Below are 71896 nucleotides of genomic sequence, written 5' to 3'. Positions count from 1 at the left end.
CACCGTTTCGGCACCAAGATCCTTATTGAAATCGTCAACACTGTCGATCTCTGATCTCTCCATAAAGGAAGAGGGGAGAAAAAAAAAAGGGAGAAGAGCTGAAGAGGAAAAATGAATGAAATCTGTTCGGGCTACAGTGCTACAGAGGAAGAAGATGAGAGTAAATATTATTTAATTGAAAAGATAAATAAAATATTAATATTTTGGTATAGCTTTGAGTTATGGCTATGCACTATAGCTCAAAAGCTAAAAATTTTAGATATGCCTCCACTACTACTAAGGTGCTAAAAATAACAATTTAGCATTTTAGTACCACTACTACTAATGCTCTAAGCACTCTTCAAGATGTTCTATAAAAATTTGAGCAGAAGGAGAGATTGTTGTGAGATATCTTGAATGTTTGTCCTCTCAAAGGACTAATGGGCCTAAGTTATATGCTTGGAGGAGGTTTGTTGGGCCTATATAGGCTTGGGAGTGATTATTTATTTCAAAGCATCTCCAACAGGTTAAGAAATAAATGGCAGGGATAATAATAATAATAATAATAATAATTTTAATCTATTAATGGTTAATGATAAATTAATAAAAATAATAATCAAAATTCATTAAAATGAATACTAATAATATTATTAATAATCCACAAAAGGTAAAATTTACAATTTTTTTAGGGAAAAATTAATCAATAAATTCATTCCAAATTACATAGATTTTGATAAATTTTAGCAAAGATTTAATAAATTTCAAATTATATAGGTTGAAAATATAGTTATTGTGAATGAATAAAAAATATTAAAGAAATGATGAAGAAATAATATTTAAATGATATAGAGAAATGATAGAGAAATATTCTCTAAAAATAAAGTTCTAGTTTTAAATGAGATATCGATGTATTTGTCTTGTGCAAAATCCTAAAAAAAATTTCCTTAAAAAATAAATCTTAAAAAATGTGGATTTGAAAATAATGAGTTCTTTATAATAAGCTAAGTTGAGAGGTTGAGTTTTGTACTCCATATAAAATATATTGGATTTTATCTACTTCTCTTTTATGGATACCTCATTATCAAACCATCAAAATTCTTATATATTCCTAGGTGTACTTGTATAAGTTGTATCATTTGTCTTTATTGGCTTTCTGATTCAAATCAATGAGAGATTGCATTATAGTTGAAGAAAAGAACTTGAAGGCGAACCTCATTGCACTTGGCTTTTAATGATACTGAATCATGAAGGCACAGCATTTTAAAACATACTTGGGGGGAAGGGGGGGGGGGATAATTTGCATCATGTAATATTATTTGATGCAAAAGATTTTGCATGAGGATCTTTTTCTGTTGGATTTCGAAGTTAATAGTGACAAATTTCCTCAGCACAAATCAAATGGAGATTGTTTGTAATTACACCACAGGCACTATCATTTTATTAATTAACATGGGTCCAAGATAAGCCATCTCTTTGTAATAATTATAATGTACTAACCAGGATCCAATTTTTGAATCAATCAAACAAATGAACAGTATTATGTCTTTGTTTTTGTTCATGGAAACAATTGGCGGTTGGGAATTGCCAAAAACTTTCAAAAACAACCGCAATATTGTTTGAAATGTAGTATAATTGCGAAAAATCAATAACTGTCGCAGTGTAATGAATGCAAAAGATTGGGTGGGGGATGCATATTGATATTGCCTTCCGAATTTGGGGCGTGTCGGCCATACGTGAAGTGCAACCTAATTCCGAACAAATAAAATAAAAAATTGCTTCTAAAGTTCTACTACTTAATTGAAGGAGGAAGAAAGGGGTGAGAAATTGAGAGGTTAACGGCAATAAAGTTGTTCAATAGCGAATTGGGTATTGACATTTGGTAAACTGACAACCAAGTGGGCGAGACGGTATTTAGGGTGCGTTTGGCAATGGCTTAAAAAGTCAGTTTTTTTTTTTAATTACTATATAGCTTATTTTTGCTACTATTCATAAATCTCATTGTACTTTTTAATACTATTCATAGATCTCACATTACTATTTCAACTATTTTTTAGTTTTATCTAAAGTATTTTCAGCAAATAATTTTCAATTTCAACTAAATAAGTTGTTTTCAAATGGACTCATAATATTTACACATAGTATTATACTCGTAATGTGTGAATCCCATTGAAGGATGGGAACTATGGGTCCGTTTGGATAGAACTTATTGCTGAAAACTGAAAACACTGTAGCAAAATAATTTTTAAATGTGTGAATAGTACCGTAGGACCCATTTTTAATGAAAAAGTTGCTGAAAAGTGAAATTTGTGGGTCCATGAACAGTGCACGGATGCACTATTCATGGGGAATTGGTCAACAACTGCGGCTGGAAAAAAAAAAAAAGTTGAAAACGCCCAAACGCAAAACGCAGCCAAGATAAGTTGGATCCAAACAGTCACTATATGTTATAAGTGTGATGTTGCTTACATTTGAAACATTAGATATTCTTTCCTCCGCATACGAGATTATAGGTTTAAACTCTATAGGTAAAATTACATCTAATTTGTATTTTATACTTAACATAGGGTTTTAAGTTTGAAATTGAAATCATGCTTAAAATGTAATTTACTCTAAAAATTTTATTGGAGTAATATTTTTAAGGCCAAAATATATTGTTGGTCCTTAAACTTTAACCTATGAGCGATTTTAATCCCTAGCGTTTAAAGTGATCGTGGGAGTTCAAGTAATAGCCTAGTTTTAATAACATCTTTTGTGGTGCTCCATATCTAGGGTTCAAACCCCACCTCTCCCTCCCCCTCCCCTTCCCCTGTTATCTACCAATAAAAAAAATTAACTATTTTTTTTTTATCCATAACAATTAAATGACGTAATTTTTAGTTCTGTCACGTCATTTAAGGGGCTAAAAGCAATCAATTTAAACTTTTGTGACTAAAATCACTGGGATGAAACTTTAAGGCCCAACAATTTATTTAAGTCTATTCTAAACTTATTGAAACTTTGATAATAAAGTTTATTATGATAATAATTTTTAGGCCAAAATCCAAATAATACACCTTAGGTTTGAGTGAATTGTCATTATTTTCCATAAAATTTAATTTTTGTCATTTAGTTCATAAACTTTAATATTTTTCAAATTGGACATTCCGTATATAAAACTACTGTTAAGTCCTGTAAAATAAAAATGTATCATACATGTGAATAGCGTTAGTTTTATAATAAACAACAAACAAAAGGACCAACTTGATAGGAATGTTAATTTTTAAGAACTAAAATGACAAAAAATAAACTTTAAGGAGTGCTATGATTTAGTTGGTAGTAATTGTTGTCAATGTAATATAAAAAAGATGCAATTATTTAAAAAGAAGTCACGATTGAAGCCCTATAAAAAAAAATAATAATAAATAAATAAATAATAATAAAAAGTCATGGTTGAAGCCACTAAAAAAAGTGAAAATTGGGTAATCTCACCCAGGGCTTGCTCGAATGAGACACTAGGGTTGCCTATCTTGCATATTTGAACGAGTCATTAAACACCTGTAATCTTAGTTAAACCTCAAGCGAGGTAACCTTATCACATAAAATCATTAGAGCCTTTCCTCTGTTTCAAACCCATAACCTTGTTATTAAAAGTTAGATAATAGAGTTTTATTTAATTTAAACTATCATAAAAATTAACAAGATAATGAAATTTTAGTTGGAATAAGAAATTTTAATTTCTTGAAACTATAACAATATAATTTTAGCTTAATCAAACTCTCTTAACAATTAATAAAATAAATAATTTAATAATTAATGACAGTAGCCACTTATAGGAGAGAGAAGATACCTATTTCGCATATTAGGACTTATAAGATTCAACATTTATTATATAGTATATAATTTGTAATTTGGTAATTGATAGGACCAACGAACCTTCTTGCCCAGACGATCCCATCAGACACCTTCATCCATCTGGCCACGTCATGGACAAGGGAAGACAAGTCATTAATAAGAGGATTCAATACCTCGGACAGTTACTAACTAGTTGTCAGGCCGTTGGAAGCTCATCAAAACCCACATTAATGAGCCTAAAGGCGTTATGAAAGAAGCACTAAAGCCACAATTAAGGCCACAACGGCTAGAAAAAAATGAAGTTATATATACATGCTCATTAGAACTAGACAAGGTACATAGACACATCCTAAATATACTAATACATATAACTCTAATATTCTAAGCTCTCTTACTTTCTAAAAAGCTTCTATACGCTGATTTAATCATCGAAGACTCTGTGGTAGGCACCACATCAATGACCACCTAAGGAGGGCTTTTCACCACAATTGCAAGCACAACGACGAGGTTTCTACTTCATTAGGACGAACCTACTCTACTGACGATTTCTACATCATTAGTTTGGCACCGTCTATGGGAAGGACATTTTCGCACTTAGGTCCAAGAGCTTAGTTCCATTCAACTAACAAGTCTAGATGGAGTCCAACCAAGATTCTACAGCATTAGCTCTACAAATCTAGACACTCACAACCAGTGTGGAAGAGCTTATCAGACAAAACCAGGAGATGAAGCTGCGACTGCAGCAAGAGGAAAACCAATCTGGGAAAACCAGGATGATGATGGAGACAGTCAAAGAAGGAATAAACGTCAAAGACTCGCCACTCCAAAAGAACCAAGCTTGGACCTTCTCTAGGAAATGATAAAGGAGATGGATGAGCTAAGGAACGCCATTAAGGGAAAAACAGACTAGAGCCTAGATAGGATGGTCAAGAGGACGGATTCACCCTTCACAACGGCAGTCCTGGAATGCCCAATGCCGTCAAAGTTTCGCCTACCTCAGCTCGAACCGTTCGTCGAACTAAGACCCTCTGGATCACCTCAACACTTTCAAGAAAACTCTAGGTCTTCAACAGCCTCCTGATGAAATACTGTGTCGTTCTTTCCCCACCACCCTCAAAGGAGCTGCGAGGGAATGGCTCATAAAGTTACCAACATCGTCCATCGACAACTTTGAGCAGTTGGGCAGTTCCTTCTTGCGCCACTTCGTCGAGGGACAAAGCCCGAGACGGCCAGTAGACCACTTGCTTACCATTAGGCAAGGAGAAAATGAGACCCTAAGGTCATATGTGAAGCGTTTCACTCAAGAAACTTTAGAGGTAGACGAAGCTAACGACAAAGTATAGCTAACAACCTTTAAGGCTAGTTTGAAGTCCAAGGAGTTCATGGTCTCACTCGGAAAAAATCCCCCTAAAACGATAGCAGAAATGCCCCTGAAGGCACAGAAGTACATGAATGTCGACGATGCCCTAGCAGCAATAGAAGATGTAGAGAAGTCCAATGAAAGGGAAAGAAAGGAAGATGACCGAAGAGGACGAAAAAGGGAGTGGACAGATCGTCAGAATACTAACAGGAACAAATGAAAACATGATAAAATCCCTCGGACAGTAAAATTCACTCCTTTAGTTATGCCTGTTGATAAAATTTTGACGCAGATAAAAAATAAGCACTATATCAAATGGCCAAGGCCACTGCACTCGTCACTCAGTGTGCGTGACAAGAAGAAATATTGTCGTTTCCACAAGAATCACGGCCACTACACAGAAGATTGTTGAGACCTGAAGGAGCAGCTAGAGGAACTCATCCGGAAAGGGAAGTTGCAAAAATATGTCAAAAAAGGAGACTCCAGCAAATCCTAAGATAATAACAAGGACAAGCACGAAGCCTTACTAAGGGACGAGGACCACGCATCGCATCGTCCACAGAGTGTGATCGGGGAGATAAAAACAATCACAAAAGGGCCATCCATAAGAGGATCGTTCAGATCCCTCAAGAAATCACAACAAAGGCAGGTGAACAGCATCCATAGAATACCACCCTTGAAGTAGTGACGAATGGACAGGGACATGTTTTTCTCGAAAGAAGACGCCAGAGGAGTGAAGCAGCCACATGATGACCCCCTGGTTATAATACTTATGATAGAGGGGTTCAACACCAAGAAAATCCTTGTGGACAATGGTAGCTCTGCGGACATCATTTACCTCTCTACCTTTCAACAGTTGAAGTTGGATTCAGGTAGATTATGTCCCTTCGAGTCCCCTTTTGTTAGTTTTAGTGGGGACAGAGTGTATCCTAAAGGCATAGTGATGTTGACGGTCACAGTGGGGTCTTACCTGCGACAACTAACTCGTCAATTAGACTTCTTGGTGGTAGAATGTCCTTCTTCATACAACGTGATCATTAGGAGGCCTACACTCAATCGTTGGAAGGCGATCACGTCCACCTATTGCTTGAAGGTAAAGTTCTCAACAAAAAGTGGTGTAGGTGAGGTAAAAGGAGACCAGGTGCTAGCTAGGGAGTGCTACCAAGTAGTGTTGGCTGCAAAGGAAAACCATACGTGCATGACAGAGGAGAAAGAGGAAGAGAAGATGGAAGCCTTGGAAACTGTGGAGTTGGTAGACAGAGAGCCAATGAAGACTACAAGGGTAGGGAAGACCATGGGTACAGAAATGAAGAAGAAATTAGTCCAATTCCTCTAGGAGAACCTGGACGTTTTCGCATGGAGTCACGAGGACATGCCAGACATATCCACAGAAATCATCCAGCACAAGCTAAATGTTGATCCCGAGAAAAAGCTCGTCTAGTAGAGACGACGAATGTTTGCTCCAGAATGAAACCAGGCAATTATGGACAAACTAAATAAACTGCTAACAGCAGACTTCATTCGCGAGGTATACTACCCGAACTGGCTGGTCAACGTTATCCTTGTAAAGAAGGCAAATGGAAAATGGAGGATGTACGTAGACTTCATGGACCTGAACAAGGCCTGCTTAAAGGACAACTTCCCTTGCCAAGGATAGATCAACTGGTGAATTCCACGGCAAGACATAAACTCCTTACATTATGGACACATTCTTGGGATACAATCAAATAAAGATGGCAAAAGAGGACCAGGAGAAAAGTGCCTTCATCACGAGCTAAGGGCTCTATTACTACAAGGTAATGCCCTTCGAACTGAAAAATGCAGTAGCAACCTACCAGAGGTTAGTAAACAAAATGTTCAGCAAATAAATCGGAAGGAACATGGAAGTATACGTGGATGACATGCTCGTCAAGAGCAAGGAAGAGTTTGCTCATCTGGTCGACCTCCAAGAAACGTTCACTACTATCAGGCAGTATCAAATGAAGTTGAACCTTAGTAAATGTGTCTTTGGGGTAGCGTCGGGGAAGTTTTTAGGGTTCATGGTATCCCAGAGAGGGATAGAAGTAAACCCAGAGAAGGTGCGAGCCATACTAGAAATGACGTCGCCCAAGACTGTGAAGGAAGTCTAGAAGCTCATAGGGAGAATAGCAGCACTTAACAGGTTTGTCTCTAAAGCAATGGACAAATGTCTGCCTTTTTTCAAGACGCTAAAGCAAGCTGTCACCTGGATGGAAGAGTGCGAGAAAGCCTTCCAAGAGCTCAAATACTATCTGAGCAATCCACCCCTCCTAAGCCCATCCAAAGAGGGAGAAGACCTATATTTATACCTGGCAGTGTCATCTACAACTGTAAGTGCAGCCTTGATTCGAGAGGAGGATGGAACACAACTCCTAGTCTACTATATCAGTCAAGCCTTCCAAGGAGCTAAAGCAAAATACCCACGGATCGAGAAGATTGCATTCGCCTTGATTGCAGCCTCACGAAAGCTGCGCCCATACTTCCAGGCAGATCCTATCCTAGTGATGATGGACCAACCCATCATGAAGTCCATGAACAGACCCAAGGTTGTAGGAAGGATGATTCAGTGGGCAATCGAGTTCAGCTAGTTTGATATTGAGTACCACCCTAGAACTGCTATCAAAGCACAGGCACTGGTAGACTTCATCGCCGAGTTTACAGTCCTAAACGAGGATAGAGCATTAGACGAAGCAGAAAGATGGATGGTCCAAACTGACGGGTCGTCAGCCCGAAAGAAGGGGGGAGCAAGGGTTATTATCATCACCCCAAAAGGAGAGACGCTCAAGTACGAAGTTAAGTTGATGTTCCCTGCCACCAACAACGAAGCTGAATACGAGGCAATACTGACGAGACTAAGGGTCAGAAAAGCATTGGGTGCCAAAAACTTACTCCTCCAAAGTAATTCAAAGCTGGTTATAGGGCAGATAAAGGAAGAATATGAAGCAAATGAGGAAATGATGTAGAAGTACCTAAGATTGACGAGGCATTTGGCTTAAGAATTTGATCGGGTAGAAGTCATACAAGTCCCTAGAAGCTAGAATATAGGGGCTGGTGAGATAGAAAAACAGGCGTCGTTAGGAGCAGGGCCGACAAGCACGAATTTAATGATGGAAGTCCAAAAGCGTCCTATCATTGAAGAAATCCTCACCTTTGCCATCAAGAGTGAAAAAAGCTAGATGACCCCATGTCCATCCTTCCTCCAAGATGGATGACTTCCATAAGACATCGAGGAAGCTAGGAAAGTCAAGAAGAGGGAAGCTAAATTCACTATCATGAATGACTCCCTGTACAAAAAAGGCTTCTCCATGCCCTACTTGAAGTGCGTCGACGAAAGCGAGGCTAAATACATCTTGGAGGAGATCCACAAAGGAATCTGCAGAGATCATGCAGGACCGAGGTCTTTGGTAAGTAAGATAATTAGAATAGGTTACTTCTAGCCTACTATGCAGAAGTATGCAAGAGAGTTCGTCGACAGATGCGACAAATGTCAAAAATTTGAAAATGTTCAACGCATCCCAGCAGAGAGACTGACGCCAATAGCCTTCCTGCGGCCATTTGCCCAATGGGGAATTGACATCGTGGGCCTACTACCCCTAGGTAAAAGACATGTAAAGTTTTTACTGGTCTCTATTGACTATTTTACAAAGTGGGTTGAAGCAGAATCACTAGCAACCATCACGGAGGCAAAGATCCAGAACTTCATGTGGAAGAACATAGTTTGCATATTTGGGATACCACGGACGATCATATCGAATAACGGGTGGCAATTTGACAATCAAAGCTTCAGAGACTTTTTCTCAGGATTGGGGATTAAAAACCAATTTTCGTCTCCCGGTCACCCCAAGGCCAATGGACAGACAGAAGTGACGAACCAGACGCTACTCAAAATCATCAAAGCTCGAGTGGAGGAAGCAAAGGGTGCTTGGCTAGAAGAATTGCCTAATGTCCTGTGGGCATACAGAACTATAACGAGAACCCTGACAGGAGAAACTCCCTTCAAGCATACCTATGGCATCGAGGCAGTAATTCTGGTCGAAGTGGGAATCACCAGCATGAGAAGGGAAGTCTTTAGTGAAGGCAGCAACGATGATTTGCTGAGAGTCAACCTAGACTGCCTGGATGAAGTAAGAGACGGAGTATCCCAAATGATGACAAAGTACCAGTAAAAAATGGCCGAGTACTACAACAAGAGAGTTAAACTCAGGCGACTAAACATAGGGGACCTCGTTTTACGTAAAGTCACACCCTACTACCAAGGATCCAACCCAGGGGAAGCTTGGTCCAATCTGGGAAGAACCCTACAAGGTCGTCTATTACTCAAGACAAGGCAACTATCATTTGGAAACAATGGACTGAAAGAAACTACCACGTCCATGGAATATTGAGCATTTGAAAAAGTACCACTAATAAATGTAATAGATGATTGTATTCACATTTGAAAGAAAGCAATAAAAGTACTATTCAGCCAACATCCTAGTGTACTGAATGCAAGCCTAAAAAAAAAGGGGAAAATTGGCTAAGTAAAAATATTTCACTTAGACGGATGTAAATTACTGACGAAGTCAAATGACAAGATCCCATAGATAGGTGTAAGTCACCTAAAAATTGGCTAAGTAATAAGATTCTGCCTGGACGGATGTAAATTACTGATAAAGCCAAATGACAAGATCCCCTAAATGGGTGAAAGTTACCTAAAAATTGGCTAAGTAATAAGATTCTGCCTGGACGGATGTAAATTACTGACAAAGCCAAATGACAAGATCCCTTAAATGAGTGTAAGTTACCTAAAAATTGGCTAGGTAATAAAATTCCACTTAGACGGATGTAAATTACTGACGAATGGACGTAAGACAACAAAATGTGGTTAAGTAATGAAAATCTACCTAGACAGAGGCAAGCCTAACCTAGAGGCAAACAAGCAAAGGTGTAGGCAAAAAGCATGAACCACATACGGATAAGGAGTATTAAGTATAACGAAGAACAAATCAACCGAAGCAGGAAAGTAAAACATGAATATATTTTGTCTGAATCAAAAGCCCAAAAGCATTGGGCAACAAATATTGTTCTAGAAATTAAATTAAAAGCCCAAAAAACATACTGGGCACCCAAAAAAAAAAAAGTATCTGTAGGATCAAATGCCAACCTCTCCATCATCAGCTTTAGTAGGCCCTAGAGCATTTCCCTCTAGAGTAACAACAGCTTAAGCAGCCTGGGTAGCCTCGTCCATAGCCATTTCTTTGTCTATAGCCTCGAAGTCCAAGTTCTCCAAGTCCACGTTAGCAGGCTGCTTGACGAGATATCGCCGCAAGAGCTCAAAGCCCTTGTAGTACCAGCTGAAAAGCACCGTGTTGTACTCGTCAGTCTGTTGAAAGGCCTCAACTGACTTAACGGCGATAGTCTTCACCTGTTCCCTTGCAGCCTAAAGTGGCTCGTCCTTCTTCTAGGTAAGCTGCTTCTACACCTTCAGGTCATCAGACAAGACCTTCACCTTTTCCTTAGCAGTATTGACCTCGTCCATGGCCAAAATAAGGTCTTTCTTCAACTTCGAGAGCTCCACCTCCATACCCTTCACCTTGGACTTTGCGGACGAAGCCTTAGCCTCCTAGCTTAAGTACTCCGAAGTAATATGAATGGTTTTCCCCAGTACCTGAAAAGAAGATCCAACTCTCAGAATAATGCAAAAGAAGGAAAAGAAAAAGGTAAAATTGCACAAGTAAATTACCTGGATGAGTTTGTGGATATGACGACCCACAATTTCGTTAGAGGGCACCCTAGAGAAGACCTTAAGCTCTTTAGTGGTGAAGGTGTCTTGTGCCCTCGTCAGCGTAAGGCTAGTGTCGTCCTTAACGCTGGACGAGCAGAAGCTGGCTTTCTCCTTCCCCTTTTCAGCCACGAGCTGCTTATTCAAGCATGGTGTGATCTTTTCCACTGAGGTGGCCAGGGAAGCAGTCCTCATTGCTTCAGGGACGGAGGTAGCTAGAGTGACAGAAGTCCCTTTCTCCACCACGCGCACCACCTTCTTCCCGAGGCTGGAAAAAGGCTCGTTCTTCTTAGCCCTTATCTAGGCGTACATCGACTAATTTGAACTTCGTCGTCATCTTTTCAAAAAGAAAAAAAAAAAAAAAGGGTATCCTTTGTAAAAAAAAATAATGATAATAGAAGAGAGAGAACCCAAGACAGTAAATAACGAACACTTGCTCTTCTTCTCCTCAATCTCTATAATGCGCAGGACGTAAGTGGAAGGCTCTAGACCAAGGCAGTGAAGAGCTAAAGTTCGTGGGTCAACCAGGTCGTCAATCGTCTTCGCGTACTCTATAGCTGCCTTGACGCATTGCCTGTACTTGCTTTTGAGCTTTAGACACTTCTTAACTGCACAAGAGACAATAGACACGAAAGTTAGCGATGATAAAAATACATGTATATATAGGAAAAGAACGAAGGACGAAGGATTGGTAGAAAGATGACGCACCTAGACTCGGGGCTCTCCAACGATGGAGCAACCTAGGGACATCACCCCAAACTTCATCAGAAGGAGTCTCCCAATCATCCCTAGACACAAAGAAGAACCAAGATTTCTAATATCTGAAGGACGAGGGCAGGCCCCTAACAATCCTAACCTACCTGACTTAGGGCACCAGCTCATAGTACCCATACTCTTTGGGCTCTTTTAAACGATATAGGTAAGTGAACTCGTCCACCCTGATCATGTCTCCTTCAGTGGCAGTCAGCCATATCTCCATACAGCTGATCACTATCCTCCATGAGTTTGGCATAAGTTACCTAGAAGCAATGTTGAAATGACCAAAAGTTTCATAATGAATGGATGGATGGACAATCTAAGCCCATACTGGAAAGCAGCCTCATAGAAGCACACCTCCCCAGGTGAAAAGTGACAAGCTCGTTCCTCTTTATGAGGACAACGAACCTTAACCCTCTCGAGAAACTGAAACATATCCCTAAACCTAGAGAGGGTCTCAGTGTTCAAGCCACACTCCTCCCCAAGGGCAGAAAAAGCCCTAACCTTCCTTGGGCCAGAAGCCGTAGTGTCTTCCTCCACTTCCACAGGGTTATCGTTAGACGACAACCCTGTCTCAAGCTTACTAGATCTCACCTCTGACATCACTCTTCGCTCACCCACCAAATCCTCAAACCAATCAACCGATTGACGGAGTAAGGGAAACAGATCAGCCAACACTACACCCAAACTACTACCCTCAAACACAAAACCCTAAACTAAAAGGAAGAAAGTACGGGAAACACCTAGAGAAGCCCCTAAACGTGCAAAAAGGAACGAAATAGAGGGGCAAAGTATCCTAACTTCAGAACTATTAACCATGAAACCCCAAAAATGAAAAAGAGGGACAAAATCCTAAAATCCCAAAACAAAAACGAAAATTAGAAACTCTTACAAATTACCTATGCTACGAAGAGTAAAAAATGTGAGAAAGAGCCGTACCTCCGAAAAGCAATCACAAGAAGGAAAAACGCAAGAAATCACAGGGGAGAACAACTCGGAGAAGAAGAAGCACATAGCAGCAATGGCGAAAGAAAAGGAAAAGTAAAGAAGAGAAAAGAAAGGAAGTTTAAAAACTAGGCATAAAAAAACTGAAAACCAGCGGGAAACCCAAAGAGTCACACTAGTGGGGCATTAACTCCACCGGTCAGAATGTGCCACGTGGCCACGATGTGTACAGCACTGCCACTATGCATTAAGTGCGGAACGGAACCCCAAGAGTCATGTTTGGGCAAGAAACCTTTCACCTTCTGGTAGTCGTCATGACACACAAGGACGACTACAGAACTTGGGGGGGGGGAGCTGATAGGAACAACAAACCTTCTTGCCTAGACGATCCCATCAGACACCTTTGTCCATCTGGCCACGTCATGGACGAGGGAAGACAAGTCATTAATAAGAGGATTCAATACCTCGAACAGTTATCAACTAGCTGTCAGGCCGTTGGAAGCTCATCAAAACCCACATTAATGAGCCCAAAGGCATTACGAAAGAAGAACTAAAGCCAAAATTAAGGCCACAACGACTAGGAACAATGAAGCTATATATACATGCTTATCAGAACCAAACAAGGTACATAGACACATCCTAAATATACTAATACACATAACTCTGATATTCTAAGCTCTCCTACTTTCTAAAAAACTTTTATATGCTGACTTTATCATTGGAGACTCTATGGCAAGCATCACATCGGTGACCACCTAAGGAGGGCTTTTCACCATAATTGCAAGCACAGCAACGAGGTTTCTACTTTATTTGGACGAACCTACTCTACTGACGATTTCCACATCATTAGTAACTACATGCCATTAAATTCTATTTTTTTTTACTACTCACAAATAATTTTCAGTCCTTTTTACTTATACCACCATTTATTTATTATATTCTAATTCTAATTATAATTTACCACCTTAGAATTATCTTTTCTCACAACTATTGTATTTAATTAGCTAATTATAAGTGATAAAGTAAAAGTAGTGGATTTTTGTGAGAGGAACAAAAAATTAAAGGTAAATTTTGTTAGCCATGTTTCAGGAACCAAGTTGGCTTTAGGAACCAAGTTTTTATTTAACATCAACTTATAAATTTAGATTTTAATCTTTAGTTTTTATGTATAACTTTTTAAAATATCACTTTTCTTCTCCCTCTTTTCTCACATTTTCAAAGTATTATTATATTTTTATATACTTTCAACAAATAAATTAGATAAGTTGTTTTCAAATGAAAACCAAATTAATTAATGGCAGAAATACTATTTTTTTCCCTACATTTTCACCTCATTTCCACTTTGGTTCCTACCTTTTTTTTACCGCTTTTAATCCCTAAAATAAAAAACCGTTTCATTTTGATCCCTACCGTTATCTCACTAACAGAAAATAGCTTACGAGGCAAACGGGGTACACAAGTTAGCATTTTAAATATTAAAAAAAGCCACGTCATTATTTTTCATTTTCTTTAATTATTTTTAAATAAAATAAAATTCTAGTTGTAAGGACACAATTCAAATTCCCAAACCACGACTAGGAGGAAAATGGGCTTAAAAGGCCTTTCTTCACAATGAATTTGTAGAGGATGGGTTTATAATTTAGATTTTAAGGATGGCTTTAGACAATCACAAAAAGAACGGGCTTTGGGCCCAATGGAACAAAACAAAGAATCGTTTGCAAAGAGTAATATTGAGAATTCCTCCTCGGACTGTTTCCGAGGACAGTTTCTAATAGTATTTCTCAAGTGTGGATACAAATAATGTTTATCATACACTTTTTCTTTTTCAAAAGGCCTCCCCTTTTCTTCGTATGCCTTCCCTCCTATTTATATTCCTCCTCTTCTCTTCATCATCTTCCACTTTATGGCCGCGACCCTCATTTTTTGGATACTTGTCCCATCCATTCTTCCCTAAAGCCCGTTGGGATTTGGGACCAAGTTCCAAGCTCTATGCTCAGGTCCCATCCTTCCATCTCTATTGCCAGCGTATTATTTACAGGGTCTTTAATATATGGGCGGTGGTAGCAGCTTTACTTTAGACATTCCACCGCTCTTTTCTTTGTCCTCCACGTATACTGTGTATCCTCGGCTTAACATTACGAGGACAAATCGACTCCTCGGACGGTATGGGACACTTAAACACTCCACGATCATTTTGATGTTTTCGGATTTGGGTTTCTAGCCTAAAAGACCTTTGTTGGGCCGTCCATTATAAATTACTGGGCCCAATACCCCTACAATAGCCCCTCGAGATTCTTTATTTTTCTCTCACCTCGGGAGGAAAATAGGATCTCGATTTAAAAGACCTTTTCACCCTGCAGGATTCTGGAATATTTACTAACGGAAATAACTTCTGAATTACCCACCGCGTGTTCTCGATGCTTCGGTATGCGAAACGCCCCCGAATTTATTATTGGCGCTTCTATGTCCCCCACGTTTCATTGATATGACATATATCCAACGGTCGAGATCGATTCCCGTGTTGAGGCGGGAATTTGCCCGCTTCAAAACACCTTTTGACATATAAATACTAATTTTCTTCAAACTTCCTCACACTACAGAAACTCGATAACGTACGCCACACTTTCCATCTCCCCGTACTCTCTCTTTCTATCGAGTACTTTCGTCCGAGGTGACGTGCTTTCTTCTTTTAAAAGTAAGTTCTTCAATACTCTTTCCCCTCCTTATCAGCTTTTTGTTTCTTTTGTTTCTTTTCCTTCCTGTCTTCTCCTTTCACTGTGTCTTTCATCCTCGGCGTAGTTAGTTTTCTTCCCACCTCCCCTTTTTTTAAAAAAGAATGGGTAGGTTCGCGTCCCTGGTAGATTCGAACGAAAAAATAGAGCAGTTTAAGGCTAAGTACAAAATTCCCTCGGATGTATCCATTACGTACTGTAACGAGGAAGAGTATTATACAAAAAGAAAAACGGGGAAGTCGTAATCCCGATGATTGCGTTCATCGAAGGGGGAATGAAAATCCCCATGGGAACCGTGACTAGGGATTATTTTAGGGCCTTTAGATTAGCACCCACCCAGTGCGCCCCAAATGTCTTTAGGATCCTAGGTTCCATAGATGCCTTAAATGAGAAGATGAACTTAGGGCTCACTCACCACGACGTGAGCTCGGGTTTACAACCTCCATTACCTAAGCAAAAAAGATGAGTATTACCTAAAATCTAGATACCCCGAGGTTAGGCTAATTCAATGTCCGCACTCGAATCAAATAAGGGCCTAAAAAACGACTTCCTGATCATATCGGGGGAAATTGGCACGACGGCCTCCCCCGTCCGACAAGGGAAGGGACTCCGGGTGAAATTTCTTTTACATACTATTATCCTCTGTCTTTTTACTTATTCTTACCCTCTCTTATTTGGACAACTCTCGGATCCACACGCCGCGGATCGTCATCCCAATCTCGTTGACTTCGGACGGTTGGATAGGATCCTACAAGGCTGAGGTTTTTGTGCATGCGACGGTCAACTCCGAGCAGCTCATCGATCCTCGGCTACAATCCAATATCCAAAGCCTTTCAGGCGCCGAAGTGCGTGATCAAAGCCCACGATCCTCGTCTTCCTCGGATCGGTGTTGCCGTCGAGGGTTTTTTGCTACCGGAGGGGACTGCCATTCCTCAAGGCACCTTGGTCACCCAACCAATCCAACCACCACCATTCGTTCCCGGTTAGGATTCCCACGGTGCCTCTCTCCACAAATTTAACATTTGGGGAAGCCGCGCCTCTCACTCCACCGTAAAGGAAGAAGAAGAAGAAATAGTTGAGGTATCGGATTCGAGGACGATTTTGAGGTTTTTAATCAACCCTACTCTCCTGAAGATTCAACTTCCATCCTCGGCACCTCTGCCCGTATCTCAAAGGCTACCACCGAAGAACTTGACACTATGGGCATCCAACGAAAGACTAAGCCCGAGCTTGAAGGATGTCCTTGAGGCACCGATGGGGATAAGGCCCCCGAGTCCAAGAACCACCAAAAGAAGGTGCGCCCTCGGACTCAAGAAAGGAGTGCCGACAAAGGCCCCGAAGCTAGGCTTCCTCCTCCTCCCCCATCCTCCCAAACCCAACGCACCAACATAGGCGATCTCAAAAGAAAAGAGATCGGCCAAAAGGAAAGGAAGTGGTGGAGGCGGGGAAGGGGCTCTGTCTCCAAGGAGACCGAGGTGGAAAAGGGTGCAAAAGGCCCGCACCATACGGACTAGGTCGGAAGAAGAACCGACCAACGGGCGGTCGTACGCGCCCCTGTATGGCTTCCTCGACCTTTCTATGGACGACGAGGTCATTACCGTGGATGCGTCCATTAGAAATCTGATGAAGGGACGGCGGCGTCGCAGATGCTTTGGAGCGAGCCTTGCTCTCCCCGAGGATATGATTGAGCCGAGAAAGAAAAGGGACCACACCGTATTCATGACTTTGAAGAAGGAGCTTGCAATGGTGAGTTTTCTCTAAAACCTTGACTTTTGTTTTTATTTCCTATATATATCCATATGTCTAAGTTTTATATGTTTTGTTCGTAGGCCGTTCAATCTGCGCCGGGGCGAAGAGATTGCCATTAATTCGTACAAGTCTCTGATGGCCGAGGAGTCCAGGCGTGAAACTGCTCAAAAGATCTCGGACCTTCATAAGAAGAAACCGGGAGGTCACGGCAAAATTGGCTAAGGCCGAGAGTGCCAAGGCGGGCTTAGAGGCCGATCCCCGAAAACGACGACTAAACGGGCCGAGGATCGTGCCTAATGCTTCGCCTGCCGAGGATAACCTCTTAGTAGCACGAAGGCTCGTAGAGGATCTTAAGAAAGATGCGAACGAGTACGAGAAGGCCAAGAAGAAGCCATTAAGGGCAAAGAAGAGGCCATTGAGGAGAAGAAAAAGGCCGTAGAAAGCAAAAGAAGAGGCCGAGAACTCGAGGGACCAAGCCGAACAAGACGGTTATGATATAGGCGTGAAGGAGGTCATGAAACCTTCAAGGCTCGGGTTCCCGAGGTATGTAGGCACTACGCCTCCAAGTGTGGAATGAGGCACTTTCCCAAGCCGGGTTGATGCCTCTTCCACTCTTTGGAAAGTAGAGAGTGTCTACTATCCTCCCGCAATTCGCGCTTCTTCCATTCTGACACATCGCACAAGAAGCTGCCCAGGGGATCATCCGAGGATAAGGGGGTGATTTGGCCGAAGACTCAACTCTTCCCGAAGATGCCCCCGAACAACTTGACCCTGCACAAGAAAAGGCAATTGAAGACGTACAGCCTTCAAGTGATCTTCGGGAATCTTCAAAGGATGAGTTGGGTGATCAAGCTAACCCAATAACCTTGATAGATGATCCCAAAGGCAAAGGAATTGCCGTTGAGTCCTCGGCTCAGCTTCCATCTCCTCAAGACCCCAAAGGCCCTCTGAAGATTAAGCTGAAACAGTGACTTGCTTGTTGTCTTTCCTTTCTTTATTTTTATTTTGTCTCCAAGTGTAATACTTAAGTATAGGTGCAAAAGTACTATTTTGGAATTTAATACAAGAATGAATGTTTGTTTTTAGATGATTCTTACACATATACTTTTTTTGTTTTTATGCTGATCATATCATTCCATAAATATCATCTTTTTGTCTTTTACCAAAGTTATTAGCAACAACTTGAATTGAAATTTGATACTCCAAGGAAGGCTTAATTATGCCGAGAACTGCATTAAGTGATGCAATTTTGTTTCTTCGTTTTGGATCTCTAGTTTGAACTATGTAAAGATAAGGCATATAGTCTATGCAAATATCTGATGTATTAATTTTTCTCAAGTAAATGATCCGAGGATCCAACAATACCAAGCTTCAGCTTGATACTTTAGACAAATAAATTTAAAATGTTAATTTTCCCAAAGTAGGTGATCCGAGGACCAGACGTAACTTAGGTTCTGTTTAACACTTTAATAAAGAATATCAATTTAGACGAGGTATGTGGTCCGAGGATCCAGGCATACCAAGTTTCAGCTTGATACTTAGGCGAATAAGTTTAAAATGTTAATTTTCCCAAAGTAGGTGATCCGAGGACCAGACGTAACTTAGGTTCTCGTTTTTAACACTTTGTAAAGAATATCAATTTAGACGAGGTATGTGGTCCGAGGATCCAGGCATACCAAGTTTCAGCTTGATACTTAGGCGAATAAATTAAAAATGTTAAATTTCCCAAAGTAGGTGATCCGAGGACCAGACGTAACTTAGGTTCTGTTTAACACTTTGTAAAGAATATCAATTTAGACGAGGTATGTGGTCCGAGGATCCAGGCATACCAAGTTTCAGCTTGATACTTAGGCGAATAAGTTTAAAATGTTAATTTTCCCAAAGTAGGTGATCCGAGGACCAGACGTAACTTAGGTTCTGTTTAACACTTTAATAAAGAATATCAATTTAGACGAGGTATGTGGTCCGAGGATCCAGGCATACCAAGTTTCAGCTTGATATTTCGACGAATGAAGATAACGAATATAATGTAGTTTACAACAAAGAACGGCCGAAGTGCCTTTTATTTAGTAATAGTACCTTCGTAGATTATTTACATTCCAGGGACGTTGTACAACATTTTCGTCCAAATCCTCCAGATTGTAGGCCCCTATTCCTGCTACCGAAGTAATACGATAAGGTCCTTCCCAGTTGGGCCCCAATTTTCCCCACGCAGGTTCTTCATCGTGCCCAAAACTTTCCTTAGTACTAAGTCACCTGGTCCGAGAGGTCGAAGTTTCACATGAGAATCATACCCTGCTTGAGCTTATGTTGATAATAAGCTAGTTGAACCATGGCGCTTTCTCGCCGTTCCTCAACTAAGTCTAAGTTTCTCATTAACGATCATCATTGCTATCCGGAATAAAGGAGTTTTTCTTCGGGGTTGGGAACCCGGTTTCTAAGGGGATTCGCCTCGGCCCCGCTAAGTCATGGCGAAGGGTGTTTCTCCTGTGGATCTTCGTGGTGTAGTTCTATACGTCCACAAGACATGTGGCAGCGATTCTTCCACCCACCTCCACCTTGGCGTCACCCAACCTCTTTTTGAGTCCGCTTACTATTACTTTGTTGACGGCCTCGGCTTGCCCATTTCCTTGGGGATAAGCCGAGTGGAATATCTATTCGTAATGCCAAGATCACGCAGTATTTCCGAAAGGCTTTGCTATCAAATTGTAAACCGTTATCCGAAATGAGAGTATGAGGAATGCCGAACCCGGTAACGATATTCTTCCATACAAACTTTTTTGCTTCCGTGTCTCCGATGTTTGATAATGGCTCGCTTCAACCCATTTGGTGAAGTAATTCGTTCCCACGAGAAGCCACCGTACGTTTCCCGTTGCTTTGGGGAAGGGTCCAACAATGTCCAAGCCCCATTGGGCAAAAGGCCATGGGCTAGATAGAGGATTCGGGACTCCACCCGGTTGATGTATATTTGGAGCGAACCTTTGACATTGGTCACATTTCTTTGCATAATCTTGCGCTTCTCTCTTGCATATTTGGCCACCAATAGCCACGAGTAAGGGCCACTGTGAGCTAAAGACCTTCCTCCCTGTGTGACTTCCACAAATCCCTTCGTGTAACTCTTCCAAAAGTAGCTCCGTTGCCTCGGGGTGTATGCATAGCAAATATGGTCCCGAAAGGAACGTTTGTACAATTTTTGGTCCTCGGATAACCGTAAACGAGTGGCTTTCCCGCGAACTTTATCCGCTTCACCTTTTCTCCAGTGGCGGGATGTCATTCACGAGAAATGTTACTATTTGATCCATCCAACTAGGCCTGTCCTAATTTGAAGAATTTGAGTGGAGTTACTATCGGGTCCCGGTGGGTTTCAACAGATCTTCAACGAGGATAACTCGTGGTAGACTTTGTGCGAGGACGTCGCGAGCGTGGCTAATGAGTCGGCATGGGTGTTGCCACATCCGGATACATGCAATAGTAGAAATGACTCAAATTTAGATTGCATATACCGACTGGGTTAGGTATTCTCGCATTCTCGGAATCCCTTGCTTCTAGCTTGCCTTCTACTTGGCCTACCACCAATAGTGAATCCGAGAACATTCGCACCGTCTTTCCTCCCATTTTATGAACCATGTTCATCCCTGCGAGGACGGCTTCATACTCGCTTCGTTGTTGGTGGCCGAGAATCCCAATCTCAAAGATTTCTCAAAAGTAATTCCCTCTAGGATATCAAAACTAGTCCGATACCCGATCCCTCGTTGCTGCTCCATCAACATGGACTTTCCATAATGGAGGCCCTTCACACGAAATCATGCCTACCGATTTTTTACCCATGCCTTCTTGATAGTCTTCCAACGAAGGCTCGGCAAATTCCGCCACAAGGTCCGCGATGACTGTCCCTTTATAGACGGGGCATATACTTGATATCGAAAGCTCCTAGGACAGTTCCCCGTTTGGCAATTCTTCCCATATAATCTGCACTTCGCAGAATTGATTTAAGAGGGAGTTGTGTAAGAACAACAACCGTATGAGGCTATGAAGTAATGGGGAAGTCTTCGTGTAGCATGTACCACCGCCAAGATAGCTTTCTCCGGTGGCAAATAACTCGGCTCGGCCTCGTGCAGAGATTTGCTTACATAATAAACCGGTATCCGGATGTTATTGTCATCTCGGATAAGAACCAAACTAACCGGCATGGTTAGCCACCGCAATATATGCAAACGAATCTCATCAACCTCTCGGTCGAGACATAACCGGTGGTCGCGAGAGATATTCTTTTAGGTTGTTGGAAAGCTACTTGCGCACTCCTCGGTCCATTCGAAACCCTTCCATTTATTTAATAATTGAAAGAAAGGCTGCGCATCCGTCCGCGGACCGAGATATAAATCGGTTGAGAGCAGCGTCACAGCTGTTAGCCTTTGCACTTCTTTAGGATTCCGAGGTGGGTGTAAGCTGTTTATCGCCTTAACTGAGCAGGATTCACTTCAATTCTGGTGAGTCACCATATATCCTAGAAACTTGCCCGACCCCACACCGAAAGAGCATTTAGAGGCATTGAGCCGCAATTTATACTCTCTTAGCTTCGAAAAGTGTTGCTCGGATCTTCCGGATGTGCAGAAACTTCTTTACTCTTTACCACCATATCGTCCACGTATACCTCAATATTTTTTTCCTGTGCCTCGAACATCCTCGTCATCATCCTTTGGTAGGTAGCCCTGCGTTTTTCAAACCAAAAGGCATTACCTTATAGTGGTAATTTCCCGTAGGAGTGACGAATGCGATCTTCTCCCCGGTCCTCAACGGCTAAAGGTATCTGGTGATAACCTTGGAAAGCATCAAGAAAACTCATCCGAGGATGTCCAACGAGCATCAACCAATTGATCAATTCGAGGCATCGGGAATGAGTCCTTTGGGCAAGCTTTGTTTAAATCGTGAAGTCTACACAAACTCTCCACTTCCCATTCTTCTTTTTCACCACCACCGTGTGGGCTAACCATTCAGGATAGAACACTTCTTTGATAGCCCCCCGCCGCTTTGAGTTTGAGCACTTCCTCCTTTACGGCTTCGGAATGTTCCTTCGAGGACCTCGAGGAGGTTGCCTCCTCGGCACTACGGTTGGATTGACCCTTAAATGATGACATATGAAGTTCGGATCAACCCTAGGGGCCTCATACGCGTTCCAAGCGAACACATCCATATTTTTCTTTAAAAATAAAATCAGCTCTCGTCTTCTCTTCCTGTGGCAATTGAACTCCAACCCGGAAGAACTTTTCGGGGATCATTGTCTATGATAATTTTCTCCAATTCTTCACATACGCCTCATCTACCTCGGCTATGGGAAGAGACTTTGATTGCTATGCTTCACCGATAGCCGAGGACGGGGAGTCCGGTTCTCGAGTCGACGCGGAATTGCGGTACTCGTGACACCTTGTCGAGCCACAGGCCCGACTCCCCAAGTAACTCCACCACCCGGTCTCCCGAATGAAATTTGATTTTGACATGCAAGGTTGAGGAAACAGCCCCTAACGCATGCAGCCAAGGTCTTGCCACAATAGCCGTATAGGGAGAATAAGCATCGACCACGATGAAATCTACGTCTACCACCTCCGGACTGATTGCACGAGCGAATGACCGTCCCTTTGGAACGACGACTCTCCACCCGAAGCTTATCAAGGGTGAGTCATATGGCATAAGATCTTCAACTCTTAACTTCAAGCCTCTAAATAGGTCGGGGTACATGATATACGCACCACTACCTTGATCAACCATTACCCTCTTTACATCATAGTTCCCTATTCGAGGGTTACCACTAAGGCATCATCATGAGGCTGGATGGTCCCCAATCTTGTCCTCTTCGAGAAACTTAGGACGGGATACTTGCCTTAATCCTCTTCGGCTGCTCCCGTGACTCCTCGGCAAATGTTCGAAGCAACCGACATTACCCCGAAAGGAGCAGAGCCAGTCCTACTGCGTGCCGCAAAAATGACATTGATAGTACCTAGAGGAGGTCTGGATGAAGGACCATCGTGGTTTGCCACTCCCGATTGGTTTCCTCGCCGTTGGGTTGGTACGAAAGCCTTGACTTTCCCTCTTTAACCAATTGTTCCGGATGATTCCACAAAGTGCGACAGTCCTCGGTGGTGTGACCTCTCTCCTGGTGATAATGGCGGTGGAGATTTTGGTTGCGTCTCAAAGGGTCTCCCTGCCATTTTATTCGGCCATTTGAAAAAAGGTTCATGCCTTATTTTCTCCAACTGCCGCACCGCTCCCTGAAGACGGTGTTGACCACTTGTGGGGGTATGTGACCAGCCTGCCTGGAAAAATCCCGCGTAGGCCTGTTGTTGTTGTATCGGTCCGACCTGAAATCCCTCCTTTCTTGTGGGATAACCTTCGCCTTGCCTTTTCCCCGCCTTGATCTTCCTCAACCCTTTTGTACTCGTCGATGCGATCCATCAGTCGACGTACGCTTCTTACAGGCTTCTTCGTCAAGGATTTCCTCAAGTCATGCTCCGTTGGTAGGCCGACCTTGAAGGTCCTTATGGCTACATCGTCAAAGTCTCCGTCGATTTCGTTGAACATTTCCCAATATCGGTCCGAATACGTTTTCAGGGTTTCCCCGCCCTCATGGCCATGGATAGTAAAGAATCCAATGGACGAGGAACTCTTGCACGTGATAAAGCGAGAACCGAATGCTCTAGTAAGCTCTTTGAAAGAATCAATGGAGCCCGCCCTTAAGCCGTCAAACCATCTCATGGCTACGGAGCCCTAGGCTAGAAGGAAAAATCTTGCATAACAAAGTTTCATTCCTGGAATGCCTTTGCCATTCTCTACATTTGAAATGACTCACGTGCTCCACAGATCCGTCCGACCATTGTAAAGAGTGAAGGCCGGTTGTGTGAAGCGCGAGGTAACCTCCCTTCCTCCAATCTGCGCGCGAAGGGTGATGCGGGAGATTTGGTGTAACGCTCTTCCCATTGAGTCATTTCCCAAGCCAATAGGTGGGTAGTCTCTGCCAAGCCTTCCATGCAGATTCTCTTCATCGGACGAGACATATCCACCTGGGGAGTTACGGATCTCCGCTCGTAATTGTCATCCTCGGATCCTTCCGAAGAGGGGTCGAGGACCGGAGGAGTTCTCCTTCTCCTTTCGTGACGCAGCTCCTCTTTAGGCCGTCAATCTCTTTCTGCATGGCCCTGGCATTCCTCTCGTAAGGAACTCTACTTCCTCCTTGCGAATGACTAGCACTTCTGATGGTGTGTGTAGTATGTACACTTCCTTCTCGGTTCTCTCCATGATCAGGACGTAAGGAGTGATCCTCACGCTGGGAGCCAACGGACTCTGCACTGCGTGGTGGTTCCGATCCTACCATGATGCCCTAAACTTCCTTAAAAACTAAATTCCCACAGAGACGGCGCCAATTGTAAGGACACAATTCAAATTCCCAAACCACGACTAGGAGGAAAATGGGCTTAAAAGGCCTTTCTTCACAATGAATTTGTAGAGGATGGGTTTATAATTTAGATTTTAAGGATGGCTTTAGACAATCACAAAAAGAACGGGCTTTGGGCCCAATGGAACAAAACAAAGAATCGTTTGCAAAGAGTAATATTGAGAATTCCTCCTCGGAGGCTTTCCGAGGGACAGTTTCTAATAGTATTTCTCAAGTGTGGATACAAATAATGTTTATCATACACTTTTTCTTTTTCAAAAGGCCTCCCCTTTTCTTCGTATGCCTTCCCTCCTATTTATATTCCTCCTCTTCTCTTCATCATCTTCCACTTTATGGCCGCGACCCTCATTTTTTGGATACTTGTCCCATCCATTCTTCCCTAAAGCCCGTTGGGATTTGGGACCAAGTTCCAAGCTCTATGCTCAGGTCCCATCCTTCCATCTCTATTGCCAGCGTATTATTTACAGGGTCTTTAATATATGGGCGGTGGTAGCAGCTTTACTTTAGACATTCCACCGCTCTTTCTGCTGTCCTCCACGTATACTGTGTATCCTCGGCTTAACATTCCGAGGACAAATCGACTCCTCGGACGGTATGGGACACTTAAACACTCCACGATCATTTTGATGTTTTCAGATTTGGGTTTCTAGCCCAAAAGACCTTTGTTGGGCCGTCCATTATAAATTACTGGGCCCAATACCCCTACACTAGTTATTATTTAATTATTTATATAATAATTAAAATAAAATTTTCCTTTCTTCCCCATCAAATATTTAATTGCTCTTCATGTTCTTCCCAAGAACATGGTTGCCTAGAAAATTAAAAATTCAAGTTTTTTTTTTTTTTTTTTTGCATTTTCTTAGCAAACAAATAGACAAAAACACATACAAAACTATGATAAAACTCAGCAATTCTAACACAATCATCTAACAATATCCAAACCATGGTCAGATAAAAAAGACACATTACCAAAAATACCAAACCCTAAACCATGGTCAAATCAAAACACAAAACCAAAAATACCAAAATCCATTCCCATAGCAGGCACTCAAAACCCACTTAGACACCCATAATTTCTTTTAAAACCAACCCATACCCATGAACACACACATAACACACACAATTCTTTGTTTTCATTTTGATTTAGAGGTAAGCGAAATGAGTTGTTGCTGGGTTGAATTTTCTGGTTTGGTTTTGGAATTTCTGGGCTTTGAGATTTGATGATTGACGTGTTTTTTGGTTTGTTTTTCTTGTGGGTATTCTGAATCTTTTGGGTTTACTGGAGATGGGTTGAAATGCGGATTGTTGGTGGTTGTGAACAGAGAAAGGTAATGGTTTGGTGGTTGGCTAGTTCCGGTGATGGGTGGGGTCGAATTTGGGTTTTTAGGGTTTTCTGAAGATGGATTGCTGGGTTTGTGTTTGCATTCTTGCTAATGTTTGGGTTTGTGTTTGTCTTTTTTTTTTTTTTTGTGTTTGGTTGACAAGAAAGATTTGTTGTTGGGTTTGTATTTGTATTCTTGCTGATGTTTGGATTTGTGTTTATTGTTTTTGGTGTTTGGTTGACAAGAAAGATCTGTTGCTGGGTTTGTGTTTGTGTTCTTGCTGGAAATCAGTTTGTGTTTGTGTTTTTATGTTTGGTTGACAAGAAAGGGCAAGAAAATGCTAAAAAATCTGGGCACATTTTCTTAAGTTTAAATCTGGATTTGTGTTCTTTAGAGTTCTTCTTGAAGAAGAACTCAGATCTAAATTCATGTATTTTTTGAATTTTAACTTTGTTTTTTCTTTTTTATTTGTAGAAATTGATAAATTAATTATCTTTTTTTAAAATGGGAGGTTGATGTAGCATTTTTATTATTATTTTATTAATCACGTCAGTATTTATTGTATAAATTGTACATTCTGTTTGCTATATAAGATATTTTTATTAAGTGAGTAATGATAGGAACCAAAATGAAATTTTTTTTTATTTAAGAAATAAAAGCAGTAAAAAAAATAGACTAAAATCAAAATGAAATAAAAATGTAAAAACAAAAATAATATTTTCATCTTAATTAATTTTAAATAATATTTCGGACCTTGCTGTTAACTCAAAAGTCAAGATACGTTAATAAAATTTACCCAAAAAATCAATTATGTCACAAATAATAATTGTGGAAAAAAGTACAGTAAATAGTGTAATAAGTACTAACAACTCGAAATTTTATACATACATGATAACTCCCCATGATGCCTTTACTCGTCCAGCGTTCTGACACTCAGATGACACGTAGTACATTCTTTGTCTGGACTTTTTTCAAGTGGGGGGTTGAAGAACACTTGTTATTTTATTAAGTTATACTCATGAGTCTTCGAAAGGAGACTTGACTCTTGTTTCAAGGATTCCTTTATGTACTTTGTTTTTTTCATTGGTCCAGAATATTAACATGGACACGCGTTCTTCAAACTCAGCGAGTTTAACACTCTGTCTAGACGAGAGAATAGAGTTTTAGATGTAAATGTACAATTTTTTTTGAATTTCCCATTGGAAACGGCTACTACTTTCTTTCTGCACAACTTTCTATGCCAAACTTTGAAAAGTCTGTCTTTCACTCTGCTCAAAATATTGTAAAAAAGGGATTAGGATCCGGTGTAAAAAAGATATTGCACCGGCGGAATTCACCATTTACCCTCACAAATTTTTTTTTTCTTTTCACTTTTTACATTTTTAATCAACGGTTAAGATTGAATGTTACTTTTTGTAACCATCAATCCCAACCATTTAAAAAAATTGCACCAATACCCTAGGTACTACAATCTGTCTGTCTCTCTCTCTTCATGCTTCAAATATTAATTATTAGTTTTAACTAATTTATCAAATTTTCAAATGGGAAATCCTTAACCATCATCACGGCTCGAACTTCCTTTCTACTCTACCCAACACTGTTATCATTACGGTGTAGACTGTCTTTCTCATGCTCTGGCTTTCATAGAGTGCAGCAAGTGAACTTCACTCAGAAAACACATTTGGAAGGAGGAATGGAGATGGGTGTGTTGGTTTGTGTCTTTTCTCTGGTTTATGCAGCTAGCCTTTTGAGCCCTTGTTCTCTGGCTCTCACCCAAGATGGTAAGCCCCATTAAGTTTCATCATCCATTTTTCTTTATTTTTGGAGCTAACTGTTTGGTTAACGAGAATATAGTGGTGAAGAACTATTTACAAAGAATACTTTGTTTTTTAAAGTTCTATGAATCTTTGGTTTCCTAAGTACTCCACTCAACTAAGTGAAAGCAGTAAAGTTTTTGTTTTTATGTTTTTGTGAGCTTCTATTAGCAACAAAATGAAGCTTAAAGTAACAATCTTTCTGCTTAATCTTTATGTTCCAGGGCTAACATTATTGGAAATGAAAAGCACTTTGAATGACAGTAGAAACCTCCTCAGTAATTGGCAACCTTCTGATGAGAGTCCCTGCCAATGGACTGGTATCACTTGTCATCCCCAAGACCAACAAGTCAGCTCTATGTATGTCAGACCCTTTTCTTCAATCTTTCACTTCTGCTTCTATGCTGTTTACTTTGAAGTTTAAATCTTTTTCTTACGTTTTGTTTCTGGGTTTTTCAGAAATCTACCTTATATGCAGCTAGGAGGGATTATATCTCCCAGCATTGGTAAACTGAGTAGATTGGAGAGACTGTAAGTTCAATACCCAGCAACTTTTCCTTTAACTGAGTTCTTCCATCAATTTTTTCACATTAAAATATCAAAGAAATGTGCTCCTTCATTTAATTTGCTTTTTTTAATTTTTGATATTTTTTTGGTGGTGAACCAGGGCACTTCATCAGAATAGCTTACATGGAATTATTCCTAATGAAATCACCAATTGTACCGAGCTCAGAGCCGTGTAAGTAGACCTGGTTTCCTAATTTCCATTTTATTTTAATATGTTATTTATATATTTTTGAATAATTTTATGCCCCCGCTCACTTCACTTTTGCATTTTGTATTATTGATACACCTTGATATAAATGAAATTACTGCAACAATAGGTACTTGAGGGCGAATTATCTCCAAGGAGGCATACCATCGGATATTGGAAACCTTTCTTATCTCACCATATTGTAAGATCTTAGACACTAAAAATTGTACTTGATGTTGTTCAAGTTCCACTTACTAGAGTGCTTAAACATGAATGTACTGTTGTTAGTCTCACTCAGTTATCTATATGTCACTAGATGTATTTATCATTGAGGTATGCAATTTTAAATTCTGGATTGGTTTATAACTCCACAAAATTAAATATAGGGATTTATCAAGCAATTCGTTAAAGGGTGCTATACCTTCGACTATTGGCCGTCTAACACGTTTGCGCTTCCTGTAAGTTAAATCAGTTATGGCTATGCTGCCTAGTCTTTTTATTTTTATTTTATGTTGTAAGAAAAATAAAAAATTGGATATTTTCATGATAGTTTGTAACATTGTAATTTGTCTCAGGAACCTGTCCACCAACTTTTTCTCGGGAGAGATCCCAGATTTTGGAGCTCTAAGCACATTTGGGAACAAGTCGTGAGTTACTCTTTACATCACCAAGTTCTTAGGTCTATGCTCATTTAAAAATAATGCATACCAATACCAATGCTTGAAAGTGTAAACCTCTGTTTGAAACTTTGGCAAGGAAATTTGCAACATAGTGGATTATCATTTGGTCATTGGGTTTCGGTCAGATAAGGAGGGAAGTGTCAAGTTACATTAGTTAGAGTAGGGCTTTGGCATAGTTAGAGGTATATTACTTTATTATGTAAACTAATTTAGTGTAAAGCTTACTTAGGGTCATTGTAAACATCAACATATACTTGTGGATATAGGCTGTTAGGCAAAATTGTGTAATTCTCCCCACTTTCTCTCTCTCTTGCGTCTACATTTACAATATTTTCCTATTTGTTGAGTGTACACATGTGAGTGAAGTCCCACATTAATTAATAATAAGAGAAATGAATGGTTAATATAATGTAGTTGGATCAATGAACAAGTCCTACTAGCTCCCTCTTGCCTGAGGGCTTTTCCTTCGCTAGCACATCATCTATGGGCTTCTCGTATGTCATCCATCTGAATCACGTGTCAACTCTGCACGCTCATCTATGAGAACCTGACTCCTACTTCCATGTCCATGGGAACCTCTTCACTGTGATCTAGCACCATTGGCAATACTCCTTGTGCATTTTTTCAGGATAGTTTGTGTGGGCCTTTTAGGCTTGCCCTGTCCCTGTTCCAATTGTGAAAGGGACCATGAACACCTTGCCACCTTGCTGCACACCACTATGAACTCTAATACCACTTGTTGGGGAGTGAATACCTTGGAAAGCCTCCAATTGAGTTGTTAGTATTATATATAGAGACACCACTTAATCCAAAAGCCTACCAAGCGATTAGCTTACTAAAGTAATCACTGGCCTTGCACTAATTGTCAGCATCTTACCCCCGATCCCCCTACACCACCCATATACTTCTATTCAGTAATGACGTAATTGTGAGCACCCTCTATACTATAGCTTTCCTTTCTGATGTATTTGTTTTATGTTCCATACCATGCATTTTTTTAAAAGTTGCGCCCTGTTTATGCATAGGTTTATTGGCAATCTTGACCTCTGTGGCCGGCAAGTGCACAGGCCATGTCGAACATCAATGGGATTCCCTGTTGTGCTACCACATGCTGAAAGTGAAGAAGCTGCAGGCAAGTTTTGATCATGATTTCTTGGATTAGTCAGTGGATGAGTTGTCCATGTAGATCTGGTCTATAGCTCTGTAAATCACTTTGATTATATTGCAACTAGATATCTACATAAGGTCATTCTGGTTTATTTATTGTGGAGCAGTCCCTAGTAAGCGATCCTCTCATTACATCAAAGGAGTGTTGATTGGTGCAATGTCTACAATGGGTCTTGCACTTGTTGTTGTCCTTGCCTTGCTCTGGGTTTGGTTACAATCAAAGAAGGAAAGAGCTGCTAGGAAATACACAGAAGTCAAAAAGCAAGTTGACAAAGACGCAAGTGAGCTGAATGTTTCCTCAAATCTAAGCATATATTTATTTATTTATTTTTGTGATTTGGGATCATTTTATCATTTTTCAATAAACCAATGAATAATGAACAGGCACAAAGCTTATTACTTTCCATGGTGACCTGCCATACCCGTCATGTGAGATCATAGAAAAGCTGGAATGTCTTAATGAAGAGGATGTTGTGGGGTCGGGTGGATTTGGTACTGTATACAGGATGGTTATGAATGATTGTGGAACATTTGCTGTTAAAAGGATTGATCGGAGTCGTGAAGGATCAGATCAAGTATTTGAGAGGGAGTTAGAGATCTTGGGTAGCATCAAGCACATAAATCTAGTAAACCTGCGAGGTTACTGCAGACTCCCAGCTTCAAAGCTTCTTATCTATGATTATTTGGCTATGGGCAGCTTAGATGCTTTCTTGCATGGTATGCTTCACAGTTTTCACTTTTCAATTTTGTGGTTCATATTTACATGCTGAAACATGGATTGTGTAGCCATGAAAAAAGATCAATGTGTGAATAGAATGATAGAAATAAACTCTCATGTTGGTGGTATATATATGTGTGTGTGTGTGTGTGTGTGTGTGTGTGTGTCTGTTTTAATTTCATACTCTTGGAACAATTATTTTTAATCTCTATTAATATTTCCAAATAAAGATACAAGAAAGCTATTTAAAAAACTAACTAGCAGGTAAGGAAATTTTGCTAACCAAAATCCCTGTCAAAGGTTCTTAAGCGTGAGAAGGTATATCCTGTACCTGCTGCAGCAGGTCTCTCACATGTGGGCCCCACCAGTGAGTGGGGCCCACTTGTTGTGAGAGAACTTGCTGTATACTTTCACCTAAAGTGCAGGCTCGCTGTACAAGATACTTTCATCTAAAGTGCAGTCCCTTTATTGTTACATTTAATTATTCTTTGGTGTCTGAACTTTGCATTTTTGTTTCATTTTCTTTTTCTATTTGGTGTATTCAGTCAATTATAATATTTTGCAAGTTATGAATCCAAGTTAATATTTCTATCTAAAATTTAGCAATTGTTAAAATTTGAAGTGTAATGCAAATTTTAATTCTATCCTTTTTTTTTTGTTCTTCCTTAGAACATGGGCCTGAAGATCAATTATTGAATTGGAGTGCTCGTTTGAGAATAGCTCTTGGTTCAGCCAGGGGTCTGGCATACTTGCATCATGACTGCTCTCCAAAGATTGTGCATCGTGACATAAAGTCCAGCAACATTCTCCTTGATGAAAACTTGGAGCCTCGTGTCTCAGACTTTGGTCTTGCCAAACTTTTGGTTGATGAGGATGCCCATGTCACAACCGTGGTTGCTGGCACTTTTGGCTATTTAGCACCAGGTGCGTATTTTGAATCTTCCCATTTATTTTGCTTATCTTTAATTGTGGAATATTGGAATATAGATTGAATATATCATGAGAGGTTGGGAGTAAGAGTGTACTTTTGGGGTGGCTTGGGGTTTCACTTATAAGGCCTTCATCTACTCTCATTCGCCTTAATTACTTGGCAAAAAAATGAAAAAAACCCTTTAATGATCTACTTGTGGGTTGTGTCCCACATTGTTAAAGGAGCGAACGTTGGCTTTATAAGTGCCTAAACTACCTTGGTTGTTATTTGGGGAGGGCTTGGGTTTTACACTTAAAAGTTATAACCTATGATGCACGGATGCGGTGCCGAAGGTGCCACACCCGCGTCCGACGTGGCGATGCGCGAGGGACGCCGCTGCTTGCGTGTCAGTGCTGCGTCGGGCCGCGTCTGCCACGTGTTTTTTTTTTTTTTTTTTTTCAGCCAACTCGTGCCAACGCGGCTTGAATCGCGCTGACTCGGCGCCGATTTGGCCAGAATCGGGCCGTATCGGCCGGCGACCGAAACGGTTGAAACAGGCCCGAAATGGCCGAAATTGGCTCTAAATGAGACCCAAAAACCCTAAATCTGTCATTCCTCAATTTTATTTTGAATCTTTGTTGCTTCTTTTGTGTTTTCTTTTTGGTTTTGTGTTTTGTTTTGTGTTTCTTGCTTTCTTCTTTCTTTGTTTTGTGAATCAAGGCATAGTAATATGTTTTTTAAGAATATTTTAATAGTAAAAATATATAGAAAATATAAATAAAAATATTTTTAATAATTTTTTAATTGCCGAGTTCCGCCGCACCCGCACCTGCACCCACACCCACCTTTTGAAAAATTGCCGAGTCTTGCTACCGCTCCCGCACCCGCACCCGCACCCGCACCCGTGCTTCATAGGTTATAACCCATTCAAGGATCTGAACAGTCCCAAGGTACTTAATTGTATAATTGTATCCCAGACCAATCTGGCAATTCAAAACTGTTGTAATATTTTGGGAAGCTTAGGTTGGTTATATGAGGGACAATGGGTACTTGCTGGTGTATTGGGCAATGGGGAGGAAATCTATTGTTCATGTGACTGCCTAAAAAAATAAGTGGTCCGAACCAACAGAAAATATAACAAAATGATGCTATGTTAGTTTTCCTCACACATTGCAGTTTACTATGGGCAAAAGACAATATAGCTTCCATAATAAAAAATTGATATTTTTTACTCTTTATTTGATCCCAATGGGTATTTTTGACTAACTGATTCATTGCTAATATTTACTATCATAGAGTATTTGCAAAGTGGGAGAGCCACAGAGAAGTCAGATGTATATAGCTTCGGAGTCCTCTTGCTAGAGCTTGTAACTGGGAAGAGACCTACTGATCCGTCTTTTGTGAAAAGAGGCTTAAATGTTGTTGGTTGGGTATGCTCTTCAAAAATTTTGTTCCTTTATTCTCCCCTTTCTTGTCTTCAGATTTTGCAATGATTGTTAGGTTCTTATGATTTATCACTTGCAGATGAATACACTGTTGAGAGAAAACCGACTGGAAGATGTAGTGGATAAAAGGTGCAAAGATGTAGATATTGAAACTGTAGAAGCAGTTCTAGAAATAGCTGCCAGATGCACAGATGCGATCCCAGATGATCGACCATCAATGAACCAGGTAGTGCAGTTGCTAGAGCAAGAGGTCATGTCACCATGCCCAAGTGATTTTTACGAGTCCCATTCAGATTATTGTTAATGACGATGCATGTGTAGCAGTCAGCATGTGTGAGTGCTAAATCTAAAGCCTTCAATTTGGCAAGAATGTAATGTTATTAAGCATGTTTTGTGAGTGATTTGCCCCTATCTGTGGGGCCTGTATATTGTTTTCTCACCAGTTAATGGATTTCATTGTTTGATTTTGTATGATATTATTTCTATTCCTTCACCCCCCCCCCCCCTCCCCAAAAAAAGAAAAAAAATTGACTTGACACGTAACAACTTGTCAAGAGCCTTGTCACATTTTGAAATTGTCTATCCTCTGTTACAAGGAGAATTGCCGTTCAAATTTCCAATCATCCATTGTTGTAGTTGAGTTATAATCGAAACTGTTGACCGGTTCCATTAAATACTGTGAGAAATCTAAAAGGTAATACATACACAAAAAGTTATGTTTTTATTTTTATTTTTATAGTCGAGAATGGGAGGAATGTCTATACAGATAATTTTAGTTTATAGGGTTCGTTTCTGGGGATTATATTTTATCATAAACCAACACCATTTAGTTTATACTGCAATTAGTTTTTGGTATAAACGGGGATTAAGACTCAAACGGAGATAATGAAAGAGCGATTGTAACTATCATTTTGGTTTGGTTTGGTTTAAATTTGTTGAGTTTTTGTACACATTTTATAAATTGGTCACTGTTCATTATTCATTGAAACATCTAATATAACTCCAACAACAGGCTTAAGAAAACAAAATCTCACACCATATAAACTGTTTTTCTGTTTCGCTTGTGCCCCTTAATTTTTTATACTAAAAAAGTTATGCTAATAAACACTCAAATTTGCTTTTTTGTCATCGGACTCTTATGGTTTGTCAAAAAATGGATTGACTGGTTGATAGAACCTATCTAAACTTTTGATTAGAAATTGCTAAAACTATAATTTTTGTCACAAATTTTACTATAATTTGCTCATATGACAAGTTGGGAGTGGTGGAATAAAAGTGGTGTTAAGTCTATCATTTACAACTCGTCATGTAGATAAGTTGCGACAAAAATTGTAGCCCTAACATTACTCATTGTGATTATTTCCTCCTCCCCTACCACCCACAAAGAAAATCATAAAAAAGACTTGTAGTCATATTTGTCTGTGGATCCCACCAAAGTTTTTATAAAATTTTTTTTTGAGGGAGTTCAATTTATGACATCCACGTCTGATGATAGCTCTTTACTATTAAAAAAAAAAAAAAAAAGTTTTTAGTGTAAATAATAATTAAATCTTATATATCTTATTTAATCGTTAAAGACCTGAGGGTCTGTTTGGATAGAACTTATTTTGCTGAAACTGAAAACTGAAAACTGAAAACACTGTAGCAAAATAATTTTTAAATGTGTGAATAGTATTGTGGGACCCATTTTTAATGAAAAAGTTGATGAAAAGTGAAATTTGTGGGACCCATGAACAGTAATTTTGTGTACTGTTCATAACTAAAAGTCAATATGTGCGGCTGCTTTAAAAAAAAAAAAAAAAAAAAAAGTCTCCAAAACGTGGACGTGGGCTGGACGTGAATCCAAACGCCCTCTCAATGTCATTATTGTTTCAAAAGGCCAAGGATAATGATTCACATAATACACGTACTAAAAAGTTGATATGGTGCGAAAGAATGTAAACACAAACACCATTTGTGAAACAAACACCAGTCTGAAGTGAATATTGTATTTTATTTCATTTCAACCAGTGCTTCATAGATCATGCCTCTTTTCAAAGCGGTTTTACGCATGATCCCATGGAGAGAACACTTAATTATTATTAGAGACTTAAAACATAGTACCCCAAGTTATTATTCCATAATTGCATCTTCAACTCCGGTTTATTCTGCATGAATAATTGGGCCATGATTCTAATGGATTATTAGCTAAACACTGGGCTTATACCCACCATCCACCGCCAAACTATGGCCAGTGATGAACTCGGAATCCTCAGAAGCAAGAAACACCACAGCATCAGCCACATGTTTGGGCCTGAGAGCCCCACATTTCAAGTACTGATTTGACTCTACCACCTTATCCTCTTCCTCATTTTCATACCTGAACAACCCCTTCAACAATGGCGTTCCAACTGGCCCTGGTGAAACACAATTCACGCGTATCCTATATGCCCCCAGCTTCAAGCTCGCGCACCTCACCAACCCCAGCACCGCGTGCTTTGACATCACGTAGTCCGCAAAATTCTCAGAACCAACACTCGCCGCTATGCTCGCCGTGCAAACTATGCTCCCCCTCACGTGCCCTTCCACCATGGCCTTCGCCGCGTGCTTCACACACGCCGCCATTCCACGAGCGTTCACTGCCATAACCTTGTCGTAAGCCGACAGGTCCATGTCCAGCGCGGTCTGATCGCACGTTACGGTCGCTCTCCCTATGCCCGCGTTGCTGAACATGATGTCGAGGCTTCCGTGCGCTTTCACCGTGGAGTCTACTAAGTTCTTGACCTGTTCCTCGTCGCAGACATCGCAGTGTATGTAGGTGCAGATTTTGGAGCCGATTGATGCAGCCACTTTTTGGCCCATCTCGTCTTGGACGTCGGCAATTACAATGGCTCGTGCACCATGAGCAGCAAATTGGCGCGCTGTGGCCTCACCCATGCCGCTTGCTCCTCCGGTGATTATGGCCACCTTGCCTTGGAGCTTATTCATTTTGTTTTGTTTCAGTCAAGAGAGTGAAGAAAATAACTAGTTAATTTTGGCAAATGAATGAGTATAAGAAAGGCCAAAAATTATGAATTTTAAAAAACGCAGGTGTCTACAATTTTAGAAAGAGCAAGACACTAATCTAGTATTCTTCATACACACATCATCTACTCAATTACATATCCACGTATTGAACATGTGTCAAAAAATGTACTAGATGAATCATTGATAACAACAAAGATTCAATATATCAAAATATCAATATATGAACGTGTCAAATAGATGAATCAATTATAACAAAAGAGATTGAAGACCACAGCTGTCACCCAACGTTTCTAGCTCCGTGCAAATATCTAGTGAGTTCACCTGTTGTAATAATCAGGACCAATGTAGCTACACAGGGAGTTCAGCAGAGCAAAACATCATTTTGCCTTCTTCTAGTAGCAAAATGTCTGTTTGGGTCAAGGAACATGTCCACAGTATTGAATTGAAGCCAAAAATTCTATAAAGCATTTGAGACATCAGTGACCATGCTTTTTCTTTTTCTGGCCCTTGCCAACGGAGACAGAACCAACTGCATACCGTGAATTAACAAAATGAAAGAACTTGTAGAATAGTTTAGAAACCAATACACCAAAACCTGCTAAAGTATATCTGGACAAAATATAACATTCATAATCCTAATGAATCCAAAATATAACATTATTCCATAATAACTCCAAAACATGTCAATCGTTGTTTCATAACCATCCATAAGCACAGTTACAATAACAAAACCATTATGATAATAACAATATAAAACATTATTACAAAAATAAAACTTGAAACTATGGAACAAAAAATTCGTCATCCAAAAACAATGCAAAGCCATGTTGACTTGAACTTGAGGAACCAAATAACAAAATAGAAGAAGCCAACCACACAACCAAAAAGCAGAGGCAGTAACCAAATACCATATGAAATCAAATATGTACATGTTGTTAAAAGCATCATTCAAAACACCCACTCGCACCATTGCTGCAGCTACATATTTTAATAACCATATCAAGGGCTTGGCACACAAAGCAAATATGCAAAAAGAAGTAGACACACACACACACACAAATAAAAAATATATCAGACTCAAGTATGAAACATTCCATAAATATATGCAACCTGGTTTGTTCTTAAACATATAATCCATATAAACCACCCTGTCAGCTACCATGTTTGTTTGGAAGCAGATAAGACTTAGTGTTGACTATATTGAGACCCAATGTTCTCCTTTTGAAGCTCCCATGTCCTATAAAGTGGAGAGTGGTTTTTCCCAAGACACCATTTCTCCCTTTTCAAAGCTGGGGTAAATCAATTCAAGTAGGTTAATTGCCATAATTTCTCTGCCAATGGCTGTTAACAGTAGTCAACAAAATTTAAATTAATATACAGCTTTGTACATTTCCCTAATAAACAAAATTTCTCTATCAGTAAACTCCGATCCATGATATTTAGGTCCTTCCCTTGTCACACTGTTATGTTGAACAATAGTTAATAGAAATTCACTCAAAATGCAGCTTTGTACATATCCCTAATACATAAAATTTATCTATCAGCAAACTACTATCCATGTTATTTAAGTCATTCCCTTGTCACATCAGATAGCTACTAATGCAGATAGACGGTGGCCCTCCAATCATACTTTTCTGTGATTCATGCTAATAATTACAAAAGAAAAACCACTTTTCTATAAATCACATTCTTAGCATTCCAATAAATGAAACACACGAAGAACAAATGTTCCTTCACTTCCCCTTATTCCCCTGGCTATGCTATGATTAAGGTTTTTAAGGAACCCAAAAACTTATGTGATTTTAACGTTGTTGATCCTGGTAAGACCTTTTCTTTTTCTTTTCCGATTCACTTTCAGAAAAATGTACAAAATCAAAGAATTAATGGAAGCAAATGTTTCTATTATAGATGCTTCAAAAAAAAAAGAAAAAAAAACCCCCCCATTTGTCTAAATCAGTTGTACTCTAACCCCACTAATCACCAATCCATTTTTAGATTGAAAATTTCAAATAGGCACGCACATCGTATTAACTAAAAATCAAAAACCAAAAACCCAGTAACATGAAGTGAACACAAAAGCCAAAAACCGTACGACACACACAGATATATAATAATAAAACAACAAATCGAACCTAAGAAAAACCAAAGAAGGGTTAGAGATGATGAAAAACGAAAAGAAAAGGAGAAATCTAAACTAAAAAGGCAGAAAAGTACTTGGTTTTGCTGGCGATGGGCGGCGCCGGCGGAAGCTAGAGTTGGCCGGTGGTGCGTTGGATCTTGGAGCTAGAGATTGGCGGGAGAGGGGACTGAAGATGGCTGGGTTTTTTGGAGAGAAATTTGAGAGGGGCTGGATTTTTTTGGAGAGATATACGAGAGAGAGAGAGTTTTAGTGCGAAAGTGCGGGAGTGATAAGTATCGGGGTGTGAAGGACTGAGCAAATGTAAAATGTTTTCCCAAAATTTTAAGCGTAAAATATTTTACATAAATTTGCCTAGATTGATTGAGTTGACTGAAAATATTTTACTTTTGACTAAATATTTTACTGCAAAACAAACACTGTAAAATTGGAAAATATTTTTCTGAAAACATTTTATATCGAAACAAATAGAGCGGAAAATATGTTTAATTAACTAAATTACTGACCTAGTCTATTTTGTAATAACCCATGTGAAAAATTTATCAAAGAGTTTGAAATTAAATCCAAATCCTATGTCATACCGGTACCCTACTTGTAAATGGCCGAGATGATAAGTACAGACTCTCAACCGAAAGATCAGTTAATAAGAGTAGATTTTTAATATTAAAATTTTTTTTATCTTCTTATAATGGACAGCTCAAATGGAGAATGAAATTTCTAACTTTTTATCTCAACTGTCCAGATGGTATCGATCTGGATTCTTTGAAATCAAATTTGAATTTGCTAGATTTCTAGGTAGGAACAAGGGCGGTTGACTATACAAGTCAGCGTATTCCTGTAGCAAAATAAATTATACTTGAAAAAAAAAAAATAACACAATTATATTTAAATTAGCATATTTTTTCTATCTTAAAAAAATATTGACCACTTTGAGTTGGTAATCTCAAGAATTCAGATTCAATAAAATAAGAATAATGCTATGAACACAATAAAATGTTACAGCAATTTCACAACATATCGAAATTAAAATGCCAACTCACAAATGAGCCTTTTTTAATCTCTAATTTGGCTTTAATTTTTATGCTAATGTAAGAATTGTTGCAAAATTTTGATGTGTCTCTAGCATTACTCACAAAATAATCTTAACCCTCCAACCATAATCCTTAAGCCTTAAACAAAAACATAAATAAAAGTTCAAATAACAATAAAAATTGAGAATTGCTATGTTCACAACATTTTCAGAATACTTTCACAAAAAATTATAGGTGGTAAGTTGTTCCTAGTACTAATTGAATAAACTACTTAAATTACATTTTTACCCAGTTGTAACAACTAGTAATAACTTGCAACTTAAGATCTGTTGTGAAAGTGTTATGAAAATATTGTGGACAAAATACTTCTCATAAAATTGAGCCCAAATAACACAAAAAGTTAGCCCAAAAAAACAACCAGATTAGACCAAAATTTTTTATTTATTTATAAAAGCTCATTCAAAAACAAAAAATAAAAACCCCTAATCATTCAAATTGATAACTCGTTTAACTCATTTCATAAAAATAATTAAATAATCCCTAATTTCAATTTTCTAAAAAATAGTACCAAGAGAGAGATTGTGGCTATGTGTTCTCATTTGTGATGCTGGAAGCTTTACTCCTTAGTGGCTTGGCTCGCAGTCGCAACATGTATCATTTGTTGCTCCCTCTCAATTTTTCCATTTTTATTTTTTCTACCATTATGTTCAGGGCTCTTTCTCACTTTATTACTATTGATGCTCATTTTTGCAAATCCGTACCCAAAAGTCCATGAGAAAGAAAGCCTAATAAAAAAAGCAAGGCCCAAAGGCCCGCCAAAGAGACCGAAGAGCAAGAAAGGCCCAAAGAAAACATAAAAGAAATAAAAGCTTAGATTTATGCTTGGGCTAAGAAAGAAATGCAAGGGAAAGTGATTTGCAGCTAAATACAAATCTGTCGCAGAATGCAGTTGATAATGCAAGGAAAATCTGTAGGCTGGATGCTCCGGATTTGAAAGGACCACTCGCTCTCTAATGGCCTGAAAAACAAAGGAAAACGATCAAAGGTGACCGGGGTCGCCGGCCAAGAACCCTCCGATGGTAAAGTTAGTTTTCCTCTATATCTTTGAAATTCCAATTTCTTGGGAAAATGTTCAACGTACCTTTCATTGGTCTGAAATGGTGTTTATATAGTGCCTTAGGAGCAGTTATTTGGATTATAACCTCTCCTGGATTTGAGAAAGCCGGGGGTTCGTGGATAACTCCTACAACCGTTTAGGAGTTATATTCTCTCATATAATGGTCGCCTGAAGTTAGGCGTGAATTACGGAGCGGTAAAATGTGCTTAATAATTCTGAAGTGTAAAAGCCTCATCCATGAGTCTTTACGTGGACAAGTCCTCTCGGGACGGGCTGTGCGCATCCTTCGGACGAGGGATGTAGCTTCGCTATCACCCAAGGACGGCCTTGTGTGTTATCCTCGTCTTGATGATAACTCCTGGATGGCTGTCGAGGTGATGACCGTCCAAGGACGGTCTGAGTGTCTTCATCCCTCATCAGCAGTTTTTTCAGCAGAATGGCTTTGGCAGAATAAGGCCAATTGGGTCTAATACCCTTTGATCCAGTAAACACTATTTGGCCGACAAAGGCCCAAATCCTTTAGTATAAAAGAATAAGAGCAAGGGAAGCCAAACCTAACCTTCAGTAAGACACGATGAAAAGAAGCAACGAACAACAGAAAGTGTTAGCAGGAGGAATTGAATGAAGGAAAGAAAAGCAAAACCAAAGGAGACAATAGATATAGCAGGGAACGCATAAAGAGATAAGACAAAGCCAACAACAGAAAACGTGTGAAGAAGAAAAAAAACAAAATCAGAGAAATGGAAAAAGAAAACAAGGCAAGCCTAAGAGCCTAAACCCTTTTTCACAGAGGATAAACATGGGCAGAATGGACACGTAGCAGGACGAAACAAAACCAATCTGCAATGGTAGAAACAGCATGGGAATAAAAAAGGACAAAAACGGAGGATAGTGGAGCAAGTACATAAGGGCCGAAGCACCACCAACCTGTACCTAACAATACAAGGGAGGTGGGCCCACGATCAAGAGATTCAGAGGGTGTGGTTTGGTGGTGGGGGAAAAGGGGTATATATTTGGTTTCCAGTCGTGGCTTCTTTTGGGAATATACCCTGTTGGGACGGTATTTTACCCAAAAGAGGTAGTAGACAACTAGGACCACTTGATGCATGCCATAGAGGTAGGTGAGGAAAAACCCAAATTCTTATTTGTTTGGAATTGAGAGTTAGAGACTCACGGCAAAACCAAAGAGGAATTTTGTCATAAAACAAGTAGTGGTGTAGCAAACATGTACTGAGCAACAACAATGACTGGGAAACCAATGGGTTGGTGGGCAGTCTTGAAGGCAGGGGCGGAGTTATGTTGAAGGGTATGGGACTATGGTCCCCCCAAAATTTTGAATTTTTTTTTTTAAAAAAAATATGATTATTTTTACATTTTCTAAATTTAGTCTATAAAAATAAGAGTTGACCCCCCCAAATATTTGAATTAGTCCAATTATGCTCTTAAAAAAAATAATTGGTCTAATAGTTATAGAGACATAACTTTATTTTTCACAATTCTATTTTTTATTGTAAGATGTGCTCTTATATCTATTAAATATTTGATTAATTTTGGCATCAAACATGTTTGAATCTATCTTTTTAAACCCGTTATGTGGCGATTAACAAGTCATTGACTCATTGACAAAATCTTGTCACTAAAATTACACATGAAATGTGTACCACATAATAGGTTAGAGCAAGATAGTTTCAAATATGTTTGGAGCCTAACTTATTCCTCCAAGTTTTGGATCATTCTTGTTTTGGATAATTTCATTAGTTCAATTGAAAGATTTTTAACTTACTTTAATATAAAATTTGATTATTTGTATTTAAAATGAAACTTTTTAAGAATTTCACTATGAAAATGGAAAAAAAAAAAGATTTTTATTTTATAAAAGATCACCATCAAACATAATTTTGATTGAAAATACTAAAATTTTTATTTGGTTTGTGTATATATATAACTTACCAAATAAAAAGGTGTGAATATATAATAAAAAAATGTGTGTGTATATATATGTATGTATATATGTACGTGGGGGTTGTCTTGATAAATATATTAATACCGCAACTTGGCCCTACCAAACAAAAATTCCTAACTCCACCACTGCTCGAAGGAATGCCCACAACAAATCAAAAAAAGTTGGTAAAATCCTAGGGGTAAAACAGAGAAATCCCATTGAATAAGCTTACTATAAAAAGAGGAGGTAGTTATAGATAAAGAGAGGGGGGGGGGTGGGCGTGGGCACCCAGTGAGAGAGGGGACCCATGGGGGAGCGACCCATGGTAAGGCAAGGGTAAACAGAAAAATTGAGAAAGAAAGAAAGAATAGAGAGAAGGAAAAAATGGAGAAGAAAATGGAGAGTAGTCATTTACGTTGCAGAAAAGTGCAAAAAACTTTACAACACAACAGAAAACTTTATTGCATAGTAGAAAGTTGAGAAAAGCCAACTCTACAGCAGAAAATGCAAAAATGTCACTCAAAAGTGCAGAAGACTTTACTGTACAGTAGAAAGTTAAGAAAAGCTAGCTATGCAGCATAAAATGCAGAAATGTCGTTCACATTGTAGAACAATGTAGTAGTTTTTACTGCACAACCAGAAAGTCAAGGAAATTCAATTCTGTAGTAGAAAATGGAGGAAGGTCGCTCATATTGCCAAAAAGGGCTGAAAACTTTTCGACACTACAGAAAGTTAAGAAAAGTCAGCTCTGTGGCAGAAGCTAAAGAAATGTTCATTCTACAGTGGAAACAAATAATAAGCCCACTTTGCAGTGTCTTTCCTTGGAGTTTGGACTCAATATTTATGCACAAACTGGCAGCGGTAAAATCGTATCTTGGAGCCCATTCTGTAGAACACCAGACCCAACTCCCTTCTTAGAAAAAGCCTAGACTAAGCATTGTCTAACAACAACAAGATGCGTGTCTAAGTTACAAGAAGTGTAAAACCTACCCTCAACAATTGCTTTCATCTTAGCATTCTCAGTTCTCGCCTAATTTTTCATCACTCTCTTTTTGCTTTTTAATTTTGTTTGTAGAAAGAAATTGTAAACTTTCATATATTTGCATTTTTTTTTATGATGTCGATATATTCAAAATTTTTTTTATTAGATTTTGTATAATTTATATTTCTTAATAACCATCTTAGAATAGCTAAAAATACTCACTTTGTTTTTTTTGTCTTCAGATTTAGACCCTCTCATGATTTGTTAAAAAACAGATTGATTTGTTGAAACTATGGGTTTGCATGGGTCAAGTTGAGGGATTTTATCAACCCAAATCACCATGATGGGTTAAAAAAAAATCCAACCCAAGCTAACCCATCACAGGAGTCTAGCCTAACCCAAGCTAACCTGCATGGATCGGGTTAGACATATTGTTTTTTAATTACTATTATTAATATTAAATTGAGAATTAGAACAAACTACTACAAATAATAGCAAATTTATAACTAAATTATACTGAGCATAACACCAAACCAACACAAAATATATAAGGAGAACTTAATGTTTAGGTTTTAATTAGGAAGATGGGTAAAAATGTAATTAACAAAATTGTATAATATATTTTTAAATTATATTAAATATAGGTAGATCAGATTGGATTAGACATGTATAATGTTTCACATAACACAAAATACCAAAGCGATAATATGATGTGAAAGAGCATAAACACCATTAGTGAAACAATCAATTCTTTTAAGTTTTAATCACTTCAACAATCTAGAGTGAATATTTTATTTCATTTCAACACCGGTGCTTTGTTGATCGTGCCTCTTCATTTTTGACTTCATGATTCCCCCAATTTTAAAAGCGTCTGGGCAGTTACATAAAGAAAAAGTTATTTCAAAATTGTGTCTTCAACCGTACAAATGTTTACCAAAAAAAAAAATACACAATTACAAACAAGCTCATAAACAAGAGAAGGCATACCTTGCATGTGGTATATGCTTCTCTTCTCTCACAATTGGTAAGTCTCACTCTTTAGTGGGATCCACCAATTGCAAGAGAGAGAGAAAACATACACTCGGTGCAGGATATATTTTTCCCATTAACAATTGGGCCAATCTTTTAATTACTTCAACAATCTATAGTAAATATTTTATTTCATTTCATTTCAACCGGTGCTTGATTGAGCATACCTCTTAATTCTTGCCTTAATGATTCCCTCCTATTTTCAAAGCATTTTTACGCATGGTCAAACAGAGAAAACGCTTTATTATTATTAGAGACTTAAAAAAATGGTTTCCCCTGATCAAATTTAAAAAAAAAAAAATCCCCAAATTATTACTTCATAATTGCATCTTCAACTATGGTTTATTCTGCAAGAAGAATTGGGTCATGATTCAAATGGATTATTAGCCAAACTCAAAGTCTTACAACCACCATCCACGGCCAAATTATGGCCAGTGATGAACTCAGAATCCTCAGAAGCAAGAAACACCACAGCGTCAGCCACATTTTTGGGCCTCATAACGTCACCTTTCAAGTATTGATTTGACGCTACCACCTTATCCTCTTCCTCATTTTCATACCCGAACATATCCTTCAACAATGGCGTCCCAACTGCCCCTGGTGAGACACAATTCACGCGTATCCCATACGCCCCAAGCTTCAAGCTCGCGCACCTCACCAACCCCAGCACCGCGTGCTTCGACATAATGTAGTCCACGAACTTCTCGCTACCAACGCTGGCCGCCACGCTTGCCGTACAAACTATGCTCCCCCTCACGTGCCCTTCCACCATTGCCTTCCCCGCGTGCTTCACACACGCCGCCATTCCACGCACGTTCACCACCATGAGCTTGTCGTATGCCGACAGGTCCACGTCCAGCGAGGTCTGATCACAGGTCTGGGTCGCTCTCCCCATCCCCGCGTTGCTGAACATGATGTCGAGGCATCCGTACGATTTCAACGTGAACTCTACTAAGTTCTTGACCTGTTCCTCGTCTCTGACATCACAGTGTACGTAGGTGCAGATGTTGGAGCCAATTTCTACGGCTACTTTTTGGCCATTCTCGTCTTGGATGTCTGCGATTACAATGGCTCGAGCGCCCTGAGCAGCGAAGTGTTGTGCCGTGGCCTCACCCAGGCCGCTTGCGCCTCAGGTGATTATGGCCACCTTGCCTTGGAGCTTATTCATTTTGTTTTGTTTTAGTTAGGAGAGTGAAGACAATTCCTTCTTAATTTTCGCAAATTATTATGATTAATTGATAAAATTTATTTTAGATATAATTGTTATAAAGGCCAACAAAGTACTAATTTTGTTGGTTAAAAAATGAATTACTATTTTGATCTTTATATTTTAGGATCACAATTAATATGCTCCCTATATTTTTATAAAGGTCAACAAAGTACTAATTTTTTTCATTAAAAAGCGAAGTACTATTTTGATCCTTATATTTTAGAATCACAATCAATTTGCTCCTTATATTTTTAATAGCAATCAAGCAAATATATCTAACTAACTGAAAATAGAAAAATTATTAGGTCCACCAGAAAAACTGCTGACATGGTTCTCTTTGACATCCCAACCAATAAAATGCTGTTATTTATGTAAATGTGACATCACTTGATAATTTTTTTTTTAAAATTTCTTGTGTTGATTAGGAAGCCCATTCACACATTTGCATAAATGACATCATTTTATTGGTTAGGAGGACCAAGTCAGCAATCCTCCTGATAGATCTAATAATTTCTCCTAAAATGGCCTAGTCTATGTTGTAATAACTAATGTGAAAAATTTATTAAACAGTTTGAAATTAAAGCCAAATCCTATGTCATACCTGATGGGACTGACGAAGTTATACATCGACAAGGACCATTTACAGACGAACATAACCAGTCATCGGCAGAAGAGTTAATGTCACTAAATGCTGCCAATAAAACCTCGGCCGTTACAGGACCAGCTAGACAAACCAACGGGAAGGTATTAACACCCATTACTCCCTTGAAGACGCTACAAGAAGAGTCATTAATACCCCAACGGGTATAATCCCCAAGGGTATATAAAAGCCCTCACAAACACCAAAACGAGGTACAGAAAATAACATCACAACCTGGATATATTCTTGATATCTCAAATCATTATCTTATTGTGTACTGACTTTATCATCGGAGCCGTTGTGGCAGGCACCACACCGGTGACCACTTGAACAAGTTCTTGCTCCCTCAGGGTCGTCAGATCAACGCAAGAGCCATCTGGACGAATCCTAGCAAACCGACGAGATACTGCTTCATCAGCTTGGCGCCGTCTGTGGGAACGACTTTCTTATACAACCATAACGTGGTTCCTACCAGCTCCAGATGGAATCTAACCAAGACTCAGCGGCCTTGACGCAGCAAGTGCGAAACCTCGCGGCCACCGTCGAAGAACTTACAAGACAGAATCAAGAGATGAGACAGAGGTTACAGCAAGAGGAGAACCGGTCCAGAGCTGTTCAAGAAGACGAAGGGGATAGCCATGGAAGGAGTGACCGACGGAGAACGGTAACCCCGTGAGAAGAGCGCACTCGACATCCTCCAAGAGATGAGGAAAGAGATGGATGAATTACGAAACGCCATCAAAGAGAAGGCGATCGAAGCTTGGATAAAATGGTCGAGCGACGGACTCCCCTTTTACCATGGCAGCCCCGGAACGACCAAGACCCGGCGAAATTTCGGCTACCTCGGCCCGAGCCTTTTGACGGGCTCGAGGACCCCCAAGAATCACCTTAACACCTTTAAGACGACCTTAGGCCTTCAACAGCCCCCCGACGAGATCATGTGTCGTTCATTCCCCACTACGTTGAAAGGAGCCGGACGAGAATGGTTCACGAGATTGCCCACCTCGTCCATCGACAACTTTGAACGGTTAAGTAGTGCTCTGCGCCATTTCGTCGGGGGGGCAACGTCCAAAAAGACCACGGATCACCTACTCACTATTAAGCAAGGAGAGAGGGAGACCTTGCGATCGTATGTAAAACGCTTCACTCGGGAGACTCTAGAGGTGGACGATGCGGTACGATAAGGTCCATCGACGACATTTAAGGCGGGGCTTAAGTCCCGAGAATTCGTCGTCTCATTAGCAAAGAATCCACCCCGGACGATGGCGGAGATGTTGTTGAAAGCTCAAAAGTATATGAACGGCCGAGGACGCCTTTGGCGGCCATCGTAGACGAGGGGAAGCTAAAGACGGAAGGAAGGAAGGAGGACGAACGCGGTGGGACAAAGAGGAGCGTCCGAGCCGTCGGGAGGTGACACCGATAGACGAAAAGACGAGAAAGCTCCACGACCGGTAAAATTTACACCCCTAATTATGCCTCGTTGACAAAATTTTGACACGGATCCGGGATCAACACCACCTAAGGTGGCCAAGGCCCTGCACTCGTCACCAAGTGTACGGGACAAGAGCAAATCGCCGATTCCACAAGGACCACGACCATTACACGAAGATTGTCGAGATCCGAAGGGACGAGATAGAACCGATACGAAAGGAAAACTTCGAAGTTTGTCAAGAAGGGGGACTCCGGCGGGTTCGCAGAGGGCAACATGGGCCAACAAGAGCCCTCGTCCAAAAACGAGAGCCGCCGATCTCAGCCACAAGAAGTAATCGGGGAGATAAGCACGATAAACGGGGAGGACCTTTCATGGGAGGATCGTACGGGTCCCTCAAGAAAGCATACCGTAGACAAGTAAACGTGTCCATATGGAACCCCCGTTGAAACACGGACGGAAGAACCAAGATATATTCTTCGGCGAAGAGGGACGTGAGGGGAGTCGGGCAGCCCCATGCTGACCCTCTGGTGATAGCACTCACAATTGAAGGGTTCAATACTAAAAGGATCCTCGTCGACAACGGTAGCTCTGCAGACATTATGTACCTATCGGCCTTCCAACAATTGAAACTAGGTCCTGGTAGATTGCGTCCGTTTGAATCCCCCCTCGTCAGCTTTAGCGGTGACCGGTATACCCCCTAAGGGCATTGTGACACTAAAAGTCACGATAGGCGCCTACCCGAAGCAGCAGACCCGTCATCTAGACTTCCTGGTTGTAGATTGCCCCTCTTCGTACAATGTGATCATTGGGAGGCCCACGCTCAACCAATGGAGGGCAGCAACGTCCACCTACTGCCTAAAGATAAAATTCCCAACTGAAGACGGAGTCGGTGAGGTAAAAGGAGACCAAGTCTTAGCTAGAGAATGCTACCAAGCCGTGTTGGCTGCAGGAGAAAACCACACGTGGACGATTGAAAAAGAAAAAGAAGACAACATGGAAGCCCTAGAAACTGTGGAACTCGTTGAGGGGGAAAGTTCGAAGGTGACGAGGATAGGTACAACTATAAGCCCCGAGATGAGGAATGAACTCATCCGTTTCCTTAAAGGAAATCTAGACGTATTTGCATGGAGTCACGAAGATATGCCGGGCATACCATGCCAGGTAATCCAACACGAGTTGAAGACAGATCCTGAGAAGAAACCCGTCCAGCAGAAACGACGGGTCTTTGCCCCCGAACGAAACCAAGCAATCATGGAAGAAGTTAACAGATTGTTGCGGGCGGACTTCATCCGAGAAGTTTATTATCCCGAATGGCCGGCCAACGTCGTGTTAGTGAAGAAAGCAAAGGGAAAATGGAGAATGTGTGTAGACTTCCACGGTACCTAAACAAAACCTGCCCGAAAGATAGTTTTCCCCCTGTGAGGATAGATCAGTTGGTAGACTCCACGGCTGGACATAAATTACTAACATTCATGGATGCATTTTCGAGTTACAACCGGATAAAGATGGCCGAGGAAGATCGGGGAAAAAAGCGCATTCATCACAAGCCAAGGACTCTACCTTGCTATAAGGTAATGCCCTTCGGACCGAAGAACGTAGGCAACGTACCAAAGATTGGTGAACAAGATGTTCAAAGCAAACAAATTGGAAGAAATATGGAAGTGTATGTGGACGATATGCTCGTCAAGAGCAAAGAAGAGTTGACTCACCGGACGACTCCAGGAGAGACATTTAATACCCTCCGGAAATACCAGATGAAGCTCAATCCTAGTAAGTGTGTTTTTGGGGTAGCTTCGGGAAAATTCTTAGGGTTCATGGTATCCCAAAGGGGAATAGAAGCAAATCCGGAGAAGGTGCAGGCGGTACTCAACATGGCATCCCCCAAAACCATCAAGGAAGTCCAAAAGCTCACGGGAAGAATAGCTGCACTAAATAGGTTCGTCTCTAAAGCGACGGACATATGTCTCCCATTTTTTAAAACTTTGAAGCAAGCGTTCACCTGGACTGACGAGTGTGAGACAGCTTTTCAAGAACTCAAGCGTTACCTAGGCAGCCCGCCCGTCTTGAGTCCCTCAAAAGCTGGAGAGAGCCTCTATTTATACCTGGCAGCCTCATCCACAGCCGTCAGTGCGGCCTTAATCCGAGAAGAAGATAAGAAGCGGCTCCGGTTTATTATGTCGATCGAAGCCTTCCAAGGAGCAGAGGCCAAATACCCCAGGATTGAGAAGATTGTCTTCGCCCTAATAGTGGCTTCGCGGAAGCTACGACCATACTTCGAAGCACACCCTATCCTTGTAATGACGGATCAGCCCATCAGGAAATCCATGAGCAAGCCTGAAGCAGCTGGGAGAATGGTCCAGTGGGCAATCGAACTCAGCCAGTTCGACATCGAATACCATCCCCGAACGGCCATCAAGGCACAAGCTTTAGCGGACTTCATAGCAGAATTCACCCTCCCAGACGATGGTGATGGCATGGACGAGGCGGAACAGTGGACGATTCAGACTGACGGATCGTCAGCCCAAAAGAGGGGAGGAGTAGGGGTCATTATAAACACCCCCAATGGAGAAAAACTCCAATATGGAGTCCAATTAAAATTCCCGGCAACCAACAACGAGGCTGAATACGAGGGCATACTGACGGGACTAAGACTTGGCAATGCTCTCGGGATTAAGAACTTGCTCATTCAGAGTGACTCGAAACTAGCGATAGGGCAGATCAAGGAAGAGTATGAGGCGAAGGAAGAAATGATGCAGAAGTACCTCAAGTTGGTCAGACATCTAGCTCGTGGGTTTGACAAGTTGAATTTCGTCAGGATCCTGAGAAGCCAGAATGCAGAGGCAGACGAGGTCGCCAAGATGGCCTCGTCTATAGAAGAACCAACGGACAAGGAGATTCTCATGGAGATTCAAAGATACCCTAGCATCGAGGAAGTCCCGATATTCCCCATCCAGAACATAGGCGGTTGGATGGCACCGATCGTCTCATATCTTCAAGACGGACATCTCCCTCATGACTCAACGGAGGCCAGGAAGATTAAAGCAAGGGCGGCCAGATTCACAATTTTGAATGATACCTTATACAAAAGAGGGTTCTCCTCGCCCTATTTGAAGTGTATCGACGAGGAAGAAGCTAAGTACGTCCTCCACGAGATCCACGAAGGGATTTACGGGGACCGCGCCGGGCCCAGATCCTTGGTGAGTAAGGTTATTAGAGCAGGGTATTTCTGGCCGACTATGCAGGCAGACGCTATGGAGCTCGTCAAGAGGTGTGATAAGTGCCAGAAGTTCGGGAACGTCCAGAGGCTGCCAGCAGAGAAGATGACAACGATTACCTCCCCCTAGCCATTCGCACAATGGGGGATCGATATTGTCGGCCCGTTACCCCTGGAAAAAGGACAGGTACGATTCTTGCTCGTCGCTATCGACTACTTCACTAAATGGGTTGAAGCAGAAGCACTAGCAACGATCACAAAGACGAGAATTCGTAGCTTCGTGTGGAGAAATATAATCTGCAGGTTCGGGATTCTGCAAACGATCATTTCAGACAATGGCCAACAGTTCGACAGCCAGGGATTTAGAGACTTTTGCTCGGGGCTAGGTATCAAGAATAAGTTCTCGTCGTTAGGGCACCCACAGTCTAATGGGCAAACGGAGGTAACTAATCGAACATTGCTCAGGATCATAAAAGCACGACTAGACGAAGCTAAGGGCGCGTGGCCAGAAGAATTGCCCCACGTTTTGTGGGCCTACAGGACGACAGCAAGAACCCCCACTAGAGAGACGCCTTTCAGGCTCACTTATGGCACTGAAGCAGTAATCCCAGTCAAGGTGGGTATGGCCAGCACCAGGCGAGAAGTTTTCCGCGAAGAGAACAACGACGACCAGCTTCGAATCAACCTGGATTGCTTAGACGAGGTGAGGGACAAAGCCTCGAACATGACGATGAAATACCAACAGAAGATGACTGAATACTACAACAAAAGGGTCAGGCTCAGAAGACTAGAAATTGGCGATCTCGTCTTACGTAAGGTGACGACTGCAACTAGAGACTCTGCCCATGGGAAACTTGGCCCCACATGGGAAGGACCTTACAAGGTCGTGCACTACTCCCGACAAGGCAGCTATCACTTGGAGACCCTGGACGGACAAAAACTCCCGCGACCTTGGAACATAGAAAATTTGAAGAAATACCACCAACAGAGATAGATCAAGAATGTACTAATTACTCAAAATTAATGAAATGATGGTTCAAATGATGTGTTCATACAAGTACCAAGTATCGAAAAAAAAAAAAAAAAACGCCTAAGTAATAAGATTCCGCATCGACGGATGTACATTACTGACGAAGGCAAAAGCAAAGAACTTTTGTCTAAGTAATAAGATTCCGCATCGACGGATGTACATTACTGACGAAGGCAAAAGCAAAGAACTTTTGTCTAAGTAATAAGATTCCGCATCGACGGATGTACATTACTGACGAAGGCAAAAGCAAAGAACTTTTGCCTAAATAATAAGATTCCGTATAGACGAAAGCAGATTACTGACGAAGACCAAAAAAACAAAAAAAAATATTTCCATAGCAGAACATGTGAAAGTAGATATGATATTATAAAAGCCCAAAAACCAAAGGCCATTGTTTGTACGAAAAACAAAAGAGAAACCCATAAACACTGGGTTAAAAATACACCTTTAAAAATGTTCTGGAAAGCAAGCCTTACAACAAAAGGCACAAAAAAAAGAAAAAAGAAAAAAGAGGAAGATAATTTTTTGCGAGACAGGTTCAAGTGTCCAGATCGACATCGTCTTCAGCAGGGACTTCAGGAACAGCAGCTTCAATGACTGGGACCTCTCCAATAGGAAGACCTTCGGGGAGCGTCGAGCGCGGCTTGAGCGCCTCGTCGGCCGAGATTTCCCGTCTACCTCCTCCATATCCAACGTCTCCGGAGTCGATCCCTGCATGGGTGCTTGAGGCAGTACCTCCTTAGAAGCTCGAAACCTTTGAAGTACCAGCTGAAAAGTACAGAGTTGTACTCCTCCGTCTGCTGGAATCCTTCAATCGCTCTGGAGGCGACGACCCTGATCTTCTCCTTCGCAGCTGCTAGCTCCCCATCTTTCTCAAGCACGAGCTGCTGCTCTACCTTCAGTTCGTCATCCAGCCTTTTAGCTTCGTCCCTGGCTTGTTGGGCGCTCTCCATTGAAGCAATTAGTTCCCTTTTCAGCTTTGAATTCTCCATCTCCAAGACCTTGATCCGGGCCAGCGAAGACTCAACCTTAGCCTCCTGAGCAAGATACTCGGATGAGAGGTGAACAGTCTCTCCCAGCACCTAAAAATGTACATGTTAGTTTATACACGGCGACATTTAGCTCAAATCAAATCAGAGTAAAAGAAATGTGTGTTACCTGGACGAGCTTCTGGAGATGACGACCCATCAGTTCACTTGTGGGCATGCCCGAGAACACCCTTAGGTCTTCTGCAGCCACGACTCCACGAGCCCGGTCCATCGCCAGCTTTTCGTCATCCCAAATTGTTGACGAAGAAGTAGCTTCCTTCCCCCCTTCCGCGGTACGTGGCCTCTTCGGCCGGGGGTCGGGATCTCTCCTATCGAAGTAGCCGGCGAGGCCGTCCTCGTAGTATCGGCTCCGAAACCACAATAGCGTACGAAGTAATCGGTGTAACGGAGGAAACTTTCCCCTTTACCCGAACCACTTTCTTCCCGATGGCGGACAGAGGTTCGTCCTTCTTGGACTGCATCCTCTCATACATACCTTTATTGAATTTGGTCGTCATCTCTGCAAGAGAAGGAAGCGTTAAAAAGAAAAACAGAGCAAGGAAATACGAATGTAGATCTGACGAACCCAAACACTTACTCTTCTTCCCTTCAATATCGAGACTCCGGAGGACGAAGGGAGATGGGTCGGGGCCTAAGTTGTAAAAAGCAAGAGTCCGAGGGTCTACCAGGTCGTCCCAGTTCTCGATAGACTGAGCATACACAATGGCTGCCTCGACACGCTCCTTGTACCTGCTTTTTAGCTTCGGTCTCCTTTTGACTGTAAAAAAAAAAGAAAAAAAAAAGGGAGAATTTAGCAACGATAACACCGGACTCAACAAGGAAAAGAAAGGAAAGGATACTGACGCACCTAAAGTCGGGGTTCCCCACTGACGAAGCAATCGGGGGATATCTCCCCAATCCTGGTTAGAGGGGGTCTCAAAGTCGTCCCCTGACACAAACACAAATCTGGACTTCCAGTATCTGAAGGACGAGGGTAAGCCCTTGACGATTCTGGCTCTTCTCTCCCAAGGTACTAGCTCATAATACCCATACTCCTTCGACTCTTTCAAACGGTACAAATAAACAAGCTCGTTTACCTTGATCATATCCCCATTAGCAGCCAACCATATCTCCATACAGTTGACTACGATCCTCCACGAATTGGGCATGAGCTGCCCAGGGGCAATGCCCAAATATGCTAAAAGCTCCATTACAAAAGGGTGGACGGGAAGCCTTAATCCACAAGTAAAAGCGGCCTCATAGAAGCACACTTCACCTGGAAAAAACTGACAAGCCCTCTCCTCATCAGTAGGCCGACGAACCCGAACTCGCTCCGGAAACTGAAACCTATCTCTAAACCTACCCACAGCCTTGGAATCTAGGCCACACGCCTCCACGAGGGCATGGAAAGCCTTAATTTCCCTAAACGACGAAGCGGCGGTATCCCCCTCCATAAGGTCGCCACTAGACGATAACCCCGTCTCTAGATCACTAGACCTAACCTCAGACATATGCCGTCGCTCCCTCACTAAACCCTCAAACCAATCAACTGACCGGCGAAGCAGGGGAAACAAATCGCTCAAAACAATGCCTAAGCTATTACCCGCAAAAACGAAACCCTCCAAATTGGGAAAAACGCCTAAAGACCCTCCTAAACGAGCAAAAAGAAAGGAAATCTAAGGGCAAGTTTCTCTAACTTCTAAACTACTGACCATGGACACCCAGGTAAGACACAGGTAAATAGGAAAGTACTGAAAAACAAACAAACAAAAAAGCAGAAAACAAAGAGAAAATCAAACGTTTGCAAAAGAAAAAAAGAAAGAGGGAAAAATGGAATGGGTAACATACCTCGAAGAGAAGAAACAAGGAGTCCAACACGCACCAGTTCAGAGAAAAATGGAGAAATAGGTGAGGAAGAAAAAGCTAAGACAAACTGAGAAGTAGAAAAAAATGCAAGATAAAGTAAGGGAGAAGAAGTTTAAAACCAAATGAAGGTGAAACTGAAAATCGGCGGGAAACCCAAGGGACATAATTCTCCGCCAACCGCATCACGCCACGTGGCCACGACCCACGAAACGCCGCCACTACACATTCAATGCGGCACGGAATCCAAAAAAAAAAAAACTGTTCGGTTTCCACGATCGTCACTGACGATCGTGAAACCCGGGGGGCATCTGATGGGACTGATGAAGTTATACATCGACGAGGACCATTTACAGACGAACATAACCAGTCATCGGCAGAAGAGTTAATGTCACTAAATGCTGCCAATAAAACCTCGGCCGTTACAGGACCAGCTAGACAAACCAACGGGAAGGTATTAACACCCATTACTCCCCTGAAGACGTTACAAGAAGAGTCATTAATACCCCAACGGGTATAATCCCCAAGGGTATATAAAAGCCCTCACAAACACCAAAACGAGGTACAGAAAATAACATCACAACCTGGATATATTCTTGATATCTCAAATCATTATCTTATTGTGTACTGACTTTATCATCGGAGCCGTTGTGGCAGGCACCACACCGGTGACCACTTGAACAAGTTCTTGCTCCCTCAGGGTCGTCAGATCACTGCCAAGAGCCATCTGGACGAATCCTAGCAAACCGACGAGATACTGCTTCATCAATACCCGACTTGTAACTTTTTATCTCAGCCATACAGAAGGTACCGATATGGATTCATTGATATCAAGTTTGAAATTGCTACATTCTCAAAAAAAAAAAAAAAAAAAAAGTTGAAATTGCTACATCTCTAGGTAGGAGCAATGGCGGCTGCTCATAAACAAATATGGTTGCAAAAATAAATTATACAACACAATTATTTTTAAATTAGCATGTTTTGTCTGGCTTAAAAAAAATATTGACCACCTTGAGTTGATAATTTCAAAATTTTGGATTCAATAAAAATAAGAATACTTTTAGGGATACAATAAAATGTTATAACAACTTCACAACATTTCAAAATTAGAATGCCAACTATCAAAGACCTTGCAGCTGAATTGACACCTTCCCATGCATTAAGTGCTTTGAAATCTAGGGAGGAAAAGAGTTCGAACTGCAAGGTTAGTAGTATGTTGTAATTATCTCTCAAAAAAAAGAATGCCAACTCATTACAAAAAAATAATTAAATAATCCCTAATTTCATTTTCCTAAAAATGGTACCAAGAGGGATATTGTGGCCGTGTGTTGTTGGTTATGCTGGGAGCTCTACTCCTTAGTGGCTTAGCTTGTAATTGCAACATGTATCACTTGTTGCTCTCTCTTACTTTCTCAATTTTTCTTTTCTCTATCATTATTTTTGAGCTCTTTTGCAATTTATTATTCTTATCTCAGCATTATCAGTTCTCACTTAATTTCTCATTAGTCTCTTTTTGCTTTTTAATTTTGTTTGTGGAAAGAAATTGTAAAACTTCATGTATTTGTATTTTTTTTTTTTTGGGTAGTGATTTTGATATATTCAATTTTAATTATATATTTAATTGTGTATAATTTAATTTTTTTAATGACCATCCTAGATTAGCTAAAAAAACTCAGTTTTGCATCTTTTTTTTCTTTAGATTTAGACCCTCTTATGATTTGCTAAAAAACGGATTGATTTAAAGCACTTATCTTCATTATGTGATTACTTCCTCCCCAAAAGGGGAAAAAAAAATTCGTCGTCTTTGTTTGTGGGCCCACCAACTTGTTCAAATTGCCATGTATAATGTTTCACATAACACACAATGCCAAAGAGTTGATACGATGTAAAAGAGTGTAAACACCATTAGCGAAACAATCATTTCTTTTAATCACTTCAGCAATCTAATAAAGTGAACATTTTATTTCATTTCAACACCGGTGCTTCATTGATCATGCCTGCCTCTTCATTCTAACCTTTATGATTCCCCCCCTATTTTTAAAGCGTTTACGCATGATCACATAGAGAAAAAGTTATTTCATAATGGCATCTTCAACTATTGCAAACGAGCCCATGCATAGTTGGGTCATTCTAATGGATTATTAGCCAAATTCTAAACTCTAATAAACCCACCATCCATAGCCAATTTATGGTCCTTCTCGTCTTGGACGTCCGCGATGGCAATGGCTTGTGCACCGTGAAAAGAGAAAAGGCATGCCGTGGCCTCGCCCATGCTGCTTGTGCCTCCGGTGATTATGGCCACCTTGCCTTGGAGCTTATTGTTTGAAGATGTGGAGTCTCTCATTTTGTTTTAGCTTCTTGATTATGTAGTACTGTTGACAAGCTAGTCCCAAGAGAGGATGTCCATATATCCAAAAGAGATTATGAAAGTATTGTCATGTGTAGATTGGCAGCTCCTATTTTTGTCGGCCACAATTAAAATTAATACTAATTTTATTATATGATTTTTAAAATTCAAAGTAATTGATCAATTTTAGATAAATATAATACATGAACGTATTTTAAAAAAATTTATAAATTATTTTTTGAAAATTAGTAACACATTTGTAAAGGTTTTATGTTATATAATTTTTTCATGACTCTTGAGATAGAAGAGATAGTCCTGTGCAGTGGCATTAGGAGATTGTTGCTTCTGCCTTCTTTGCAAGGTTTAAAACTCCTCCAGTAAGATATATTCATTAAATTAAGTAGAAATATTCTTACATATATCCTGTTATACACAAAAGGTCTGTGTAATAATTAAACACTATATTTATATAAGTTTTTTTTGGAGGTAAAAAGAGCGGTGTGGGAATGACTTGCAGGAGGGAAAAAAAGAATGAGTGTCCTTTTGTTTTGAGAGAGAGAGAGAGAGAGAGAGAGAGAGGTAAAAGAACAAAAAAAAAAATTACTTCGAACAGAGGATAAAAATTAAAAAGTACATATAAAAAAAGAGGTAAGACCGATATGATTGAGAGAAATTGAAAGGTTTTTTAAAAGAAGAATTAGTAGATGAGAGGAAAAAGAGAAGGATGGAGCCAGTGCCACTAGACACAAGCCATACCTAAAAGAGAAAGGTAGGGATGGCAATTTAAATCCGACCCGCGGATATCCGGTCTAGCCCGACCCTAATGGGCCGGGTTTTACCCAGTCCGATAAAGAATAGGGTTGGGTATGGATTTTTAAAAAAAAACCTGAAGCGGGTCCGGGTTTTATCAAAAAAATCCAGACCCGACCCGAAACCCGACCCGTATAAATACCCGGATAAATACCCGGTATATAAGTATATTAAATTACTAAAATACCCCTTATATATATATTTTCTGATTTTGTTTTGTAAACCCTAAGTCTCTACTCTCTACTCACACACACACAGCCAGCCGCCTCTCTTTCTCTCACAGTTAGCCCTGCCCTCTCGCCTCTCTCACAGTCAGCCCTGCCCTCTCGCCAGCCGCCCTCTAGCCTCAGCACACAGCCCTCTCGCCTCGCGGCCTCGCCTCAGCCCGCAGCTCTCGCGTCGCCGTCTCGCCTCGCGTCGCCGTCTCGCCTCGCGTCGCCGTCTCGCCTCGCGTCGCCGTCTCGCCTCGCGTCGCCTCGCCGTCTCGCCTCGCGTCGCCTCGCCGTCTCGCCTCGCATCGCCTCGCCGTTTCGCCTCACGTCGCCTCGCCGTCTCGCCTCGCGTCGCCTCGAGGTTTTGCTTCTCAAAACAATTTTGTGGAAACACATGACATTATGGGTTCATTTGTCAATGGATTTGCCTATTTCGATTTGTACCTTTTTTTTTTTTTTTTTTAATCCATGTAACTTGGGTTTTTTAATGTTAGTTACTTGTGAATGATTTTGATTAGTCTGTTGAGATTCATAGCCGAAACTGTAGTTTTGGGACTAAAATTTTGTTGTTGTTGTATGTAGTATGTCAAATGTGGCTTTGCTGGAGAGAATTTCCCTACCAAAATAAATCAGTCCCAAAACTCATTTATTTTTATTTTTCCAGCTTCAAATTTAAAACCCAAAATTCTAATCAATTGATAACAAGTAAAAATTCTAATCAAGTTCGTGGACTATTAATGGGCTTCAAATTTTTTTTTTTTGGTTGGGCCAAATTTGGGCCCAATAAGTTAAACAGGGCTCGCGGGGCGGGTTTGGGCCCCGAGAAAAAAACCCGATTATTATTCGGGCCGGGTCCGGGTTTCGGGTCTTGGCCCGCAGGTCGGGTCCGGGTATGCAAAAACCCGGCCCGAACCCGACCCGTTGCCATTCCTAGAGAAAGGTGAAGAATAGTAATGTGATGTGATAGGAAAAAAATCAAGGAAAAATCGAAAAAAGAGGAGGGAAAAGTAGAAAACAAATGGAGAGAGTATTTCACCAAAAATTCAAATACTGATCAAATTGGCCGGAATAGGTTAGAATGGTCAAAATGCAATGAATTTAACTAGAGTTGGGATAAGGGGGGGGTTTTAGTATACTAGTACAAAATATTTTGTACGTTCTGGCTGGAATAGAATGAAATTAATATATATTATTATAACAAGACTGAAGGAAACGGTGATTTAATTACAATGTTAGATACAACTCATTTAAGAATAGGGATAATTACAGATTACCCAATTGTGGTTTAACTCGAATTTAACTTACCCACCCATGATTTTATTTTTGACATTTTATCCACCCATGGTTCATTCCATCTATGCTCTGTAACCCACCTCTAATTTTTCCGTTACTCTAACACGTTTGATCAAAAAATTAAACAAGAAATCAGATCAAACACTTCTCTCTCACACACTTCTCCTATATCCAATACCCAAAAGCCAAATTTTATAAATTTTTGCTTAGATTTTAATATTGAACCTGCTCTCGCTCTCTTCTCTTTTTCCTAGCTCTTCTGGGTATTGGTAAGTGCAAAATTTCTCTCAATCTCATTTCTTTTTCTTTATTTGCAGATCCAGCCATTTTTGTTATAATATATCAATTTGAAAAACACTTTTTTTTTTTGCTTACGAGATTATCTTTGTTCACAATTTTAACCAGGTTCTTTTGCTTTTTGGGGTGTTACTTTTGCTTTTTTGGGTTAATGGGTATGCAAATCTATGACCTTTATTCTATAATCTTAAACAGTGTTTTTGAGCATTTTTTCTAATTTGGGAATTTTGTGGGGTTTCTATTTTTTTGGATTTTTTTTGTTTTTTGTTTTGGGTGTGATGGTTGAAAATGTTGATGATGATTTAGATATGTGAAAGACTTGCAAACTGTTTGATTCTTTGCCTGTGAATGAATGTTTGACTATGAGAGTTTTGTGTTGGAGATGGTTGATGTCTATTATTCATTGAATTACTATGTTGATTTTTTTTTTTAATTTAAATTTTTGATCGTGACATAGTCAAAGGTAGTGGTGGTGGTGGGAAAAGAAGGGAAGAGAAAAATTGGAGGAAATAATAGCAGCAAGGTATTAGTGTCACGTGTGTTCACAAATGGTGAATCTTGTTATGGAAGCTGATATCAAATGTCCATTTTCCCAAGTGAGTGAGCAAGTGTAGAGTGTGTGGGAGAGAAGTGTTTGATCTGATTTTTTGATGAAACGTGTTAGAGTAAAGAAAAAATTAAAGGTAGGTTACGAAGCATAAATGGAATAAATCACGGATGGGTAAAGTGTCAAAAATAAAACTACGAGTGAGTAAGTTAATTTCGGGCTAAATCTCATATAGGTAATCTGTAATTATTCCAAGAATATAAAAAATATTCAAGGTACTCGTATCTTAGACCACTCTTGCATCACAAAACTTTTATAATATTTTGGTAAGCCACTATACGAATTGGTGGGTGTGAATCGTGTGATGCTTGGTTTGACAATACGAGTACTTTGGGAGATTATGGATACTTGCTAGTGAATAAGGTAATGGAGAGGAAATCTAGTGTTCTTTGGACTACCCAAAGAAACAAGTGGTTCAAACCAACAACAGTTCTATGATTCTATCTATAGGGGGTCAAGCCTTTTTCATCAACTTACCACTTGCAGATGAATACGCTGTTGAGAGAGAACCGACTGGATGATGTAGTGGATAAAAGGTGCAAAGATGCAGATATTGAAACTGCAGAAGCAGTTCTAGAAATAGCTGCCAGATGCACGGATGCGATCTCAGATGATCAGCCATCAATGAACCAGGTAGTGCAGTTGCTAAAGCAAAGAGGTCATGTCACCTTGCCTAAGTGATTTCTACGAGTCCCATTCAGAATATTGTTAATGATGATATATGTAGCAGCCACCGTGTCGTGAGCGCTAATTCTAAAGCCATAAATTTGACTAGAATGTAATGTTATTTACTATGTTTTGTGAGTGATTTTCCCCTATCTGTGGGGCCTGTATATTGTATTCTCGCCAATGACCACCCCCCTCCCCAAAAAAAAAAAAATATTGTCATGCGGTGAACTGTCTGTCCTTTTTTATATGAGAAGATTTAAGTTCAAATCTCTAATCTTCTATTGTTGTAGCCGAGTTGTAATCAAAATTCTTGTCCCATTCCTTAAATCCTATATGAGAGATCTAAAAGCTAAGACATACAAAAAAAGAGTATTTTATTTATAGTTGGGAATTGAAACATTTAAATTTTGAATGTTTCTATAAAAAACATTAAGATGTATCAACTAGTCAAGCTACAACTCTTGACAAAATGAAGAAAAAAAAAAGTACTTATTTTATCCTGCTTGAATAACGGGTGGAATTGAGGTTTAGAATTGGGATTGTGACTGTAATAAAATTGTGGGGTTTAAATTGACACAATTAACTTTACAATTTATGTTTGGAGTAATTATCAAAATAAATTTTTTGGAGAGTTTTAGCCAATGTCTACTTAGATGATTATTCTTTATCATTAAACTAAGAGATAATTTGGTTATTAGTATGGGCGGAAAATTGAACTTTAAATCTCTCATCTGATAGTAAAATTGTGAACTAACTAAAATCTATTATCATTTTGGTTTTTAAGGTTTCAAAATTTCTAGAGTTTTTGTACACAAATTTTATAAATTGATCTGTGTCCATTATTCATTATTCATTGAAACAGCTCATATAACTCCGACAACACGCTTACAAAAAAAAAAAAAAAAAATCAGACTAAATCTAACTTTTTTTGTTTTGCTTTTGCTCAATTTTTTGATATCAAAAGGTAGCTTGAAAAAAAAAAAAAAAAAAACTCAATTTTGCTTTTTTGTTATTAGACAGACCCTCTTATTGTTTGTTAAAAAAAATTGGCTCGTTGATAGCACTTATCTTAACTTGTGATTATTTCCTCCTCCCCAATCACAATGCAAAATAAAAAATAAAAAAAAAAAAAAAAGGAAAATCAAAAAAAGAAAAAGAAAAAAAATTATTGTGGGAAATTTTGCTTGTGGGCCCTACCAAAATGTTCTATCCAATGTCATAATTGTTTCAAATTGCCAAGTATAATGTTTCACATAATAAATGATGCCAAAGAGTTGATATAAAAGAGGAGTACAACACTACAACACCCTTCTGGACTCTTCCAAAATAACGGAAGAGAAACAGTCAGGCCAAAACCCACATCCAAAAGATCCAAAAAAATTACAAATAAAAATTTTATGTTCATCAAAAAAAAAAAAAAAAAGAGTTGATATATGATGTGAAAGAGTGTAAATACTTTCTACCTAAAAACAGAAAGAAGAAGGTAAACACAAGCACCATTCGATCATTTTTGTTACAAACAATCAATGTCGAATCTTTTAATCACTTCAACAATCTAAAGTGAATATTTTATGTCATTTCAAGTGCTTCATTGATCAAGCCTCTTCATTCTTGCCTCTATGATTCCCTCCTATTTTCAAAGAGTTTTTACGCCTGATCACATAGAGAGAACTTTTTATTATTATTAAAGACTTAAAATGTAGTTCCCCAACTTATTATTTCATAATTGCATCTTCAACTACTGTTTATTCTGCAAGAACAACTGGGCCGTTGTAATGGATTATTACCCAAACTCTTAAGCCTTATACCCACCATCCACCGCCAAATTATGGCCAGTGATGAACTCAGAATCCTCAGAAGCAAGAAACACCACAGCGTCAGCAACATTTTTAGGCCTCAAAGCCCCAGCTTTCAAGTAGTAATATGACTCTACCATCCTATCCTCTTCCTCATTTTCATACCCAAGCAACTCCTTCAACAATGGCGTCCCAACTGCCCCAAGTGATACACAATTCACGCGTATCCCATATGCCCCCATCTTCAAGCTCGCACACCTCATCAACCTCAGCACCGTGTGCTTCGACATCACGTAGTCCACGAAATTCTCAGTACCAACGCTCGCCCCTATGCTCGCCGTGCAAATTATGCTCCCCTTCACGTGCCCTTCCACCATGGCCTTCGCCGCGTGCTTCACACACGCCGCCATTCCACGAGCGTTCACTGCCATAATCTAGTCGTAAGCCGACAGGTCCATGTCTAGCGCGGTCTGATCGCACGTAAGGGTCGCTCTCCCCATGCCCGCGTTGCTGAACATGATGTCGAGGCTTCCGTGCGCTTTCACCGTGGAGTCTTCCATGTTCTTGACCTGTTCCTCGTCCCTGACATCGCAGTGTATGTATGTGCAGACTTTGGAGCCGATTGATGCGGCCACTTTTTGGCCCATCTCATCTTGGACGTCGGCAATTACAATGGCTCGTGCGCCGTGAGCGGCGAATTGGCGCGCCGTGGCCTCACCCATGCCACTTGCTCCTCCGGTGATTATGGCCACCTTCCCTTGGAGCTTATTGCTTGAAGATGTGGAGTTCGAGTGTGCCATTTTGTTTTGTTTCAGTCAAGTGAAGTGAATACCTTCTTAATTTTCACAAATTAATATGAGTAATTGATGAATTTTTATTTTAGATAAAGTAATAATAAAGGCCAACAAAATACTATCTTTAATCCTTATATTTCGAGATCACAATTAATTTCCTCCTTACATTTTTAATAGCAATCAAGGAAGGTTGAAATTAAATCCAAATCCTATGTCATACCCTACTTATAAATTGCCGAGATGATAAGTTAAGAATCTCCACCGAAAGATTAGTTAATAAGAGTAGCTTTTTAAAATTTCAATTTTTTACCTTCTTAGATTGGATAGCTCATAAGGAGAATTAAATCTCTAATTTTTTTTATCTCAGCCGTCCAGAAGGTATCAATCTGGATTCTTTGTAATCAAGTTTGAATTTGCTAGATCTCTAGATAAGAATAAGGGTGACTGCACATACAAGTCAGTGTGGCCCTGTGACCACCTAGACTTGCCAAAAACAAATTATAATTGCAAAAAAAAAAAAAAAATTAACACAATTATTTTTAAATTAGCACATTTTGTCTTTCCTAAAAAAATATTGACCACCTTGAGTAGATAATCTCAAGAATATTGGATACAATGAAAATAAGAATAATGCTTGTGTGCGTGCCCAATTAGGCTTTAATCAAGATGGGCCAATATTTAAGCTCACAACTTATTTGTACTGTGGGCTTAAGAATTTCCTACTATTGGTAGTCCTTTGCCAGGAGAATTTCCTACAATTTAAGCACCCCTTAGTTTTTGTGAACTCTCCTTTTTCTCTTCAAGTTGCTCTCTTCCCCATTGATACTATCACTCTTTTCCTTTCTATTTTGTCACTCCACTTTACCCCCACCTCTGCTTCTGTTCTCCTATTTATAGCCTCAAATGGGTGGAAGGGTTATGATTGCTTCCAGACCTCACTCGTGTGGGTGGGGTTTGGTATCATCGTTTTTGGTAAGAAGATGCTCTGTTGGGACAGTGGTAGTGGCATTGGAACTAGTTCCAGCCTCCAAAAGACTGCTCGGCAGCGATATTCCCCTAGGCAATACCGGGCAGCCGAGAACATAGGATGTTCTCGGCACACGCATTTCCTGATCAACGCACAACTGATCGGCGCTAGCTTTTACTGATATTCAAGAGGAAAGGGATCTATTTTGGAATTTAGGCTCATATTGGGCATGAAAGAGAGTTCGGATTAAGACCTAAGGCCCAACGGGCATGTGATAGTGCATTGCGCCTTAAGACCAGGGCCCAAAGCTCATTGGGCCCGGGCTCACACCACGTACAACTTGGAATAGAATAAAATGTCACAACAATTTCACAACATTTTGAAATTAAAATGCCATCTCACATTTGGGCCTTTTTTAATCTGTAATTTGATTTTTTTTTATGCTAATATAAGAATTGTTGCGACATTTTATTGTGTCTCTAGTATTATTCACAAAAATAATCTTGAACACTCCAACCATAATCCTTAAGCCCTTAAACAAAAACATAAATAAAAGTTCAAATAACAACAAAAATGGAGAAGTGCTATGTTCACAACATTTTCACAATAAATCATAGATGGTTATGACTCTAATTTGAACCCACCACTTAAATTATTTTTTTGCCCACTCGTAACAATGAGTAATAACCTACCATTTAAAATTTATTGTGAAAATATTGTGGACATAACATTTCTTATAAAAATGAGCCCTAATAACATAAAATGTTAGCCCAAAAAACAAGATTAGACCAAACAGAAATAAATGCATAAAATATTCAACGAAAGCTCATTAAACAACAAAAAATAAAACCCCTAAACATTCATATTCGTAACTCGTTCAACTCATTTCATAAAAATAATTAAGTAATCCCTAATTTCATTTTCCTAAAAAATGGTAACAAGAGTGAGATTGTGGTTGTGAGTTCTCATCAATGACATTGGGAGTTCTACTCTTTAGTGGCTTGACTTGTAATCCTAATATGTATCATTCGTTATTATCTCTCACTTTCCCCATTTTATTTTCTCTATTATTATTTTCAGGCTCTTTCTCACTTTATTATTTATCTCATCATTCTTAATTCTCACCTATTTTTCATCAATCTCTTTTGGCTTTTTAATTTTGTTTGTAGAAAGAAATTAAAAATTTTCACTCATATATATATATATATATATATTGGTGAGGTCGATATATTCAAATTCTTTTTTTATTAGATTATGTATGATTTAAGTTTCTTCATAACCACTGTACGGGGCTGGGCCCTGGGGTCATTGGGCCTTGGACCCTAGCCTTATGGCACCATACGGAATAGGGCCCCAGGCCTATTGGGCCTTGGGCCCTGGCCTTGAGATACAACACCTGACTCTCTCCCCATTGGACTTATGACCTTGATCCGAACACCCCTTGAGACCCAATATGAGCCCAAAAAATCGTAACGGGACCATTTTGCCTTGAACGTCAAGGGTGAGCCCCTCCTAATCAATCTTAACTTAATCGGGTGCTTAATTGCTTGGTAGAACGATGTCTCGGCTTCCTGGTATTGCCTTAAGGAATATCGCATCCAAACCGTTTTTTAGAGATGGCAACCAGTTCCAATGCCATTACCACCGTCCCCGACAGAGCACCCACTTAGAAACGATGGAATTGGACCGCCATCAAAAGGTAATCATAACACCTCCACTTATCTCAACCTATAAATAGAAAAGTAGAGTAAGAACCAGGGGGTTGGCAACTCTGTGAGGGAAAAGGGAGAGAGTTTTGTGAGAGCAAGGGTGCGTAACTAGGTCTCTAAGCAAAGGGCCACCCATAGTAGGAAACCCAAAACCCTCGATATAAATAGATTGTGAGCCTAAGTAGAGGTCAAGCTCGTTAACCATATTCCGGGTGCGCACAATTGGCGCCGTCTGTGGGAATCTCCTACGTAGCTGTGGTTCTGCCGAGACTCACGCAAGGAAAATGTTTGGAGGTCAATCAGGAAGTTATGCTGAAAGTGGTTCTTGGAGATCTTTATGGGGATCTACTTGGCGAGAAAGAAGGCAAAAAAGGTGCAAAGACAGGCAACGTGAGCAGGGGAAAAGCGGTCTGACCTTAGAGAAGGGTCGTTTCAAACGCATCAAACATCGTCGGGTGCTTCAGGGCATCATCGTTTTGACGAAAGGGACGAGGAGCTCAAACATTTGCGTAGGCTGGTAAGGGATTTGGAGTTGGACCGCGAGGAGCGTGAGGAAGCGTCGGCTAGCGTGGGAGGTCACCATAGAGCAGGCTTCCACCAATTTGGTTCCCATCGACACCGGGAGCGTTCGCGGGAGTATGCAGACTAGGACTAAATTCCCCAGAGGAGCAATGACCCTAGAATGCCGCTATGGATGCCATGAGCTGAGCATTACACAGAGCCGCTCGTTCGACGTTCTCAGGGGACATTGAACGAGCCCCCATGCCAGGTAGATTTGCGCGGCCTTTGTTCAATTCTTATGACGGAAAAACGGATTCGGTAAAGCACGTAAGCCATTATATTCAGATGATGTCCTTGCATACTTATAACGATGCATTAATCTGTAAGGTATTTCCCTTGAGTCTTGAATGCACTGCCTTAAGGTGGTTCAACGAATTAAGAAAGGCTCAATTCACAGTTTTGCCGAGCTAATTCAAGAGTTTGGTGTTCGGTTCATGACATACAGCCAAGTTCCGCAACCCGTGGATGCATTACTATCGATGAAAATGGGGGCAGGGGAAACCCTCCGCAGCTATGCTAACCGATATTGGGAGCTGTATAACAAAATTGGCGAAGGCAATGAAAAAATCGTAGTGAGTACCTTTCGGTTGGGATTGCCCGAGGATTTCGAACTACGAGACTCGTTGACAAGGAGACCACCTAAGGATATGAGGCAGTTGATGAGGTGCATTGAAGAATACAAGAGGTTAGAGGATGACCAGCAGAAAAACAAGGGCAAAGCTTCGATCATGAGTCAGCCTCGACATGGGGGTTTTCAATCAAGGCCCTAGAGGGATTTAAGGATTTGGGAGCTGGGCGCACAGGTTGGGGAGGTAAACGTGACGTTCAAAGAGCTGGTGCACAGAATTGTAGATCGAATAAAAAATGAGCCATACTTTTGATGGCCGAATAAGATGGGGGTGACCCATTGAGGAGAAACCAAAACCTGTACTGTACTTATCATAAAGACAAAGGGCATACCACTGAGCAATGCAGGGTGTTGAAAGACCATCTAGAGCAGCTGGTGAAAGCAGGGTACTTGAAAGAGTTTGTGGTAGACCCGAGGAATCAAGAACCCGGACAGGGAGCTCGGCCTCTGGGGAACCCTCTCCCACCCCCATCGGGTTTGATAGAGGTCATCCATGCTGCTTCAAGGGGTACCGTGGTGTCCTTAAGGAGAAGGGTATTGACTGTGGTGCCAACAGAAGGTTTTCCAGAAAAACAACCCTCCGAGAAGAAGTTAAAACTCACTCGGAAGCCCATTGCCTTCAATGATGATGATTTGGAAGGAACGATCTAGCCACACAACGATGCTTTAGTGGTCACCACCCGGATAAATGGCTTCATAGTGAAGAGGGTATTGATAGATCAATGGAGTGGTGTTGAAGTGATGTATCCTGACCTATTCAGGGGGCTTGGGTTGAAAAACGAGGATCTTATTAAATACGACACACCCCTGGTGGGGTTTGATGGCCGAATGGTGATCCCAGAGGGGCAGATTTCACTTCCCGTAACATGGAGGGCAAGGAGGTAACGGTGACGTTCATAGTGGTTGCTTTATTTTCACCGTATACGGCAATTCTTGGAAGGCTATGGATTCATGCAATGGGGGTAGTTCCATCCACCCTGCATGTGAAAGTCAAATTCCGCATTGAGCAAGGCATTACCATAGTAAGGGGAAGTCAGCAAGTGGCTAGGCAGTGCTTAGTGGCTGTCGTTAACCGGGAAATTAAACAGAAGGAGCCAGCTGAAGAAGTTCCATTATAGCAATTACAAGGGCCCTAGGAGGACAGGGGGGCTTGTGGTGCCGATGAACTAATAAAGGTATTGATACTGCCGGAAGATGATAAGAGTTTCTAGATATGAGCAAGTATGAAGGATGAGGATAGGGTAGGGATGCTGCTGTTCCTTGTACAAAATGTGGACGTGTTTGCTTGGAGCCCGTACAAGGTACCCAGGGTAGACTTTGAATTCATAGTTCACAAGCTTAATGTGGACCCATTATTCCTTCCTAAGAAGGAGAAGTCGAGGAGACTGACTAAGGAGCATGTCGAAGCTGTTAAGCAAGAGGACAAGAAGTTAAAGGAGGTAGGCCAATAAAGGAGGTTTTCTTTTTGGTGTGGCTAGCAAATACCGTAATGGTGAAGAAGAAGAGCGAAAAATGGAGGGTCTGTGTCGATTTTACTGACTTGAACCGAGCATGCCCAAAAGACCCATTCCCCATGCCGAAGATCGATCAGCTAGTGGATTCCACGTACAGCCACCCGAGAATGAGCTTTCTAGATTCTTTTCAAGGTTACCATCAGATTTCCCTGGCAGCTGAGGACCAGGAGAAGACGACATTCATTTCCCCTAATACTAATTACCATTATATCATAATGCCACTTGGGCTAAAGAATGTTAGAGCTACTTATCAACGGATGATGACGAGAGTGTTCAGAGATAAGATTGGGTGTACAGTTGAGGTGTACATTGATGATATGGTGGTAAAAAGCGAATGGGAGGCACAACATATTGACGATCTCAAAAAGGTGTTCGAGGTATTCTGAAAACATAAGCTGCACCTCAATGCTAACAAGTGTGCTTTTGGAGTAGGGGCTGACAAGTTCCTTGGGTATTTGGTCAGTAACCGAGGAATAGAAGTCAACCCCGATCAGATTGAAGCCATAAAGAGCCTCAGGTCGCCGAGCAACCCAAAGGAAGTCCAAGTATTGACCGATATGTTAATTGCCCTTAACTAGTTCATTTCCAAGTTTGCCAATCGGTGCCGTCCATTTTACCAACTTTTGAAGAAGTGGAAGGGATTCCAGTGGAATGAGGATTGTGAGAAGGCTTTTCAGGACCTGAAGAAATATCTAGTACTAGCGCCTATGTTGACAGCCTTGGAACATGGTGAACAATTATTCATGTATCTCTCAGTATCCGAACACGCTGTGAGTGCCGTGCTTCTAAAGGATTAGAGAGTGCAACAGCCAGTATATTATGTCAGCAAGACCTTGGTGGATGCCGAGACGAGGTACTTGCCTTTGGAGAAGTTAGTCTTAGTGCTAGTACATGTCACGAGGAAGTTACCCCATTACTTTCAAGCCTACACCATCTATGTACTAACCGAATATCCTCTTCAATCATTGCTGAAGAGATCAGATTTTATGGCCAGAATAGCTAAGTGGGGGACTCGGCTAGGCTTTTTTGACATTAGGTATAAACCAAGAAGTTCGGTGAAGGGTTAGGTCCTAGCCGATTTTGTGGTGGAGTTCTCCCGAGGAAGGAAATGGAAATGGCTTGTCATGTGGAGGTTCACCTACGGAAGGTCTTCATGGACGGTGCATCTAACGCCATGGGAGCTGGAGCTAGAGCTAGAATTGTCATCATTACCTCAGAAGGTATAAGACTAGAGCATTCTTTTAGGTTGGGTTTTAGAGCTTCTAATAACGAAGTCGAGTACAAAGCCCTGCTTGCCGGGTTGAGAGCCGTATTGGATTTGGGTGCTCAGGTGGTGGAGGTCTACTCGGATTCTTGATTGGTAGTTAATCAGGTTGAGGGTAGTTTTGAAGCCAGGGATCATCGGATGATGGAATACTTATAGCTGGTGAAGCAGGTTATGAATCGGTTGCTAAAAGCAAAGGTGTTTCAAGTAGCTAGGGGGAGAACCGGCATGTTGACTCTTTGGCCACTTTGGCGTCATCATTAACCGAAGAGGTACCTCGATTAATCAAAGTAGAGCTAGTAATCGAATCGAGTATTAATGCAGGGGTAGGTGTCTCGCTGATTACGAGGATCGAACCGTGTTGGATGGATTCGATCGTTGACTTCTTAGCTGAGGACGAATGCTAGCTGATGAAAAGGAAGCAAATGAATACGCCGGGCAGTTGCTCAGTACTGGCTATCAGCTGATTGTAAGCTGTATCGAAGGTCTTTTGAAGGTCCTTACCTTTAGTGTTTGCACCCTGGCAAGATTGAAGAACTCCTGACCAAGCTGCATAAGGAAGCGTGCGGCAGTCACGTTGAGCGATGACTCAGGGATTTTAGTGGCCGCGAATGCAAAAGGATGCTACCGAGTATGCACGAAAGTGTGAGCAATGTCAGAAGCACGCCCTGATGATCCACCAATCGGCGGGGAGCCTAAATCCTATTAGTAGTCCATGGCCCTTTGCGCAGTGGGGGTTAGATATTTTTGGTTTATTCCCTCGGGCTACAGGAAACCGGAGGTTTGTTTTAGTGGCTGTGGATTATTTCACCAAGTGGCCAGAGGCAGAGGCGTTGGCTAACATTCGATATGTGGATGTTAAGAAGTTTGTATGGAGAAACATAGTGACAAGGTTCAGTGTGCCAGAGTCTCTCATATCAGATAATGGGTTGCAATTTGATAGCAAAGCTTTCCGTGAGTTTTGTAGCAGCCTCGGTATCAGGAATAGGTACTCTACCCTTGCATATCCGTAGTGTAATGGCCAAGCTAAGGCCACCAATAAAGCCATTGTGAATGGGTTAAAGAAAAGATTGAAGGGTGCTAAGGTAGGTGGGCATAACGGACAACCCCAAGGATAAATTTGTGCAGTGCCCGAGTTTTAGGATTCTCTCCCGCCCAGAATGCAGAATTGATGGTGAGGCAATTGAACATGTTGGAAGAGCACCAGGAGTCGGCGACCATACGGCTGGCAAAATATCAGTAAAAGCTTGCTCAGAGATACAATACGGACTTAAGAAGAAGGTAGTTTAGCGCTGGAGATTGGAAGGTAGTAGGGAACACCCGAGATATCAATGCAGGAAAGCTAGCACCGACTTGGGAGGGACCATATAGAGTAACTATCA

General features: G+C 40.6%; 5 protein-coding genes and 1 pseudogene across 5 annotated transcripts; 3 read left to right on the top strand and 3 right to left on the bottom strand.

Annotated features, from left to right (window-relative positions):
* The first annotated feature begins 5861 nt into the window (after positions 1–5861).
* Positions 5862–6506, top strand: LOC142632876 (uncharacterized). Its single transcript, XM_075807197.1, has one exon. It carries the CDS (start codon positions 5862–5864, stop codon positions 6504–6506), a length of 645 nt encoding a protein of 214 aa, XP_075663312.1.
* An 841-nt stretch (positions 6507–7347) lies between these two features.
* Positions 7348–8151, top strand: LOC142632875 (uncharacterized). Its single transcript, XM_075807196.1, has 2 exons — positions 7348–7734; positions 7819–8151. Exons 1-2 carry the CDS (start codon positions 7348–7350, stop codon positions 8149–8151), a joined length of 720 nt encoding a protein of 239 aa, XP_075663311.1.
* A 19099-nt stretch (positions 8152–27250) lies between these two features.
* LOC142630611 (LRR receptor-like serine/threonine-protein kinase FEI 2) lies at positions 27251–33859 on the top strand. Its single transcript, XM_075804634.1, has 13 exons — positions 27251–27678; positions 27936–28071; positions 28171–28242; positions 28379–28450; positions 28596–28667; positions 28852–28923; positions 29041–29112; positions 30171–30277; positions 30420–30593; positions 30697–31029; positions 31700–31954; positions 33237–33370; positions 33465–33859. Exons 1-13 carry the CDS (start codon positions 27591–27593, stop codon positions 33687–33689), a joined length of 1812 nt encoding a protein of 603 aa, XP_075660749.1. The 5' UTR covers positions 27251–27590; the 3' UTR covers positions 33690–33859.
* Positions 33860–35572: 1713 nt separating this feature from the next.
* On the bottom strand, positions 35573–36352 carry LOC142632874 ((+)-cis,trans-nepetalactol synthase NEPS1-like). Its single transcript, XM_075807195.1, has one exon. The coding sequence runs from the start codon at positions 36350–36352 to the stop codon at positions 35573–35575; it is 780 nt and encodes a 259-aa protein (XP_075663310.1).
* Positions 36353–44993: 8641 nt separating this feature from the next.
* LOC142632873 ((-)-isopiperitenol/(-)-carveol dehydrogenase, mitochondrial-like) lies at positions 44994–57390 on the bottom strand. Its single transcript, XM_075807192.1, has 2 exons — positions 57330–57390; positions 44994–45757 (listed from the first exon to the last, which is right to left on the bottom strand). The coding sequence occupies exons 1-2, from the start codon at positions 57388–57390 to the stop codon at positions 44994–44996; spliced, it is 825 nt and encodes a 274-aa protein (XP_075663307.1).
* Positions 57391–63076: 5686 nt separating this feature from the next.
* Positions 63077–63906, bottom strand: LOC142630490 ((+)-cis,trans-nepetalactol synthase NEPS1-like; annotated as a pseudogene).
* Between the last annotated feature and the right edge of the window lie 7990 nt (positions 63907–71896).

The sequence above is a fragment of the Castanea sativa genome, chromosome 4 (genome assembly GCF_040712315.1).
Source record: "Castanea sativa cultivar Marrone di Chiusa Pesio chromosome 4, ASM4071231v1".
NCBI classification, from domain to species: domain Eukaryota; kingdom Viridiplantae; phylum Streptophyta; class Magnoliopsida; order Fagales; family Fagaceae; genus Castanea; species Castanea sativa.
The sequence above is the reverse complement of the archived record's forward strand: the minus strand, read 5'-3'. Positions and strand labels throughout refer to the sequence as shown.

Coding starts and splice junctions, on each gene's coding strand:
- LOC142632876 (XM_075807197.1), top strand. CDS start 5,862: ATGGACAGGGACATGTTTTTCTCGAAAGAAGACGCCAGAGGAGTGAAG.
- LOC142632875 (XM_075807196.1), top strand. CDS start 7,348: ATGGACAAATGTCTGCCTTTTTTCAAGACGCTAAAGCAAGCTGTCACC. Junction 7,735..7,818: donor AGTCCATGAACAGACCCAAG/GTTGTAGGAAGG, acceptor ATCAAAGCACAG/GCACTGGTAGACTTCATCGC.
- LOC142630611 (XM_075804634.1), top strand. CDS start 27,591: ATGGAGATGGGTGTGTTGGTTTGTGTCTTTTCTCTGGTTTATGCAGCT. Junction 27,679..27,935: donor TCTGGCTCTCACCCAAGATG/GTAAGCCCCATT, acceptor TTTATGTTCCAG/GGCTAACATTATTGGAAATG. Junction 33,371..33,464: donor GCTTAAATGTTGTTGGTTGG/GTATGCTCTTCA, acceptor TATCACTTGCAG/ATGAATACACTGTTGAGAGA.
- LOC142632874 (XM_075807195.1), bottom strand. CDS start 36,352: ATGAATAAGCTCCAAGGCAAGGTGGCCATAATCACCGGAGGAGCAAGC.
- LOC142632873 (XM_075807192.1), bottom strand. CDS start 57,390: ATGAGAGACTCCACATCTTCAAACAATAAGCTCCAAGGCAAGGTGGCC. Junction 45,758..57,329: donor GGTGGCCATAATCACCGGAG/GCACAAGCAGCA, acceptor TAATCACCTGAG/GCGCAAGCGGCCTGGGTGAG.